Genomic DNA, 70,843 nt, shown 5'->3' on the forward strand with positions numbered 1-70,843 from the left:
GTGGAGCCATAACAGGGAGGAGGGAGGGAAAGAAAAAAATAATCAATTACAGACTCGGGTGGAGACATTTGATGGATACCCCAATGGCCTTGTGCACCATCTAACTAAAGCCTCAGTTTTCCCCACCTACTTAGTATCGAGCTTATACAATGGCAGGTATCAGGTATATTTTTAAATGCCCATTTAAATCAGCCCTTTTTCAAAGCAAAGGAGAAGCCGAGTCACAAGTATGTACTTCACCTCCCCAAAGCCCCAATGAACTTGTGCACTGTCTAATTAGAAACCTCACAATAAAATTTACAATTGTCTCTCAGTGTGAGTGCGTGGGGGGGGATATTGTTCTTCCACCTTTTCCGTGGATTTCAGAAGCAACAGAAGAAGGCAGATGAAAGGAACTTTTTAATTAATTTAGTTTTTGACTGTAACTCGTGGGAAAGCCTGGAGCTTCCCTTCCCCATGCATATCTGAAAACTTACTTTCCCAAAGAAAAACCTAACATTCTTCAGGCTGCAACCCTATACACACTTACCCGAGAGTGGATCCTGTTTACTATAGCAGGGCTTACTCCCGGCCTTGCTGGGAGGGCGGGGTAAAAATCTAGTAAATAAATAAATAAAATGTGTGTACGGTTGTACGATCGATGGTAAATGAAAGGCACTTCTAAACAGGGGTCATTTCGTAGAAAAAGAGGTGCAGAAGCTCATTAGCATCACTCATTAGCATAACTTATTTGCATATGCCACACCCCCTGACATCACCGGAAGTGTGTCAGAAGGCAACACCCACCGCTCAGGCTACACTGGACTGTTTTGGATTCCTAGCTATTGGGGGGGGGACATGCAGATCTGTCCTTGCAGAGGAGGGAGAGCTTGTACCTGAATAAACCTTGGTCTTAAAGGTACCACTGGACTGTTTTTGACCAGGGGGCCGGGAGGGGGCTCTGCAACTTACCTGGCTGCTTCTTGCTCTGACTGAGGGCTGCTGGGAGCAGGGGGTGGGGCTTGTTGCATGTGTCTGCCCCCTGAGCTCTTCACTACTGGAGCTTCGCTCCTGTGTGCTCCTGCAGGAAATGACACCTGCTTCTAAACAATATTACCCCCTGAAAGCAAAGGTGCTGTTGCTCCCAACTTCTTTGCTTCTGGAACGAGCAGCCAAACCTTAATCGAGTTTGGGCTGCTTCTAAGTAGTTCATTGCCCAATGGTGAGGGCATGTCTTTAACTTCTGCATGTGACCGAAGGCCACCTTGCTCTGTCATACTTTCGGTGGCGGCGGGGGAAAAAATGCCACCAAGTTGCCACTTGCACCTGGCTGGATGACCAGCTCCTCCACTTGCACCTGGCTGGATGACCTTGGGCAAGCCGTAGTTCTGATAAGAGCTGTCCTTGAAAAAGAGCAGTTTCTGTCAAGAGCTCTCTCAGCCCCACCTGCCTCACAGGGTGTCTGTTGTGGGGAGGGGAAGGGAAAGGAGTTTGTAAGCCGCTCTGAGGCACCTTTGGGTAGTGAAGGGTGGGGTATAAGTCCAGTCTCCTCCTCCTCCTCCTCCTCCTTTTTGTCGTCTTCTTCCTCCATTCTATTAAGAGCAGTGGGAGAACCGGGTTTGATTCCCCACTCCTCCTCCACGTGTAGCCAGCTGGGTGACCTTGGCCAAGCCATAGTTCTGTCAGAGGTGTTCTTGAAAAAGAGCCGTTTCTGTCAGAGCTCTCTCAGCCCCACCTGCCTCCCAGGGGAGGGGAAGGGAAAGGAGGAGGGGAAGGGAAAGGAGTTTGTAAACCGCTCTGAGACTACTTTGGGTAGTGAAGGGCGGGGTATACATCCAATCTCTTCTCTTCTTCAAGAGCGTTTTCTGTCAGAGCTCTCTCAGCCCCACCCTCCTCACAGGGTATCTGTTGTGGGGAGGGGAAGGGAAAGGAGATTGTAAGCAGCTCTGAGACTCCTTTGGGTACTGAAGGGCGGGTTATAAATCCAATCTCTTCTTCTTCTTTTACCTCACAGGGTGTCTGTTGTGGGGAGGGGAAGGGAAAGGAGTTTGTAAGCCTCTCTGAGACACCTTTGGGTAGCGAAGGGTGGGGTATAAATCCAATCTCTTCTCTTCTTCTTCTCATTTGTTATGAGGGCCGGATCTGACATAAATGTCTCTTTCTCGGGCCGGGCCGGGTGTGCCATAAAACGTCATGCCAGGTACCGGAGATAGAAACGGTATAGAGGACAGCAGCTGGTAAGCTCCGAATTGGTGCGTCCTCACTGCAAGACCCCCCCCCTGGGGTGGGAGGGGGGTGCAGAGGAAAACCCACAGAGGCAGACCGGAGAGGCAGCAGTGCTGTGCTGGGCTGGTGCTTCCATGAGGCTGGGCTGCTGCAGACGAGGTTGCTCTGCTGTGCTGAAACCATCATGGAGTGGCTCTTCCCACTCCTCCTCCCCAGCTCCCTTCCTTGCATTTTTTAATTATTTAATTATTTTGATTTATAGCCCGCGTGCCCTGCAAGCTGGCTCAGGGCGGCTCACAAATAGGGCACATGCCAGTACATTTTTGTTGTTCAGTCGCACAGTCGAGTCCGACTCTTCGCGACCCCATGGACCAGATCACGCCAGGCCTTCCGGTCTCCCGCCGTCCTCTGAAGTTTGCTCAATTTCATGTCCGTTGCATCGATGACACTGTCTAACCATCTCATCCTTTGCCGTTCTCGTCTTCTTTGACCTTCAATCTTTCCAATACATAAAACAGAATAAAAACAACATAAAACCAGTCATTTACAATATTACAAAGTGCTCTAGGTGTTGCAAATCAGTCTTCAATAAAAAAAAGATGGCGTCTTGAAGATGGAACTCCCAGTTCAGTGGTGTCAGCTGCGCGCAGCGCTGTCGTTCACTCCTCACAGGGCCAGTTGGTAATGGTGGTAACGGTAATGGCAGCTCCTAGTCAAAAGCCTGGCGGAAGAGCTCCGTCTTGCAGGCCCTGTGGAACTGCGCAGGGTCCCACAGGGACTGGATCTCCTACGGGAGCTCATTCCACCTGGCAGGAGCCGCCACTGAAAATGCATCAGTTGCTCACGGGCAATGTTCCCTCTAAGGTGTGGAGTCTTGTGAGCAAAAATCCTACTTTGTGAGCTACTGGCATTAAAGTTGTGAGTGAGCGATTTGGCAACTGCATAAATCAGTTTGCTTTGGAGCTGTCCTTCCTGAGCTAAGACAAAAATTTGTGAGCTAGAGGCTAAAACACTGTGAGCTAGCTCACACTAACTCAGCTTAGAGGGAACACTGCTCACGGGCTGCATAAGAGCCCTGGATGGGCCAGATCTGGGCCCCGGTCCTTATGTTTGATACCCCTGTTTTACAAGGTAGGAAACGATTCCTTGAGCTAGGCTTCTGATGCATCCTGGATCAAATTAAGACCTACTTATGTTTATTAGCTTCTATGACCAAAGGTCTTAAGCTCAATTATAAAAGATGAATATACAACATTAGCCTCATAATACGAACTTTACAGTCGAAGTAATCAAATCTAAAAGATCTAAAATGTTTAAACAGAAGTCATTAATAAAACTGTAATTCATTTAGATATTCATTTAAATCATAATAACTGGGTGCATCCCAAATTCTGTTACAGTTAGAACATAAGAACGTAAGAGAAGCCAATGTTGGATCAGGCCAGAGGCCCATCCAATCCAACACTCTGTGTCACACAGTGGCCAAAACCCAGGAGACATCAGGAGGTCCACCAGCAGGGCCAGAACTCCAGAAACCCTCCCACTGTTGCCCCCCAAGAACCAAGAACAGTTGGGTCAAGCCAGATTTTTGTCTCTTTACAGCTAAAACTATTGTTAAAAAATTAGTAAGTGAATAAGTGGTTTCAGGATTAGTATCTGCCAACAGATAGGGGAACACCCAGAGTTCAGTTGTTAATCGGTGTTTGGTAAGACCTACTGTGCTCTTATTGTTTTTTGTCTCATGACTTGTGGGTTTTAGGTGGGGAACGGCAGCATGTGACAGCATTTCTGTCCTACATGGACTCTTCTTAATGTGTTTTTTTAAAACACAGTAGCAAAAGGAGCAAAAGGAGCCTGGCGGGAGATTGTCCATGGGGTCGCGAAGAGTCGGACTCGACTGTGCGACTGAACAACAACAAGCAAAAGGAGATGTTGTGGTAGGTTGGCACCTGTTTAGGGAGCAGTTAAGTGTTTAAGGGACTGTGTGACCGTGTTTGTTCATTTGTTTGTTTGCTTTTCGGTGACATTGCAAGAGAGGAGGATGTGGACAAAACTTGAATTAGCAAGGTTTGGCTCCACCTACTACTGACTGTCCTGCATTCCACTCTGCCAGATGGATACCATCTGATCCCATTTTTGTAATTTTGCATCATTTAATGTGTCATATGAAGAAGAAGAAGAAAGGGTTCTCATGCCCCACATTTCTCTACCTTTAGGAGTCTCAAAGCAGCTGACAACCACATCCCCTTCCTCTCTCCACAAGCGACACCTTGCTCGAGATGGGTGGGGCTGATAGAGTTCTGAGAGAGTTGTGACTGGCCCAAGGTCACCCAGCACTCTTTGTGTGGTGGACGAGTGGGGAATCAAATCCAGTTATCCAGATTAGAATCTGGCATTCTTAACCATTGCACCACAGCGGCTCATAGAATTGTGGAGTTAGAAGGGGCCATACAGGCCATCTAGTTTCAGGGACTTCTGAAAGCAGTGTGACATCACTTCCTGGTAAAGCCTGGAAGTGATGTCACAACACTGTTTATCCTTCCATTCTTCTGCCATTGCTCTATTGAGTGAGCAAGAGGAACACGGGAACACCAGTGGGAGAAGTCGGTACAACTTTATAAGCGGCAACCCTACATCCACATAGTGGCTTCGGGGAAAAAAAAATATCTCCCTTGTGATGATAACTATTAGGAGCTTGCATGGATAAGAAATGTTTATGCACCAAACGTTACACTGACCATCATGATCATAATTGTTGGAAACATGGCCAATGGCAACCAACTGGAATTTACTACTCTTCCCCAGTGATTTCAAATGTCGGCTTTACCTCCTCCAACATGGTGAATGCATAGTCAAAAATGTACAAATGGCCATCCTGAAGGGGGTATTAAACTCGTTCACAAGCTCGTTAATATGAAAGAGAGCATGAGGGAGTTGGCAGGTCTTGAGTGCAAAGTTGCCTTTGATAGAGTAATAACTCCAAACTTGAGAGGGAGAACAATTAAAGCAATTAAGACATTACCTCTGTGTGAGTGAGCATGGAATATTTGGGCTCATAATTAGGATTTGTGAGTGTCGCGCACCAGGGTGGCTCATAATCGGAAGACTGTCCCAGGGAGAGTATAAAAGGACAGCCCGTCTTCAGTTCCTTCAGCGACTTCACTTGAACTCCATTCTTCCCGTAAACCAAGTAAGTTCCATTTTAGTGCCTCTTGAAATGTCTCTTTGACAGTTCATTTTTTCATTCTTTGTGTGGTTGTGTTTTGCATGATAGTTTTGTGGATTCTGAGTGTTTCTTTCTGTTAAAAGCTTCCTGCTCTTAAAAAAAAATGATTTGACAATAGGCCTCAGTGTGTTGTGAGAGCCAGTTTGGTGTAGTGGACTCTAATCTGGGAGAACTGGGTTTGGTTCCCCACTCCTCCACTTACACCTGCTGGATGACCTTGGGCAAGCCATATTTCTGATAAGAGCTGTCCTTGAAAAAGAGCAGTTTCTGTCAGAGCTCTCTCAGCCCCACCTACCTCACAGGGTGTCTGTTGTGGGGAGGGGAAGGGAAAGGAGTTTTTAAGCTGCTCTGAGACTCCCTTGGGTAGTGAAGGGTGGGGTATAAATCCAACGAAGAAGAAGAAGAAGAAGAAGAAGAAGAAGAAGAAGAAGAAGAAGAAGAAGAAGAAGAAGAAGAAGAAGAAGAAGAAGAAGAAGAAGAAGAAGAAGAAGAAGATTAATTCATCTGGCCTGGGAACATGGTGGCTCTAGGTTAGGTTTCTTGGTGGTGGGTGGAAAGCGTTATCAAGTCACAACCAACTTATGACGACCTGACCTGTTATGGGTTTTTAAGTCAAGAGACATTTGGAGGTGATTCCCCATTGCCTGCCTCTACATAGCAAAGCTGGCCTTTCTAGGTGGTCTCCCATCCAAGGACTAACCAGGACCACCATGCTGTGCTTCCAAGATTTGATGAGATCTTGGACCAACTTCTTATTGATGTTTTAAACCTTCTCAATAGTCAAAAGTGTTAGACCCTTGAATGCTGAACTGAAAAGGTGCTGTGTTGATTTGAGATGTAAATCCAGAGAGGCTATTCTAAAGCTGCGATCACATGCACCTTTACGTGGGAGTAAAGTTAACTGAACTCAAGGGGATTATCTTCTGGGTAAATACGCACAGCGGAGAGCTTTAAGTCTTTAAGTGTAAGTGTGCCTATCATCCCATCTCGAGCAGCATTACACCCTTCTAAGTCTTTTGATGTCAACTGGCTTTGAAAGGCAGAACTCTAGATAGGATGACACTGTTAAATGGAAGTAAGTCATATTGCAGTCGGCAAAGTGTCCACCTCTAGAGGAGGAGCTGATGAAAGAGAAGGTGCTGCTCCTCAGAAACCCAGCTCAGGCCAAGCATGTGTACAAAAACATTTAACAATAGTAGGACTTAGATTTCATGTCGATGCAATATGATTCACAACTGTGTGTGTAATTTGGAGAGTAAATGAAGCTGAAGGTGCTGAACTTACATTTATTTATTTATTTATTTATTCAATTTTGACCCCGCCTTCCCCACGAGCAGGCTCAGGGCAGCTAACACAGTTGGTGCAAAAATACCAATAAAACCACATAAATTCATATTTTTTGTTGTTGTTCAGTCACACAGTCGAGTCCGACTCTTCGCGACCCCATGAACCTGATCCCGCCAGGCTTTCAGGTCTTCCACCATCCTCTGAAGTTTGCTCAACTTCATGTTCGTTGCATTATTAACTGAACTAAAGGGGATTAACTTCTGGGTAAATACGCACAGCGGAGAGCAGTGAATTCCATGTTTTAATCACTCTTTGGGTGAAGAAGTACTTCCTTTTATCTGTTCTAACCCGACCGCTCAGCAATTTCATTGAGTGCCCATGAGTTCTTGTCTTGTGAGAAAGGGAGAAAAATACCTTTCTCTACCTGCTCTATCCCATGCATAATCTTATAAACTTCAATCATGTCACCCCTCAGTCGTCGTTTCTCCGAGCTATAGAGCCCTAAGCACTTTAACCTTTCCTCATAGGGAAAGTGTTCATACCCTTTTAACATTTGAGTTGCCCTTTTCTGCACTTTTTCCAAAGCTATAATATCCTTTTTAAGGTGTGGTGACCAGAACTGCACACAGTATGCCAAATGAGGTCGCACCATTGATTTATATAGGGGCATTATGATATTTGCTGATCTGTTTTCAATACCCTTCCTAATAATCCCCAGTATAGCATTGGCCTTTTTTATTGCAGTCACACACTGTCTTGAGATTTTCAGTGAGTTATCTACTACAACTCCAAGATTTCTCTCTTGATCAGTTTCTGCCAGTTCAGACCCCATCAATGTGTATTTATATTTAGGATTTTTGTCTCCAATGTGCATCACCTTGCACTTGGCCACATTGAACCACATTTGCCATGTTGACACCCACTTGCCCATCCTTGACAGTTCCCTTTGGAGTGCCTCACAATCCTCACCGGTTTTCACCACCCTGAACAACTTCGTATCATCCACAAATTTAGCCACTTCACTGCTTACTCCCAACTCCAAATTATTAATGAACAAGTTAAAAAGCAGTGGACCAAGTACTGATCCCTGCGATACCCCACTGCTTACCACCCTCCACTGAGAAAATTGCCCATTTATACTCACTCTCTATTTTCTATTAATTAGCCAGTTTTTGATCCATAAAAGGACTTGTCCTTTTATCCCATGATTTTTGAGCTTACTTAGGAGCCTTTGATGAGGAATCCTCCTCTATCTTTTAATCTGGTGGGTGATAACAAACTCCCAGTGTTAAGTTTCCTTTTGGCTCCCCTATTTCAACCCGTAGAATTTCCAGAAGTGAATCCAATTCTCTTAGCCTCTCAATCTTTCTGGACATTATACCCTCTCTGACATACAGAGCCACCCCACCTCCAACACTTCCCCCCCATCCTTCCAATATAATATATAATCGGGAATCACTGTATCCCACTGGTTTTCCTCATCCCACCAAGTTTCTGAAATACCCATTCTGCACCAGTTGTAATTTCTGGGGCAGCCTCGAGGGTAAGCCTGCATAGAGCGAGTTGCAGTAATCAACTCTGGAAGTGACCATTGCATGGGCCACCGTTGCTAGGTCTTGAGGGGGGAAAGATAGGGATCGAGATGGGTAGCCATGATAATCTGTCTGTAACAGCAGAAAAGAGTAATAGTCCAGGAGCACCTTAAAGACCAACAAAAAATCTCTGGTAGGGTACGAGCTTCCGTGAGTCATTGCTGATTTTTTCAGATCACTGCTGTTCTTCAGGTCTGAAAAAGTGAGCAGTGACTCACGAAAGCTCATCCCCTACCAAAAATTTTGTTATTCTTTCAGTAGCTACAGGATTCTTACTCTTTTCTATTGCAAAAGGTTTTGGAAAGACTAGCAGAAGTCTAGGTTGTCCACATGTCCGAAGAAGAAGAAGAAGAAGAAGAGTTGGTTTTTATACCCCCCTTTCCTCTAAACTAAGGTGTCTCAAAGCTGCTTATAATCACCTTCCCTTCCTCTCTTCATAGAAGTCACCTCATGAGGTAGGAGGAGCTGAGAGACCTCTGAAAGAACTGTGATTGGCCCAAGTTCACTCAGCAGCAGGGGTCATTTCGTAGAAAAAGAGGTGCAGGAGCTCATTAGCATAACTCATAAGCATAACTTATTTGCATGTGCCACACCCCTGACATCACTGGAGGTGTGTCAGAAGGCAACACCCACCGCTCAGGCTCCACTAGACTGTTTTGGATTGCTAGCGGTTGGGGGGTGGGACATGCAGATCTCGCAGAGGAGGGAGAGCTTGTACCTGAATACAACTTGGTCTTAAAGATGCCACTGGACTCTTTTGGACCGGGGGGTGGGGTGGGGCCTCTGCAACTTACCTGGCTGCTTCTTGCTCTGACTGAGGGCTGCTGGGGGCAGGGGGTGGGGCTTGTGGCATGTGCCCACCCTCTGGGCTCTTTACTGCCGGAGCTCCGCTCATGTGCGCTCCTGCAGGAAATGACCCCTGCTCAGCAGGCTTCATGTGGAAGAGGGAGGAATCAAACTTGGCTCTCCAGATTAGAGTCCCTAGATAGTTTAAGCTTCTTCTTTTTTAAAAAAGAAGTATTGCACCCTCCAAGAGGTATCCCTTGTGTCCATTGTCTAAAGGTCCCAGTTGGGTCCTAGGAAGGAAAATGCTAGCAGATACAAACAAAATGCTGTTGAAATGTTCACTGGTGTCATTCCATCCCAACCACATCTGATGTTTCCTGATCAAAGGCACATGTCCAATCAAATTTATTCCATGTTGCATCATTTCAGATCCAGCACCTCAGAAAACATGAGCGACTACAAATACCAAAGCCAATGTGACCCATGCCGCCGCAAAAGCATCTCTTCTGGGAGCGGCTCTGGAGGCTACGGACAGAGCAAGGGTGCTAGTTCTGGGAGCGGCTCTGGAGGCTACGGACAGAGCAAGGGTGCTAGTTCTGGCAGTGGTTCTGGAGGCTACGGACAGCGCATGGGTGCTAGCTCTGGCAGTGGCTTTGGAGGCTACGGACGGTGCATTGGAGCTGGTTCTGGCAGTGGCTCTGGAGGCTATGGACGGTGCATTGGAGCTAGTTCTGGCAGCGGCTATGGAGGCTATGGACAGCGCATGGGTGGTAGTTCTGGCAGCGGCTCTGGAGGCTACGGACGGTGCATTGGAGCTAGTTCTGGCAGCGGCTATGGAGGCTACGGACAGCGCATGGGTGGTAGTTCTGGCAGCGGCTCTGGAGGCTATGGACAGCGCATGGGTGGTAGTTCTGGCAGCGGCTCTGGAGGCTACGGACGGTGCATTGGAGCTAGTTCTGGCAGCGGCTATGGAGGCTATGGACAGCGCATGGGTGGTAGTTCTGGCAGCGGCTCTGGAGGCTATGGACGGTGCATTGGAGCTAGTTCTGGCAGCGGCTATGGAGGCTATGGACAGCGCATTGGTGCTAGCTCTGCCAGCTGCTATGGAGGCTACGGGCAACGCATCAGATGTATCCCGTCGTATGGCCCTAGTTGTTACCCACCAATCTACTGGGGTGGTTATGGCCGTAGCTGCTACCCACCAATTTACTTAGGTGGCTATGGTAGTAGTGGCTCTCCGCAGACCTCCTATGGCGGCATGGGTGGTAGTCGCTCCTCACAGACCTCCTATGGTGGTTATGGCGGTCGCTGCCTCCCACAAACCTACTATGGTGGTTACGGGGATGGTCGTGGTTCCACCCAGATACAATATTATGGAGGCTGTGGTTATGGTGGCCTCTCTGGTCGTCGCTCTAGCTGCTACGGATTGGGGTATGGACTTAGGCATGGTAGCATCTGTTACAACCCTTGTGGTTACAGTTCTGGGGTCTGCTACCCCCTCTCTCGAAGGTACAGCTGTAGCAGCATCGATGGACCCTGGTAAGATCTGGAGGGGACTTCCAATGAAGACATAAAATGGCCACACAGACCAGCGAATCCATCGCTGAGCTTTCTGGGCACTGATGCCAGAGACTCTAAGTCCTACGCTTCCCATTGGGTGCTCAGCACTTGTCTCAGTCAGTCCCACGCCTGCCTTTCTCAGAGTGTGCTCTGCCTTTACTGAATGACTATTTCTCCAATGGACACTACCTGCATCTTCACGGAAGCCCAGTGCCATCTTAACCAGGCTCTCTTTTTTTAATGCTCTGCAGGACAACTGGGCAATGGAGATGCCCTCCGTTTTTCTGTCTGTACTGTAATGTTTGGATCGAAGCCTGCGGTGGTTCAGTGCAGCAATCCGCTTTCTGCTCTCAAATTAAAACGCTTGCTTTGCATCACGATGGCCTGTCTGGGTTTCTGTTGTTAGCCATGCACAATGCTCAGTTCTTGCTAAGTTAAAAGGGGGGGGGGAATGAAGGGAAAGTGTATTGCCTCTCTCTGTAGTGGTGTGTGATAAGAAGAGAAGCCAATGCTGGATCTGTCATACAGTGGCCAAAAATACCAGGTGCCATCAGGAGGTCCAGCAATGGGGCCAGGACACTAGAAGCCCTCCCACTGTTGTCCCCCGCCAACCGCCAAGAATACGGAGCATCACTTGCCCCAGTGCCCCAGCCACTGATGGACTTCTGCTCCATATGCTTATCTAATTCCCTCTTGAAGCCGTCCATGCTTGTAGCCACCACCACCTCCTTTGACAGTGACTTCCATGTGTTAATCACTCTCTGGGTGAAGAAGTCCTTCCTTTTATCTGTTATTTTATAATTAAGCGTGCAATCTATTAGGGGATCTTTGTTTGTCCTGCTACAGCTCTCCCTCCCACGATTCTATCTGGGAGAGATAAAGATTCACTGAAGACTTTTCACTAACAAAGCAGGGAATTTTATTAAGGATCATTCTGATGAGAGCTTGTCAGTTTGTCCAGACCTCAGTAAAATGCAGGCATCAAGAACAGATGCAAAGTTCTTCTTTCATAGGATAAAACAAAACAAAGAGGTCAGGGTCTGGTATTTCAAAAGGAGTTCAGCCATTCCATTCTCAAACATAATTTACTCTATCATTTGTTTAAGTTACATTCTACATGCCTAAGAGGATATAAGGAAAACATTTTTTTCACACTTTTCCTTTGAAAGATAAAGATGGCACAGACCCTTGATTGAGAACAGGAGGTCAAAGGACAGGTTTGACTTAGAGAATAGGATTTTGCTTAGAAAATAGATTTTGCTAAGAGAACAAATTACTTCAAGAACAGGACGTCAAAGGGCACGTTTTGGGTAAGGTTGAAAGGAAGTGCAGGGGCATCATAAAATATAGCAGCTCAACCTTAAGCTCACTGATGAAAATCATTGCAAGACTCTTAAATTGTTGCTTAACTCCTAATGGTGAAAAAATACTTTAATTTATAATATATATATAATTTATTATATATATATATTAAAAAAAAATACTTGGACACAATCCATATCCTCAGCTGGAAGAAAATGGAGAAAGTCAACAATGGGGTAACAATTGCTGTATCCGGAGACCTTTTTTTTATTTTTTAAAGATGTAGAATATTTTTGGTGGGGGATGATGAGCCCAAAGATTATTTTATTTTATTTTATTTATAGTCCACCTTTCTCATTTGGACTCAAGACAGATTACACAGAGTTAGTAAATGCAGTCGACAAGATGGGGCATCCAGTGAACAATGAAACAGGCCATGGGTTGTAGAATCAACTAGAAGTCTAAGAACAGAACTGAAGCACAGCGTAAGGGTTAGCATGACACATTAAATGTTCTGAAACCACACAATGGAAGCCAACCCAGAACAAAATACACATGGTCATACAGATCACAGTCCCTGATCATTTATCCAGGTAATTTTGTGGCTTTTGTACAGTGCTACTCTATTATCTGGAGCTGCGGTGGCTCAAATGGTTAAGACGCTGAACTGCAGGCTGTGGAAGGTCAGTAGTTCAGCAGTTCGAGACCCGGGTGCCGCAGGATGGAGTGAGCTCCCATCTCTAGCTCCAGCTCCTGCCAACCTAGCAGTTCGAAAGCAAGGAATTGCAAGTAGATAAATAGGGACCGCTTCGGTGGGAAGGTAACAGCGTTCCGTCACACCAGCCACATGACCACGGAAACGTCTTCGGACAGCGCTGGCTCTTCGGCTTTGAAACGGAGATGCGACTGGCTTTCGAGCAAGGGAACCTTTACCTTTTTTACTCTATTATCTACAAAGAATAGCCTTCTTGAAAAATTTAGTTTGCAGAAAGCCTGGAGAACAGGAACCTTCCTGACCTCTTCAGGCAGACAGTTGCTCAAGGTGGGGACCGCAGTGGAGAAGGACCACATATAAGCACCCAGCAGTTCAAAAGCCCGTTAAAGGGCGAGTAGATAAATGGGAACCTACCCTTAGTAGGGTAGGGGCACCCCCCTCGTCCGAGGAGTGTGGTGTGCGGCGGCGGCAGCAGCGAAGGAACAACAACAATGGCGGCGACGGCGGTGGTGATGGCGGATCCTGGCGGCAGAGACGAGGCGGCACGACGGAACATCGAGAGCCAGTGGAGCGATCCCTGGTGGCCTGCAGAAAACGGCCGGCGCGAGCAGTAGAAGGTGTGGATGACGTCATCTCCCGGCGCGGCGGAGCCTATCGGACGCAGCCAAGGCCGGGAGAGATGAACTCACACACCGAGACGGCTGCCTCGCTGGAGAAGAACTGCGCTGGAGAGAGGAGCGTCCTGCCGACCGAAGGAGCCAAGGAAGCCGAAGCCGGAGACCAGAAGGAAGAGCCGCCACCACCGGGGTGCTAGGTAGGCTGACCCAACCCCTGAGAATGTGCCCATAGTTAGGGATCCATAAAAGCGATTAGCACTACAAGTTGTAAACCGCCCAGAGACCCCCATTAGGGGGGTTAGGGTGGTATATAAATCGAAGGTTAAATAAATATAAGCAGTTGTTGGTTTTGCCCATTTGAAGAAGAAGAAGAGATTGGATTTACACCCCGCCCTTCACTACCTGAAGGAGTCTCAGAGCAGCTTACAGTCCCCTTTCCCTTCCCCTCCCCACAATAGGCACCCTGTGAGGTAGGTGGGGCTGAGAGAGCTCTGACAGAAACTGTCTTTGAGAGAACAGCTCTGGCAGAACTTGTGACTGACCCACGGTCACACCAGCAGCTGCCTGAGGATGAGTGGGGAATCAAACCCAGTTCTCCCAGATCAGAATGGAAGGGTGGTATTTGTGGATTCCCTGCATTGTACAGGGGGCTGGACTAGATGACCATGGATGTCCATTCCAACCCTAAGATTCTATGCTGGGGATATTTTCTGTAGGGTTTTAAAGGCAAGAGACAAATAAAGGTGGTTTCCCATTGCCTGCCTTCACACACCAATCCCGGAATTCCTTGGTTGTCTCCAAGTACCAACCGGTGTTGCCCTACAAGGCGCTTATAGCGCTCCTTTTGGACTTATGAACTCCACAATAACTGGACTGTGCGGTAAATGTGCAAAAGGGAATGGGTTGTGTGGTGACCCTAAGCTGATGCCAACTGCAGACAAATGCCCAGAATAGGAAAATCTTTTCCTGAGATGGTGTACTAATGGTTCCTGGGGTTACCTGCCATCTCTTAACCGCAGCGTAGCAGGAAGAGAACCAAGCTCCCTAACCAAGTGAAGCACAGTAAGACCAGTAACCATTTGCTGTTTAAATAGACACCATACCAGCCATGAGACCAGAGATCTTGATTGGAGACTCCATGAACTAGCATCTTCTCTGAGACGCAGTCACCTCCCCCCACTTTTGCCGAACACAGGCCCCGGTCACATGGGAGGTTTTGGGCCGAAAGAGGGACGGATTGGGGGTGCAGCAAATGGGCACGATCAAACCGCAACATCTGGGAAGTGGCACGCACCCGTCCCCGATCCGTCCCTACAGCCCAGTAATTCGGAGCAAAAAAGAAGCTAGTAAAGAGAAGGACTTACCTGAAATGCCGCAGCAAGCACGGCCGTGGGATCGCCTGCGTGTCCGTCGTCAGGAGCATTTGAGGCTCCTGGCCGAACTGCGCATGCGCACACATGCGCAGCCGGCTGCCTCGGTCTCCCATCAGTGGCTTCCTCCCCGGCATCTGATCGTGCCGGGGAGCAACTGTGCGGCGGCTCAGGGGATGTGTGTGATCCCACCGCCACATGTCTCTTTTGGTGCGGGGGTAAAAAGCCGCACTTTGGTCATGCTTTTTACCACCGTGTGGCAGGGACCACAGCATGACAAAGAATCCACAGCCATGAGAGGATTAGAGGGCTGACACGTACCAGCTAAACCCATTACCTGGAGCCATCAATGGACCATCGATGACAATGACTCTGGCCGGCTCAGCCATTGTTCTCAAAGGTGCCACTGTTAAGAGTAAATGGAATCCAATATTGCCCAACCATTAAGCACCCTTCCTCCTGAAACTGGTTTTTGATTAGGAAACTTCCTGGGACTGACCGAGGGGACGTTACAAGGAAAGTGCCAGCAAAGCCCACCCCCGTCCCAACAGTGTATAAAAGAACATGACCCACCATGCTCTCTCTCTCTCCTGTACCTCTAGACCCACCCTATCTCCATGACTCTTGGTTTTAGTACTGCCAGAGTCTGCCACGTGTTCTGCTGGCTCAGAATACAATCCCATTTTTCCCTTATAGACTCTCTTGTTTTTCTGTGGATCGCTTTATCTCGCCGAGGACAGGTACGTATCACCCCTCAACGATTCTCCAGCTGATGCAAATGTCACTATCCCTTTCTGTCTATATTTCCTAGGCCTGAATAACTGTGTGTGTGATTGTGAAGTTATTTGTATGCTTGAAGTATATTTCTCATTAAAGAAACCATTTACTTGAGACTTGGTGTCTTTTATTTCTGGGTTACTGGAAAAAGCGGGACTTCTGTATACATAGGCTTTGCTCCCTTAGATGCTGTCATGACTCCTAGTGGGCTGCCACCTTCCTCTGACACCACTCTGGACTTAGGGTCCCTTGGGAAGGCCCAGAGTACCCTCTCAAGCCCAACCAAAATGTTCCTTTTAAGCCAAGAAATATAGGCATGATGACCAGGCAGAGAACATTAAACCAATGGTTTATTAATACAGTAACGGGGCAAGGAAAACAAGACAAAGTGCTTAAAATATATAACAGTGTCTAAAGGCAAAAAAAGGTCTTCCAGCTGAGCTATTCAAAGTCTTAAAAGATGATGCTGTTAAAGTGCTGCACTCAATTTGCCAGCAAATTTGGAAAACGCAACAGTGGCCACAGGATTGGAAAAGGTCAGTATACATTCCAATCCCAAAGAAGGGCAATGCAAAGGAATGTTCAAACTATCGCACAATTGCACTCATATCACACGCTAGCAAGGTCATGCTCAAGATCCCGCAAGCTAGGCTTCAACAGTACGTGGATAGAGAACTGCCAGAAGTACAAGCTGGGTTTCGAAGAGGTAGAGGAACTAGAGATCAAATTGTCAACATTCGCTGGATTATGGAGAAAGCAAGAGAGTACCAGAAAAAGATCTACTTCTGCTTCATTGACTATGTTAAAGCCTTTGACTGTGTGGATCACAACAAACTATGGCAGGTCCTTAAAGAGATGGGAGTACCAGACCACCTCACATGTCTCTTGAGAAACCTGTATAAGGGTCAAGAAGCGACAGTTAGAACCGGATATGGAACAACTTATTGGTTTAGCATAGGAAAAGTAGTACGACAAGGATGTATATTGTCACCTTGCTTATTTAATATATATGCAGAGTACATCATGCGAAATGCTGGCCTGGATGAATCACAAGCGGGAATCAAGATTGCTGGGGAAAAGATCAACAACCTCAGATATGCAGACGATACCACTCTAATGGCAGAAAGTGAAGAGGACCTAAAGAGCCTCTTGCTCAGTGTAAAAGTGGAGAGAGAGGAAAGCGATGGCGAACCTCAACAGCATGATAAAAAGTAGAGACATCACCCTGCCAACAAAAATACGCATGGTCCAAGCAATGGTATTCCCAGTAGTCATGTATGGCTGTGAGAGTTGGACTATAAGGAAGGCCGAGCGCCGAAGAATAGATTCTTTTGAACTATGGTGCTGGAGAAGACTCTTGAGAGTCCCTTGGACTGCAAGAAGATCAAATCAGTCAATCCTAAAAGAAATCAACCCTGACTGTTCCCTGGAAGGCCAGATAATGAAAATTAAGCTCAAATACTTTGGCCACCAAATGAGAAGGGAGCACTCCCTGGAGAAGACCCTGATGCTGGGAAAGATTGAAGGTCAAAGAAGACGGGGACGGCAAAGGATGAGATGGTTGGACAGTGTCATAGATGCAACGAACATGAAGTTGAGCAAGCTTCAGAGGACAGCGGAGGACAGGAGGGCCTGGCGGGATCTTGTTCATGGGGTCGCGAAGAGTCAGACTCGACTGTGCGACTGAACAACAAAAAGGCAAAATAAACCAAACCTAATGTGATTACCTATTTCTCTTAACTAGTTACTATTCAAGGCCCACAACCTTTTATACCAGGCCTGTGCCTGTACTCACTCTGTCCCAAGTGTGGGATCTTTCTTTCAGACAAGACTGTCCCTTCCCAGTTTAAGCTCTGTGAGTGGGAAGAACACAGAAGAGAAAAGAACACAGTTCCACAGCCCACAAAGCTTAAGTCACAATGTCCTCACACAATCCCTGGACACCGATTGGTTACAACCATCGCTAAGCATTGTGGGGATTGTAGGCTATCTGCTTTCCACTCCCACACAGGTCTCTCCTGGGCCTAGGCCTCACTAGGCCTGGTTCTCCCAGTCCTGCACAGATCATGACAGATGCCAATTGCACATTAATAACCATAATTTGCCATCTTTATTAATTATCAAAAGCAATTTGGCTAACACCAGGGCAACCCTGCTTAACTTCCAGGATCTGATGAGACTGGGCTAGATGGTCATAGGCATGTTATTATCCAAAGAACAAACTGAATACAAGCTCCAATCAGCATAGCTGTGATCCACTCTCAGAAAACATCTGCTGGTGACAACAAAAGGTGCAAGATACAATAGTAGTTTTTGAAGTCTCCAGGGCATAGGATAGAGAAGGTAGAGAATGAAGTATTTTTCTCCCATTCTAACAATACAAAAACTCATGGGCACTCAATGAAATTAATGAGCAGTAGGTTTAGAACAGATACAAGGAAGTACTTCTTCACCCAAAGAGTAATTAACATGTGGAATTCACTGCCAGAAGAAGTGGTGGTGGCTACAAGCATAAGCAGTTTGAAGAGGAGATTGGATACACACATGGAGCAGATGTCCCTCAGTGGTTAATCCACAAGGCATAGATGGAACTGTATTTGGGAGCCAGTTTGGTGTGGTGGTTAAGTGTGCGGACTCTAATCTGGGAGAAGCAGGTTTGATTCCCCACTCCTCCACTTGCACCTGCTGGATGACCTTGGACAAGCCATAGTTTTGACAAGAGCTGTCCTTCAAAGGACAGTTCTTGAACGAGCTCTCTCAGCCCCACCTACTTCACAGGGTGTCTGTTGTGGGGAGGGGAAGGGAAAGGAGTTTGTAAGCTGCTCTGAGACTCAGAGTGAAGGGTGGGGTATAAATCCAATCTCCTCCTCCTCCTCCTCCTCCCCCTCCCCCTCCTCCTCTTCTTCTCCTCCTCCTCCTCCTCCTTGCCTAGGGAGCAGCAGTGGGAGGTCTTCTGAAGTTTTGACCTCACTGGCAGCTCCTGGGTTTTGGTCACTGTGTGACACAGAGCGTTGGACTCAATGGGCCATTGGCATGATCCAACATGGCTTCTCTTATGTTCTTACAGTCTGAAATTTGCTTACCAGTTCCCATGAGGTAGCTCCATGTCGGATTCTCCCTTTGGAACACATTGCTAATGTTGTTGGATCAGGTGACCTTAAGGTCTTTGGAGATGGCAACATTTCTCTGCTGCTTTCTGAATGTTACTTCTTTAACTTTTGACTTGCATCCAGATCATTCCTTTGGAGGAAGGAACCTTATATTTTGCACCAGTGGAAACGTTCCTGCACCCAAGGAAAGCTCTGGTATTGGTGGATTGGAAACATACGATACAGCCCATGGTGCTCAAAAAAGGATGTAGCAGTACCGGAGTAGTCATGGGCATTTTATAAATCAATGTGGCTAGAGCTGATTGCCTTTTGTGGCCTCTTCCAGGAAATAACTGAACACATAGATGCTTTCGAAACTCTTGAGAGCCAGTTAGGTGTAGTGGTTAAGAGTGGCGGAGTCTAATCTGGAAGAAGCAGGTTCGATCCCCCAGTGCGCCACATGCAGCTGCTGGTGTGACCTTGGGTCAGTTACAAGGTCCACATGCAGCTACTGGAGTGACCTTGAGTCAGTTACAAGTTCTGGAAAGAGCAGTTCTCAGAAGTGTTGCCCTGCGAGAGCCTTGCACAGTGTTTATAAGGCTACGAACTATATAATAAATATGCCAGAAACTGAACTGTGCAGTAGCCCAATGATGGTGCCAAGCCTCCCGGACAGTGGCCATGGGTCCAGCTAAGGGAAGCCTCACCCTGAAACAGTATGCCAGCCAGATGTAGGACCCATGGTGCTTCTCACCCCTACATCCATACAGGAGGCAAACCAACCTCCCTGATGCCAGAAATATGCAGCGCCCAGCAACCAGAAGCCATGCTTTCCACCAGAAGCCTGAGTGTTCCTGCAAAGGACTCCATTGAAGGACTTCTTCTCCAGCACGCAGGCAGCATTCCTCATAAGAACATAAGAGACACCAATGTTGGATCAGGCCAAAGGCCCATCTAGTCCAACACTCTGTCACACAGTGGCCAAAAACACCAGGTGCCATCAGGAGGTCCAGTAGTGGGGCCAGGACATTAGAAGCCCTCCCACTGTTGCCCCCCCCCAAGCACCAAGAAGACAGAGCATCATTTGCCCCAGAGCCCCTATCTATACCTTGTGGCTAATAGCCACTGATGGACCTCTGCTCCATATACCTATCTAATTCCCTCCACACATCTTCTCCTAGCATCACTGCACATACTCATCCTCAAGTTAAACAATAGAACTTGGCTGTGATGAGATCACCTGAGCAGCCAAACACACACCCCGCCCGTCGAGAGAATGATGATGTAGGTCACCGGATCGCTGACTAGCCAGAAACCTGGAATTGCTACCTTTTCTTTTTCTTTGTCTTAAGCTGCCCAGTCTAAGAGGTGTCATTGTTAGCAAACGTTGAATCAATTGCCCAACACTTAATTCCATTCTTCTGACCTCGTTAAGGAACTGGCAGCTTCTAGCATCTTCCTGGGGACTACGTGTCTTGGTGGCCCTCTTCTCCTGCCTCTCCTAACCCTACCCTATTTAGCTGCCTTCATTTGTAGCGCTGTCTGAAGTCCACCACGTGTGCTGCTGATCATCGCATGATCCCTACCCTAGTATTTTCCCCATTTTTTGCTGCAGAATCACCTCGTTGCATCAGACAGGTAGGGTATCACCCCACCAGTGATACGTCCTGCTCATGCAACTGTTGCTGTACCATTCTATCTAATTTCCTAGTTCTATATTGCTTGAGTGTGTGATTGTTTTATTTTTATTGTATGTGTGTGTGAATCGTCTAGTAAAAGAAATTGTATTTAAGATCTAATTAAAGGTTAAAGCCAGGGGTCATTTCATAGAAAAAGAGCTAGGGGGACTCATTAGCATAACTCATTAGCATATGCCACACCCCCTGACATCACTGGAAGTGTGTCCTCCCCACAGCCGGCGGCGACCTCCAGCGAGCACCAGCAGGGAGCTCCAGGCCCCGCCCTCCCGCACCTCACCCGGGGGGATGGCGTCCCCCCGCGTCCCCCCCAAATGACCCCTGGTTAAAGCACTTAGGGCTCTTTAGCTTGGAGAAAAGACGACTGAGGGGTGACATGATTGAGGTTTATAAGATTATGCATGGGACTCCTGGTCTATTTCTGGGAATCTGTGTAAATTGGACTCTGGTATATGAGAGCCCCGGTCACATGGCAAAGTTGCCACAGGAGAGGCACGGGAGTCCCACGGATTTTCTGGGTGCGATCTCACCCCAACATCTGGGAAGCACAGTGCTCCTGTGGCGAACCCGTAGCTCCCCGCTGAAGGTGCGGAGTTAAAAACTAGTACCTACGAGGCACTAGTTTCCTGAAACCGCTGGCCAAGGGCAGGCATCTGATCACTTTACTGGTGGACTTACGTGGCATCCAGCGCCCACCGCTGTTCGTCTCCGCAGGTTGCACAACAGCACCCAACAGCGCATGCACACGAGGAGCGATTGCTAGTGTGATCACGTGGCGCGGCTTCTGTGCTGCGCTGCAGGATACCCGTCTGATTGGCATTTTCCTCGAACCATGGGACCTCGACCGGGACATGTGCTCGGGCAGTCACGCATTAGCTTCCTCCAGGGCAATTAGTCACGCCTCCCCCCTCGATATCTGGCCCGTGTGACCGGGGCCAAAGGTCATTGCTCCCTTAAAGCCTATTTCCACAATATTCATAATTCCCCATCTTTATTACAGTCAGGTTAGAACAGATAAAAGGAAGTACTTCTTCCCCCAAAGAGTGATTAACACATGGAATTCACTGCCACAGGAGATGGAATTAGATAAACATATGGAGCAGAGGTCCATCAGTAGCTATTAACCACAAGGTATAGATAGGGACTCCAGAGCAAGTGATGCTCTGTATTTTTGGTGCTTGGGTGGGTCAATAGTGTGAGGGCTCCTAGTGTCCTGGCCCCACTGCTGGACCTCCTGATACCACCTGGTATTTTTGGCCACTGTGTGACAGAGTGTTGGACTGGATGGGCCATCAGCCTGATCCAACATTGGCTTCTCTTATGTTCTTATGTTCTTAAAGTGAAAATGGCATGCAGTGTAGAGGGAGATTAATGGTTGGTTCCAAATCTAGGCTGGCTTGGAATTAGTCCACTTGTGCTGCTGGTCAGCTCACAGTCCCTTTCCCCCTATTGAGTTATTTTTCACTGCTTGATCCAAGTGTCTTGCCAGACAGAAAAAGTTATCACCCCACCAATAATTATCCTGCTCATGCAAATGTCTCTATCCTTTCAACTCCATAATTCTGTATTGTGTGTGAGAGTGCTTGAATCTATGTGTGTATGTGTGATAATCCTTTAGTAAACAGAATCACTGCTTTTTAAGATCTAGTCTCAGTGTCTATTTCTGGGAGTTGGATAAGTGGGACTCCGGTATACACAGGTCTGATCCTATAATGCCTATTGCCATTTAATATGCATATTCCTCACACTTATAAATCAAGGCAATTCGGCTAACAGAAGAGCTCTCTCAGCCCCACCTACCCCACAGGGTGTCCTTTGTGGGGAGAGGAAGGGAAAGGAGATTGTAAGACACTCAGAGACTACTTTAGGTAGTGAAGGGAGGGGTATAAATCCAATATTTTCTCCTCCTCCTCCTCATTCAATTTTTACAGCTTTGAATTGGCCATTCTTGTTTTTGATGCTGAACTGATGCTATTGACTAGCCTAGGTTTCAAGCTTGCAGTATCTTAGCTCGTGAGGTCCAATGAAGAGCTATGTAAAGCCTTCCTTTGGGCAGAAATCCTTCCTGCCCTACCCCCCCCCCCTCACAAAAAGTGCAAGGTTAACTCATCACTTCAAGGCAGGTAATTTTGGGGACCAGCAAGGCTTCCAAAAGAAAGTTAATATGGATTTCAAAATGCAATCTGCAAACATTTCAGTGACAAAGATAGAAGACACATCAAGAGACTTCAGGAGGGGCCTTGGGAGGAGGCAAGAAATGATTTGAATTAGCTAATCAAAATTAGTCACATCTCTAATGTCGAAATACAAAATCACAAGAAGAACAACAACAGCACTTGCTGGATCAGACTAGTGAACAATCCAGTATGCTGTTTCACAGAGTTGTCAATGAGGGGTGACTAAAAGTGGGCAACCCCCTGCCTACCATGAGAGAATGGCAAATCTAGGTGATGGTACCCGGGGCTCTTTTTGTAGCAGGAACTCCTTTGCAATACACCCCTATGTAGCCAATCCTCCAAAAGCTTTCAGTAGCTACATTAGGGGTGTGTTGCCTAATATGCAGAGGACTTCCTGCTGCAAAAAGAACCCTCTATGTGATCATAAAATAAGTAGAGATATATACAGGTCAAAAGGTAGGAAACCCCCAGTGACACACCGCTAATGGGGCCAGTCCTCCAAGAGCTTACAGTAGCCCCTGTAAAAAGAGGTCTGTAAGCTCTTGGATTGGCTACATTAGGGGTGAGTCGCTTAATATGCAAAGGAGTTCCAGCTACAACAAGATCCCTGCAGTAGCCCCTGTAGAAGAGTTCTATAAGCTCTGGGAGGATTGGCTACATTAGGGGTGTGTCGCCTAATAGGCAAAGGAGCTCCTGCTACAAAAAGAGCCCTGCCTGAGTAGCCCCTGTAAGAAGAGCTCTGTAAGCTCTGGGAGGATTGGCTACATTAGGGGTGTGTTGCCTAATAGGCAAAGGAGTTCCTGCTACAAAAAGAGCCCTCTAGGTGATCATAAAATAGGTACAGAGATATACAGGTAGGACACCATTGGTTCCATGTTATTACAGAAAAGAGCTGTGAATCAGTGGTAAATAGGGTTGCCAAGTGACTTACATCGTGTGGCGGGGGAGTCCTAGTCCCCTGGTCTGATCCAGCAGGGTTCTTCTTATGTTCTTCTCAGGGGTAGACCTCAACCTTTATGCCCTGTTGTTGGCCCTCCAGAGGAACCAGTTGGCCATTTTACAAGATAGGAGGCTGGACGAGATGGCCCACGGGTCTGATCCAGCAGGGCTCTTCTTATGTTCTTCTCCGGGGTAGACCTCGGCCTGTATGCCCTGTTGTTGGCCTTACAGAGGAACTGGTTGGCCACTGTGCGAGCCTGGATGGACCACTGTTCTGATCCAGCAGGGCTCTTCTTATGTTCCTCTCAGTGGTAGACCTCAACCTGTATGCCCTGTTGTTGGCCCTCCAGAGGAACTGGTTGGCCATTGTACAAGACAGGAGACTGGACTAGATGGCCCACTGGTCTGATCCAGCAGGACTCTTCTTATGTTCTTCTCAGGGGTAGACCTCAGCCTCTATGCCCTGTTGTTGGCCCTCCAGAGGAACTGGTTGGCCATTGTACAAGACAGGAGACTGGACTAGATGGCCCACTGGTCTGATCCAGCAGGACTCTTCTTATGTTCTTCTCAGGGGTAGACCTCAGCCTCTATGCCCTGTTGTTGGCCTTACAGAGGAACTGGTTGGCCACTGTGCGAGCCAGGATGGACCACTGGTCTGACCTAGCAAGGTTCTTCTTCTGTTCTTATAGTCAGAATTGTGGGGGGACATGGCCAGTTGAAGGCCAGAGGTAACCAACAGGGAATTTTCAAATCTTCCCAAGTGATTTGCTGATTCCAATTCAAAAATGTATGAGTGCCCATCCTGAAGCAAGTAGTAAACTCACGCCCAAGTCTGTCAATGTGAAAGAGAACAGGAAGGTGTTGGCGGGTCTTGGTTGCCAAGTTGTTTTCGATAGGCTACTAACCGCAGAGGAGGGAGGAAGGCCAATTAATGCAATTAAGACGTTGCATCTGTGTGAGTGAGCCTGGCATGCATGGGTAGATAATTAGGATTTTAAGATGTTGCACAAGGAAATGGGTCATGACCAAACTACTGGGAGAGTATAAAAGGACGGTCCAACTTCAGTCCATCATCCAACAGCCTCACTTTTGCCTCTTTCTTCAGGAAACCGGTAAGTTCATTTTTGATCCCGTTGCATTAGCGCATCTTGGAATACTTCTGTGACAATGCAGTTTTTAGTATGTGGTTGGGTCTCTCAAGACAGGTTTCAGTGGTCTTCATTTCTTCCTTTCCTTAAAATGCTTCCTGCTCTCCCTCTATCTTTCTGTGTCTCTGTCTCTCTCTCATTTCATGAGAGAGATGGGTCACAAGCCTTACAATAAATACCTGAATTCTTCCTGCTTGGGAACTTTGTGGCCTTGGGTCACTGAGTTACAGTTCCTAAAATACACATTCACTTCCTTCTCATAACTTTAAACTTTGAGATAATCGAGATCCTGCACTGAGCAAGGGATTGGACTAGATGGCCTGTATGGCCCCTCCCAACTCTGTGATTCCATGATTCTACTAGCTTTCTGAAAACGATCCAAAAACAGAATTATCCAAGAGGTCTTTTGCAGAGGTACATAGGACGGTATGGTAACAGAACGGTCAGGAAGGGTCGTTGGTCAAGGGACCATGGCTTTCACTACTGTATCGCTGCCTGTCACAATAAGGATGCTCCAGACTACATGGTTTCTACAAAACTTTGAGATGTTTGAGATTTCTGTCCGTCTTTAGATTGCTGTAGTCCAGACCCTATTGTACGTTTTACTGTAATGTTCAATTTCTCACTATACAAGTACTTGTGGGTATTCAATGAAATTAATGAGCAATAGGTTTAGAAGGAGGAGTTGCGGGGGCTCAAGTGGTTAAGATGCTGAACTGCAGGCTGTGGAAGGTCAGTAGTTAAGCAGTTCGAGACCCGGGTGCTGCTTGATGGAGTGAGCTCTCGTCTCTAGTTCCAGCTCCTGCCAACCTAGCAGTTCAAAAGCAAGAAATTGCAAGTAGATAAATAGGTACCACTCCAGTGGGAAGGTAACAGCATTCCATGTGCCTTGGTGTTCAGTCATGCCAGCCACATGACCATGGAAATGTCTTCGGACAGTGCTGGCTCTTTGGCTTTGAAATGGAGATGAGCACCGCAACCCTAGAGTCGGATTCGACTGGATTTCGAGCAAGGGAACATTTACCTTTACTTAGGTTTAGAAGAGATAATAGGAAGTACCTCTTCACCCAAAGAAGCGGTGGCAGCTACAATCCTAGGCAGTTTCAAAAGGAGATTACAAAAGGATATGGAGCAGAGGTCCTTCAGTGGCTGTTAGCCACAAAGTATAGATGGAACACTGTTTCTGGGGCATTGATGCTCTGTATTCATAGTGCTTAGGGAGCAGCAGTGGGAGGGCTTCTGGAGTTCTGGCCCCACTGGTGGACCTCCTGATGGCACCATGTGTTTTTGGCCATTGTGAGTTGGACTGTCCATTGAGTGTTGGACTGGATGGGCCATTGGCCTAATCCAACATGACTTCTCTTACATTCTTACGGATGTCTCATTCTGTTGATCATACTTGACTCATGCTACATAAACCACCTTGAGTCTTACCAAGAAAGGCAAACTACAAATAACCAAATAATAATAGTAATAATATTAGAGCTACCCATCTTAAGGACCACCAAAAGCGAGTACACTGTGTCCCTTCCTTCATTCCCATAGATCCAGATATTATCCAGATATTACACACTGCCGAAGGTGCTGAAAGTTCAGCCAGTTGATAATAACAGGATTAACTATGAGACATGCTACTAAGCATTATTAAGCTATTTTATAGCTCTAAGTTAACACAGCCATTTTAACATAAACCAGGCTGAGCAGGGCCTTCAGCAATGTGTAAGAATGGCCCCTTTGGCTGTTGTCCATTCAGGAAGAATAAGGTGTCAGAGCCACTGGAGCAATCAGTTCCCAACAGCAGTCATTCAGAAGAATTAACGTTTATTGAGACATTAATGGGTTCCAGACTCTTAATGATTCCTTGTTAGAACTGAGGCCAAGCATGTGAAACAAGTAACTCTACCTAAATCAAACAGGGTATCAATGGCCCTGGGCCAATCGTACCTAAGCTCAAAGCCCGCCTGAATAACAGCACATAATTTTCAGGGGAAAGAGGATACCAGGGATAGTTAGGTCTCAAGGGTACATGGCAGAGTCAAGACAGATAACAGCATAGTGAGTAGAAATGAAAGTAAACATTCTTGTTCACTCCCCTCCTCCCCAGTCTCCATGACAAACAAGCCCAAGAAGGGGCCAGGATGACATACGGTTAATTTTGGTTGAAGGGCTGAAGAGTGATTTCAATCTGTCAAATGTTGGTGAATCTACTAGCAGGGCCTTGATGTGTCTGCAGAGATAAAACAAAACAACTAAATTCCTCAATGGTGTAACTTTGTTAGATGTGTGTGAAGCTTCCCCTTCAGAGGCCAAAGTCTCCTTACATTTCTTCCATGTTGTTTCATTTCAGATCCAACTCCATCTTAATCAAAATGAGCCTCTACAGACACCAAAGCTACTGGAACCCATGCCGTCGCGGAAGTTTCTCTTCTGGCAGCTGCTACGGAGGTTCCGGCCAACGCATCTCCTATTACCCGTCTTATGGCCGTAGCTGCTACCCACAGAGCTGTTACGGAGGTTCCGGCCAACGCATCTCCTATTACCCGTCTTATGGCCGTAGTTGCTACCCACAGAGCTGTTATGGAGGTTCCAGCCAGCGCATCTGCTATTACCCACAGACCTCTTATGGAGGTTATGGCCGTAGCTACTACCCACAGTCCTCCTGGGGTGGTTATGGCTACGGCTATGACCGGGGTTGTTACCCACAACAATATTACGGGGGCTACGGTTATGGCCGTCGGTATGGATCAGGGTACGGATCCAGGCGTGGCAGCATGTGTTGGGGGTACGGATCCAGGCGCGGCAGCATCTGTTACGAGCCCTGCTACCCTATCAAACGAAGGTACAGCTGCAGCAGCATTGACGGACCCTGCTAAACACCCGAGTGGACTTCTGATGAGATGTTAAACGGCAGACCCAATGACTCTCCAGCTGAACTTTTTCTCCCCCCCCCCGAAATGCTGAACACTAAGGAATTCCCATGGTTATTATCGTGCATTCAGCAGTTGTCTAAATGACTCCTATGCCCGCCTCTGCGCACACCATGCTGCCTTTAATGACTGTTTCTCTAATGGACAGTCCGTGCATGTCCATTAAAGCCCAGTGGGTCCCCCCCACCCCAATTCTGCAGGACACCTTGACAATGGATTCATCCTTCAATATTTCCATGCTGTTCTTTGGTTTGAATCCTGCAGTTGCTCGTTTTTGCAACCCGCTCTCTGTTCTCAAATTAAAAGCTTGCTTTGCATTATGATTGCTTTTCTGGATGTCTCTTGTGTATCTTCTCTCTTTCTCTCTCTCTCTAGAAGGTCAATCAATATCCTCCGTGGAGGAAAACAGAAGGTGAAGGTTGTGTTTGCAGTCCAGTGGGAGGAAATACTGTGTGAATGGCAGGTGATATTAGGAGGAGGATGGGTTGAAGTTAGGGAATGATGCTCCAATAAAGAAAACTGTGGTTCCTAGTCGACGGGATCAGTCATTCTGAAGCAGTTCCCTTGAAAGAAAGTTTGCCATAACTCTTGGCCTTCGCCTGCAATTGATAGCTTGAGGAAAGCTCTGCATACATTTCAAATCATGATTTGCTGGGCTGCAATCACGTTTGTTACCCAAGGAGACCCATGCCACAGTATGTATGTTTAAGTATCCCCACAGGTGCAAGTCTTTCACCCTGGTTGCAGGCAGTGTTCCCCCTAAGTTGAGTAAGTGTGAGCTAGCTCACAGTTTTCTAGCCTCCGGCTCACACCTTTTTTTTTTTGGTTCATAGTTCAGGGAATTGATGCTGTAGCCAAGTCGCTCACCCGCAACTTTAATGCCTGTAGTTCACAAAGTAGAATTTTTGCTCACAAGACTCCATAGCTTGGAGGGAGCATTGGTTGCAAGCCGGTGTTTCAGCCTGTGTATTCTTAGGTATGGAAAAGAGAAGAAGACAGGGGAGGAGTCTAATGCTTCACCAGGCAGTCCTTTCAATGTCTTTACCAAGAATTCAAGGAAGAAAAGAAGAGAAAGAAGGTGACTTTAAAGTCAAACCTAAATTGTAAAACATGAGTGGTAGTTAAGAATATAAGAAGATCCCTCCTGGATCAGACCAGTTTGGTGTAGTGGTTACGTGCACGGACTCTAATATGGGAGAACCAGGTTTGATTCCCCACTCCTCCACCTGCAGCTGCTGGATGACCTTGGGCAAGCCATAGTTCTATCAGAACTGTCCATGAAAGAGCAATTTCTGTCAGAGCTCTCTCAGACCCACCTACCTCACAGGCTGTTTGTTGTGGGGAGAGGAAGGGAAAGGGATTGTAAGCCACTCTGAGACTCCTCTGGGTAGTGAAGGGCGGGGTATAAATCCAAAGTCCTCCTCCTCCTCACTCAATTTTTACAGCTTTCAATTACCTGTTCTTGTTTTTGATTTTGAACTGATCCTATTGACTAGCCTAGGTTTCAAGCTCGTAGTATCTTAGCTCATGATAGGCTTACCAAGTGGCGGCGGGGGATCCGCATGTCTTCACAGGATCCCTGCCACGGGGACGGCGATACGTGTTGCACCGCCGTCGCCAGGATGTGGCGCAACACGTCGCTCTGGCAACGGGGCTGTTTGGAGTCCCATTGCCAGAGCGACGCGTAGCGTCACATCCTGGCGACGGCGGGTGCACCACGTATCGCCGTCCCCGTGGCAGGGATCCTGTGAAGACATGCGGATCCCCCGCCACCACTTGGTAAGCCTAGCTCATGAGGTCCAATGAAGAGCGATGTAAAGCCTTGCTTTGGGCAGAAATCCTTCCTGCCCTAATCCCCTCTTCACAAAAAGTACAAGCTTAACTCATCGCTTCAGGGCAGGTAATTTTGGGGACCGGCAAAGCTCCCAAAGAAAGTTAATACGGGTTTTAAAAAGCAATCTGCAAACATTTCCGCGACAAAGATAGAAGACAAGAGAAAGTGTTCGGGTTTCCAGCCTCCAACCGGGGCCTGGACATCTCCCATATAACAAAAGACCTCCAGACTACAGAGACCAGGTCCCCTGGAGAAAATGGCTGCTTCGGAGGGTGGCATTGTACCCCAGTGAATTCCCTCTTGGGTTTAGACCCTGCCTCTCCCAGGCTTCCTCACTAGGTCCCCAAGGATTCCCCAACCCAGAGTTGACAACTCTAAGGTTTCCACTGCACTGACTCTAGCAGATCATTACAGTGGAATGGACATGCCACACAGAAACCCACCAACTTTGCCAGAGGAACCATCGTAGGGGATGGTAGGGTTGTCTGGTCTCACTTGGCTGCCGGTGGGGGGATCCATCTTCTTGTGCTGGAGTTCTTTGGCATTGTCACAAAGTGTGCATGCCGCGATGATGTCACCCAGAAGTGATGTCATTGCACAGGGCAAGATGTGGGTTTTTCCTCAATGATAGAGTTCCCCCTCAAATGATAGAGCATCCTACCACAACGTGCCCTGCACAATAATGTCACCTCCAGTCCAGATGAAATAATCGCACTGGGCACGTTGGCCGGAAGTCAGCACTTTGGGAGCGGGGTCTCCCCTGCCTGCCGGATCTGGGCCAGTGGATCAGGGGCCCTGAAAATGGTCAAACCCCCACCCCCTGTAGAGGAATGGCAAGCTTAGGTGATGGTACCATTAGAAGAATGCCACTCGTACATGGGAGTGTAGCAGGAGGTGTGCTTCGACAGGAAAGAGAGCTGCAGGCCATGAAAGGCTGGCTTTTGAGGTAGTAGCCCATACTTTGAATTGGCCCTGAAAGACTCTGGATCTGAATCCTGAATAATCCAGAACATCCATACAGATAGCCTTCTCAGAAACTGGGAAATTCCAAGCTCCTTTTCAAGTGCACGTTCCTACATCAGATTTCCCTTATCTTTTTTTTGTGTAATTTTTTAAATTGAAATTTCAAACAACACAACCATACAACTAAAACTATAACTTTCTAATAACAATCAAGGTTACATTACACTATAATAACAATTATAAATTCAATAACTATCATTTTATTAATAAGGCATTATTTCCACGTATTTGTGTGGAAGTATACATTTTAAGTTTTGATTCGTAGTAACATATTCAGAAAAAAATATAAACCATTTGTCTATAAAATTGTTAGTTTTTAACATTCCTTGAGCCACTCTTAGTTGAGTCGAAATCTTATCTGCTATGATAACATCCCATAATTTAGAATACCACTGAGATACACTTGGAACTCCTCTTGCATTCCACCTTTGGGCCAGAATAGATTTAGCTGAGTACAACATCAAAACCATTACTTCTGTTTGCTGTCACTGTATCTCTCTCTTGACAAGTACACACCTGATTCAACAACAGCAGCTACTGCAATGATTTGAAATGGCCCAGCTGAAACTAAGGCCTAATTGTGATCCAGCGGCATCTGGGCCATACCAGTTCAGACAGGGTCCACATGGCGGGGGGGGGGGAACACTTCCTACACATAGAAAACTAGCTTTTCAAGGGAAGCAAAGATAAAAACTTGCATAAGTATATAAGAGCCATTCCATGTAGTCCAACATATTTCACACAGTAGCCAACAAGCTGCCCTAAAGGACCAAACACTGAGGGCATCCCAAAGAGGCTGATTTGCTCTGCTGTGGCTGCCTTCCAGCAGTGGTATTTAGAATGGAGGCATCTTCCTGTATATGGAGCCTCCTTTCGGTTACTATGGACACCATTGGTTCCAGCCTATGCGGCTCCAGATGGCTTTGCGGGATCCAAAGCCCCCTGGCAGCTCATTGGATGAGCTAGTGGAGGACTGGCATGACTGGCTCTCCACGGCCATCGATGAGATTGCTCCCAGGCGTCCTCTCCGAACCCGTGTTAGGCGGGTGCCCTGGTATACTGAGGAGTTGCACCGGCTGAAACGAGAACTGAGACGACTAGAGAGACAGTGGTGTCGCGCTCGCGACGAGGCTTCAAGAACATCCTATAGGACGTTTATGAGATCCTATGAGATGGCAGTCAAGGCCGCAAAGAGGGAGTTCTATGCGACCATGATTGCATTTGCTAGCTCACGCCCAGCACAATTATTTAGTACGATTCGGTCGTTGACAGCTCTGTCACAGGGCAGGCAAAACGTGAGGGAATTGGATATCGGCTGTGAGGCATTTGCAAGCTATTTTGCAGAGAAAGTCTTGATGCTCCGCCGTGACCTCCCCGCCCCAATTGATACAGTGAGCGAACTTGAGGCCCCTTGTATGTCTTTGGTGCCGGGTTTAGTGAGTTTTAGCTCACTCAGCCTGGAGGAAGTTGACAGATTGGTCGTATCTGTGCGCCTAACCATATGAGACCTTGACCCGTGCCCCTTTTGGCTCATTAAAATGGATTGTGAGGGGTTTTGAGGTTCCCTGAGGGAGATTGTAAACAAGTCTCTCTTGGAGGGACGGTTCCCCAGGGCACTCAAGGAAGCGATGGTCCACCCTCTCTTGAAAAAAACATCTTTGGACCCGGCCAAATTGGCCAACTATCAGCCGGTGTCCAATTTGCCCTATTTGGGCAAACGTATTGAGAGAGCGGTGGTGATACAGATGCAGGGGTTTCTGGATGATGCTTCTGTCCTCGATCCCTTCCAGTCCGGCTTTCGCCCTGGTCATGGAACGGAGACTGTACTGGTCACTCTGACTGACAATCTCCGTAGGCATCTGGATCGAGGCGGTGTGGCGGCACTGTTGTTGTTGGATCTGTCGGCCATCAGTTGCTGACCCACCACCATGCCGACGTGGGGATTCAGGTGTTAGCCGAATTGCTCCAAAAAGGAAACAATTGGTACAGTTTTTAACTTCGGGAACAACCGTCTTTGTTTACGGAGGATGGCACTGATTCTGAGGTCCCCAATAAGAGACTGAGGCAGACTTCTTAATAATAATAATTGTTTACTAGCACACTTCACACAGTAAGCACACAACAACCACAACACACAAGAACTAGGAAATACAGAGAGAATAATTAAGCACAGTTGCAGTTTGCAGGTAACGTTGGTTGATGCTTTGGGGTATAATTACCTGGCTGCTTCTGCGTGGCTCCAAACTTCAAGCGAAGGGGTAAGGATGGGGAGAAAATGGAAAAGAATAGCGAATGGACTCAGACCAGCTAAGACCACGTGCTAAGAAGTTCTAGCTGTGCACTGCTAGAACAAAGAGAGGGATGGGAAGGATTTGGGATAGAAAGCTGGATTGAAGGGTAAAGCAGGTTAAATAGAGGACGTAGTTTGAGAGCGCTGGGGGGTTTCAGGTAGAATGCTCAAGAGAGCGAACTGGAGGTGCATTCCTGATTATATCAAACAGGGTCAGGGGAGGAGCTGGGGCCAGGAGACCTCACCTGTGGTGAGGCGTCTGTCATAGCCAAGAGGTCTGGGATTGGCTATTGTAATTCTCTGGGAGGGCTTGGAAACTGGAGGGCAATTTGAGATCTAGTGACTAACTCAATCAAGACACCTGGGCTAGGGGTATTCGCATGTAGATGTATGACTCATCGCCATGAGGCCAGGTTGAATAGAGAGTCTTTGTGAGGACGTGCTGTCCGTTGGTGCGAGGGGGAGGGGGGTTTCAGGTATGTGACCAGGTGGCTGGTTTGAAATGGAGTCTGCTGCTTTTGTGTGACCATGTGCTTGGAACAAAATGGAGTCTGCTGCTTGCTGTGGCCCTGTGCTTAGAACAAAATGGCGTTTGCTGGACATGGGAACACCTCAGGAATAGCAACCATAAGAGGAAACAGTGTCTCTGGTATGTATCCTATTGGGAGCTCACAGCATGTCAGTTTCTGGCACAGTCTGTCATTGGCACACTTCATCAGGTACAGCGATGGCACACTTCATCAGGTACAGTAACTCAGTTCATAAAAACACCATGGCAGGCGTGCAGGCTTACAATTCCCCCCCTTGTGACCCTGAAGACGTCAGGCAAATGGGTCACACATACACACTCGCACAGAGTCCACTGGAACACTCATCTCTCCTCTGGAACAGGCGTAGTCATCTGGAGCAGGCGGCATCTGGAACAGAGGTCTCTGGAACCGGTGCCCTGTCCCAGGTGTCCTAATCTACACTAGCGGGAAAAGGAAGCTTGCCTACAAGAATGCCAATTATGCCAGAAGTGGCCTGTGCATGTGAGTAGGTACTGTATATCCCATAGCATCAAGCATAGAAATAACTTATCATTGTGTTACTTAAAAAAAAATTATTAAAACCAACTATTTCTAAGATAATTATAAGAGAGAACGGTCTAAGTTCTGCTCACTTAGCACACTAAACATCCAATACATCACTAATAAGATAAATACGGTAGCTAAGCCACCTAAGACATATGTTTTAAGATTCATGTAAAAAGGTTTAAAAGTTACACGCATTGCTTCGTCTTCCCTCCTGCGGCTTGGTCTCTGCTGGTTGACTGCTTTCGGGGTTGCACGGGAGCAGGAGGGAGGCACGCTATACATTGAGTCTACACGGGGAGGCTTGGGGCTGTTGAGGCTTCGCGGTGTCCTCGGGAATCTCCGGATGTTTCCGGGCTAAGGCGAAAGCATATGTTTGAGTAACAGCAACTCTTTGGTCTCTTGGTAACAGGCACTGAATAGCCTGCCCCAAGAGGGAGGAGGGAATTAGCATAAGGCTCCCCCCCTTGCTCTCACGTGTATAAGAGTCAAGGTGGAGATACCCATGCTAGTCCGAGGGAGGGACACAATATGCATATTCATTGCCGCCGCGACCATTATTCCATCAACACCTTTCCATCACCGCACTCTACCACCGCGGGTGCGGATATCATCGGGGGTGCGGGTTGTCCCTAGTGGATGACAGGGTTGTGGGGATGTATATCACTGTTGTGGTTCAGTTATAACATCTTGAGAACACCACCTTGGTTGTATGATTCAGAGTGAGTATTGGAGCACCGATTTTATTTTTATCAATTTTAATTAACTGTAGTACTCTGTATTATTGTATTTTATATTGTTTTATTGTTATAATCTGGCATTTTATGCCCTTGTTAGCCGCCCTGAGCCTTCAAGGAGGGCGGGATATAAATCCAAAGAATAAATAAATAAGAAAATGTTATTACAGAAAAGAGCTGTGAATCAGTGGTAGATAGGGTTGCCAAGTCACTTATATTGTGCGGCGGGGGAGTCCTTGTCCCCTGGTCTGATCCAGCAGGGCTCTTCTTATGTTCTTCTCAGGGGTAGACCTCAACCTGTATGCCCTGTTGTTGGCCCTCCAGAGGAACTGATTGCCCATTGTACAAGACAGGAGGCTGGACTAGATGGCCCACTGGTCTGATCCAGCAGGGCTCTTCTTATGTTCTTCTCAGGGGTAGACCTCAGCCTCTATGCCCTGTTGTTGGCCTTACAGAGGAACTGGTTGGCCACTGTGCGAGCCAGGATGGACCACTGGTCTGACCTAGCAAGGTTCTTCTTCTGTTCTTATAGTCAGAATTGTGGGGGGACATGGCCAGTTGAAGGCCAGAGGTAACCAACTGGGAATTTTCAAATCTTCCCAAGTGATTTGCCGATTCCAGTTCAAAAATTTATGAGTGCCCATCCTGAAGCAAGTAGTAAACTCACGCCCAAGTCTGCTAATGTGAAAGAGAACAGGAAGGTGTTGGCGGGTCTCGGTTGCCAAGTTGTTTTCGATAGGCTACTAACCGCAGAGGAGGGAGGAAGACCAATTAATGCAATTAAGATGTTGCATCTGTGTGAGTGAGCCTGGCATGCATGGGTAGATAATTAGGATTTTAAGATGTTGCACAAGGAAATGGGTCATAACAAAACTACTGGGAGCATATAAAAGGACGGTCCAACTTCAGTCCATCATCCAACAACCTCACTTGTGCCTCTTTCTTCAGGAACCCGGTAAGTTCCCTTTTGATCCAGTTGCATTAGCACATCTTGAAATACTTCTGTGACGATGACGTTTTTAGTATGTGGTTGCGTCTTGCAAGACAGGCTTCGGTGGTCTTCATTTCTTTCTTTCCTTAAAACACTTCCTGCTCTCCCCCTGTCTTTCTGTGTCTGTCTCTGCCACTCTCTTTCTCTCTCTGTCTGTCTCTCATTTCATGAGAATACTGGCCGCAAGCCTTAAAATAAATACCTGAATTCTTCCTGCTTTGGAACTTTGTGGCCTTGGGTCACAGAGCTATGGCCCCTAAAGTCCACATCCGCTTCCTTCTCCTAACTTTAACCTTTGAAATAATCATGGCAATTAGAATCTTGAATGTTGAACTCCAAACGGGCAATGTGGATTTGAGAAGTAAATTGAAAGGGGTTATTAATAGCATCTGTGTACATATCTTCTGGGTTAGGCGTTAAGACTCTAAGCCTCAACACTCTCTACAGGAAATATGTCCTCTTGAACTCTGCCAGGTGTCTTTGTCTAACATAGGAGCTCATGGGAGGGCAAAAAAACACAGCTTCTCAGAACTGTAGTTAGGCTCAAGAATTGGTACAAATCTGATCAGCGTGGCATAAGAAGTGAGTCCATCAACTTAGGATAAAGACTGATGTGAAGTTCAGGGGGCGCTCAGAACACCTGGATGATAAACTAGTAGACTCCAGGTTAAATAGAGGCTATATTTTGTATGTTGGGGAACGTTGGCCATTTTCCTTTGTGGCCCTCACCCCATGGAATGGCCTCCCTGATGAGGTTAGGAAAGGTCCTACTCTACTGTGCTCTTTTGAAGTATTGGAAGGGCTGTCACTGAGAGGAGGGCAGGGAGCTGTCCCTGTTGGCAGCAGAGGAGAGGACACGCAATAATGGGTCTAAATTAAAGGTGAGAAGGTACCTGGCTGGATGGTAGGAAATGCTTTTTGACAGTCAGAGTCTTGCAATGGTGGAATCAGCTACCAAAGGAAGTAGTGAGCTCCCCTTCACTGGCTGTCTTGAAGCAGCAGCTGGACAAACCCTTGTCAGGGATGCTCTGGGCTGATCCTGCGCTGAGCAGGGGATTGGACTAGATGGCCTGTGTGGCCCCTCCCAACTCTGCGATTCCATGATTATACTGGCTTTCTGCAAACTATGCAAAAGCAGAATAATCCAAGAGGTCTTTTGCAGAGGTACGTAGGACGGTATGGTAACAGAACAGTCAGTTAGTGTCATCGGTCAAGGGACCGTGGCTTTCGCTACTATATTGCTGCCTATCACAGTAAGGATGTTCCAGACTAGGTGGTTTCTACAAAACGTTCAGATGTTTGAGATTTCTGTTTTGTCTTCAGATTTCTGTAGTCAAGACCCTATTGTACTGTTCACTGCAATGTTCATTTCTCACTATACAAGCACTCGTGGGAATTCAATAAAATTAATGAGCATTAGGTTTAGAACAGAAAATAGAAAGTACCTCTTCACCCAAAGAGGAATTAATGTGGAATTCACTGCCACAGGAAGTGGTGGCAGCTACAAGCCTAGGCAGCTTCAAGAGAGGATTAGATAAAGATATGGAGCAGAGGTCCATCAGTGGCTGCTAGCCACAAGGTATAGGTGGAACACTATGTCTGGGGAAGTGATGCCCTGTATTCTTGGTGCCTGAGGAGCAACAGTGGGAGGGCTACTGGAGTTCTAGACCCACTGGTGGACCTCCTGATAACACCTGGGTTTTGGCCACTGTGTGACACAGAGTGTTGGTCTGGATGGGCCACTGGCCTGATCCAACATGGCTTCTTTTACATTCATACAGATGTCCCATCCCATTGATCATACTTGACTCATACTACATAAACCACCTTGAGTCTTACCAAGAAAGGCAAACTACAAATAACCAAATAATAATAGTAATAATATTAGAGCTACCCATCTTAAGGACCACCAAAAGCGAGTACACTGTGTCCCTTCCTTCATTCCCATAGATCCAGATATTATCCAGATATTACACACTGCCGAAGGTGCTGAAAGTTCAGCCAGTTGATAATAACAGGATTAACTATGAGACATGCTACTAAGCATTATTAAGCTATTTTATAGCTCTAAGTTAACACAGCCATTTTAACATAAACCAGGCTGAGCAGGGCCTTCAGCAATGTGTAAGAATGGCCCCTTTGGCTGTTGTCCATTCAGGAAGAATAAGGTGTCAGAGCCACTGGAGCAATCAGTTCCCAACAGCAGTCATTCAGAAAAAGTTTATTGAGACATTAATGGGTCCCAGACTCTTAACGATTCCTTGTTAGAACTGAGGCCAAGCGTGTGAAACACGTAACTATACCTAAATCAAACAGGGTATCAATGGCCCTGGGCCAATCGTACCTAAGCTCAAAGCCCGCCTGAATAACAGCACATAATTTTCAGGGGAAAGAGGATACCAGGGATAGTTAGGTCTCAAGGGTACATGGCCGAGTCAAGACAGATAACAGCATAGAGAGTAGAAACGAAAGTAAACATTCTTGTTCACTCCCCTCCTCCCCAGTCTCCATGACAAACAAGCCCAAGAAGGGGCCAGGATGACATACGGTTAATTTTGGTTGAAGGGCTGAAGAGTGATTTCAATCTGTCAAATGTTGGTGAATCTACTAGCAGGGCCTTGATGAAGGGAAGGGTCTGCAGATATGAAACAAAACAACTAGATTCTTCGATGGTGTAACTTGGTTAGATGTGTGTGAAGCTTCCCCTTCAGAGGCCAAAATCTCCTTACATTTCTTCCATGTTGTTTCATTTCAGATCCAACTCCATCTTAATCAAAATGAGCCTCTACAGACACCAAAGCTACTGGAACCCATGCCGTCGTGGAAGTTTCTCTTCTGGCAGCTGCTATGGAGGTTCCGGCCAACGCATCTCTTATTACCCATCTTATGGCCGTAGCTGCTACCCACAGAGCTGTTATGGAGGTTCCAGCCAACGCATCTCCTATTACCCGTCTTATGGCCGTAGTTGCTACCCACAGAGCTGTTATGGAGGTTCCAGCCAGCGCATCTGCTATTACCCACAGACCTCTTATGGCGGTTATGGCCGTAGCTACTACCCACAGTCCTCCTGGGGTGGTTATGGCTACGGCTATGGCCGGGGTTGTTACCCACAACAATATTACGGGGGCTACGGTTACGGCCGTCGGTATGGATCAGGGTACGGATCCAGGCGTGGCAGCATGTGTTGGGGGTACGGATCCAGGCGCGGCAGCATCTGTTACGAGCCCTGCTACCCTATCAAACGAAGGTACAGCTGCAGCAGCATTGACGGACCCTGCTAAACACCCGAGTGGACTTCTGATGAGATGTTAAACGACAGACCCAATGACTCTCCAGCTGAACTTTTTCTCCCCCCCCCCGAAATGCTGAACACAAAGGAATTCCCATGGTTATTATCGTGCATTCAGCAGTTGTCTAAATGACTCCTATGCCCGCCTCTGCGCACACCATGCTGCCTTTAATGACTGTTTCTCTAATGGACAGTCCGTGCATGTCCATGAAAGCCCAGTGGGTCCCCCCCACCCCAATTCTGCAGGACACCTTGACAATGGATTCACCCTTCAATATTTCCATGCTGTTCTTTGGTTTGAATCCTGCAGTTGCTCATTTTTTGTAATCCAATCTCTGTTCTCAAATTAAAAGCTTGCTTTGCATTAAGATTGCTTTTCTGGATGTCTCTGGTGTATCTTCTCTCTCTCTAGAAGGGCAATGAATGTCTTCCATGGAGGAAAACAGAAGGAGAAGGCAACTGGTTGTGTTTGCAGTCCAGTGAGAGGAAATACTGTGTGAATGGCAGGTGATATTAGGAGGAGGATGGGTTGAAGTTAGGGAATGATGCTCCAATAAAGAAAACTGTGGTTCCTAGTCGACGGGATCAGTCATTCTGAAGCAGTTCCCTTGAAAGAAAGTTTGCCATGACTCTTAGCCTTTTCCTGCAATTGATAGCTTGAGGAAAGTTTTCCATACATTTCAAATCATGATTTGCTGGGCTGCAATCACATCTGTTACCCAAAAGAGACCCATGCCACAGTATGTATATTTAAGCATCCCCACAGGTGCACGTCTTCAACCCTGATTGCAGGCGGTGTTCCCTCTAAGCTGAGTAAGTGCGAGCCAGCTCACAGTTTTTAGCCTCCTGCTCACACATTTTTGCCTTAGCTCAGAAAGGATGGCTCCAGAGCAAACTAATTTATGCAGCAGCCAAGTCGCTCAATAACAACTTTAATGCCAGTAGCTCACAAAGCAGAATTTTTGCTCACAAGACTCCACATCTTGGAGGGAGCATTGGATGCAAGCTGGTGTTTTAGCCTGTGTATTCATAGATGTGAAAAAGCTTCATAGACATGAAAAAGAGAAGAAGACAGGGAAGGAGTCTAATGCTTCACCAGGCAGTCCTTTCAATGTCTTTACCAAGAATTCTAGGAAGAAAAGAAGAGAAAGAAGGTGACTGTTAAGCCAAATCTAAACTGTAAAACACGAGTGGTAGTTGAGAACATAAGAGAAGCCCTGCTGGGTCAGACCAGTGAGGGTCCATCCAGTCCATCATCCCGTCTCACACAGTGGCCTCAACCAGTTCCTCTGGAGGGCCAAGAACAGGGCAGAGAGGCCAAGGCCTTCCCCTGAGGAGAACCTCAGAAGAGCCCTGCTGGGTCAGAGCAGTGAGGGTCCCTCTAGTCCATCATCCCGTCTCACACAGTGGCCTCAACCAGTTCCTCTGGAGGGCCAGCAACAGGGCAGAGGGGCCGAGGCCTTCCCCTCATAAGAACATCAGAAGAGCCCTGCTGGATCAGAACAGTGAGGGTCCATCTAGTCCAGCATCCTGTCTCACACAGGGGCCTCAACCAGTTCCTCTGGAGGGCCAGCAACAGGGCAGAGAGGCCGAGGCCTTCCCCTCATAAGAACATCAGAAGAGCACAAAGGGTCGAGCACTCCGGGAAGCCACTAGCAAGGGAGGGGGGAAAGGGAAATATGGGTATTGGATAAGTGAAAGCCAATGTTAAATGTGATATTATATCCAAAAAATAAAAGTTTTGTACCAAAAAAAAAAAAAGAACATCAGAAGAGCCCTGCTGGATCAGAACAGTGAGGGTCCATCTAGTCCAGCATCCCATCTCACACAGTGGTCAACCAGTTCCTCTGGAGGGCCAACAAACAGGGCAGAGAGGCTGAGGTCTTCCCCTGATGTTGCGTCCTTTCTCTGATATTCAGAGGTTTAATGCCTGTTAATGTGGAGGTCCCCCTCCATCACCATGGCTAGTAGCCATCAATAGACCTATTATCCATTAATCTATCTATCCCCCTTTTAAAGCTCATTATTCCAGTGGCCATCACTACACCCTCTGGCAACAAATCCCACATTTTGACCACTCTCTGTGTAAAGTACTATTTCCTTTTCTCCATCCTGGTCCTACTGCCCATCAGCTTCACTGGATGCCCTCGAGTTCTAGTATTTGGGGAGAGGGAGATTCCCCCCCCCCTTTTGTCCACTCTCTCCACCCCATGCATGATTTTTGCAAACCTCTATCATGCCCCTGTGTGTTGTCTCTTTTTCTAAACTGAAAAGTCCCAGACTCTTCAGTCTTTCCTCAGAGGAAAGATGCTCCAACCCCCTCATCATCTTGGTTGCCCTGCGCTGTAGAATGATAGCAATTCATTCATGTTTAGTGTAGTGGTTGAATGCGAGAACTCTAATCTGGGAGAACCGGGTTTGATTCCTCAACTCCTCCGCTTGCAGCTGCTGGATGACCTTGGGCAAGCCATAGTTCTGACAAGAGCTGTACTTGAAAGGGCAGTTCTTGAAAGAGCTCTCTCAGCCCCACCTACCTCACAGGGTGTCTGTTGTGGGGAGGGGAAGGGAAAGGAAAGGAGTTCGTAAGCCACTCTGAGACTCCGAGTGAATGGCAGGGTATAAATCCAATCTCCTCCTCCCCCTCCTCCTCCTCTTCTTCTTCTGGTTTTCAGAATGATTCTGGCCAGGCCTGATTCAGATACAGGTGTGGATTTTTTTAAAATAGCATTTTATTGAGTTTTATATATCTTTACATCCTGTATTACTTGTTAGTGGTATACAGTATCTTTCAACAGCAGGTGTGGATTTAAGAGCTCCTGGGTGTCTAGATAGCTTTCCTAGATGAGATTATTTAATTCCTGGAAAGAGGTAGGGCTCAAGAATATTTTTGTTTCATTATGAGTACTATGCAATTAGAGGATCCTTGATTCCATTTTAACCGTTTATTGCAACATAGCTGTTTGCCTCTGTAACACGGACTACTCAAAAGAAAATGATGCCATCTATTATTGCCCCATAGTTAATTAAAGGGGAGCCATCATACGAGCCCATAAAATATCTTACCAAAGATAAGCCTGGCATAGACAAGGAACTTCTCGTCTCACACAAGTTCTGAATCAGTTCAGCTTCCCATGTTTATACAATTTTAAAACCATCTCCTAAAATAGCAAGCTGTCCCGCTTGGTGAAGTTATCAGTGTTCGGATGTCTTCTCAGATTACATTAAAACGGTTAGTTCATTCTTGCAGCTTTTTCAACGCAACAGAGGCCAAGTTCAGATGGGCAGTTTGCCCCGATATAGGTGCATGTGAGGAATGTTTCACAAGTGGATTAAATGGGGCGTTCACACAGGAACATCTATCCAGCATTCCCCACCGATACTCAACCTATCTTGGTGAAAGTGGTAGAAAACCCTGGAAAGCGCAATCATCCCGTGTCCGTCCTGCACCAACAAAGTGTCAACGCCAAAACCACATTTTTCTTGTGCGGTTATGTGCATAAACTCATATCTCCAGATTATCCATAAAGAAAGTCGTGCCTTACAGCCGTGCCTCCGGGCCAACAGTGTGAACGCTCCCTTGGGCCTCCTCCCGGTATTCTCCAACATCAGTCGCTGCAGTGTGAACAGGAAAAGTCGGAACAGTGTGTTGTGTCATCTGCAAATTTAGCCACTTCACTGCTTACTCTGAACTCCATATCATTAATAGACAAATTTAAAAGCATCAGGCCGAGTAGTGATCCCTGCGGTACCCCACTGCTTAGCACCCTCCACTGAGAAAATTTCCCATTTATACTCAATCTCTGTTTCCTATTAATTAGCCAGTTTTTTATCCACAAAAGGACTTGTCCTTTTATCCCGTGACTATTGAGCTTACTTAGGAGCCTTTGATGAGGAACTTTTTCAAAAGCTTTCTGGAAGTCAAGGTAAACAACATCTATTGGGTCCCCCTTGTCCACGAGTTTGTTCAGTCCCTCAAAGAACACTAACAGGTTAGTGAGACAAGATCTTCCCTGACAGAACCCACACACAAAACAAAGGTTTTGTTCATCAGTGTGCCTACAATTTTTTCCCTAATAACAGTTTCCACCAACTTACCCGGTATCTACGTCAGACTGACTGGCCTGTAATTTCCCTGATCTCCTCTGGAACCCTTTTTAAAGATGTGAGTGATATTAGTTGAGTGAATGGCTGTAATTACTGCCTGTAATTTTCTGGATCTCCTCTGGAACCCTTTTTTTAAAGATGGGAGTGACTGGCTGAGGGGATTAGAGCTCCTGGCAGACCTTGAGTGCAGGGTTTTTATTCCAGTCCAACCCTCTCCTATTTGAGAGCCAGTTCGGTGTAGTGGTTAAGAGTGCAGACTCTAATCTGGGAGAGAAGGGTTTGATTCCCCACATGCAGCTGCTGGCATGACTTTGGGTCAGTCACAAGTTCTCTCAGAGCTGTTCTCTCAAGAGCAGTTCTCTCAAGAGCTCTCTCAGCCCCACCTACCTCACAGGGTGTCTGTTGTGGGGAGGGGAAGGGAAAGGAGATTATAAACTGCTCTGAGACTCTGAGTGAAGGGTGGGTATAACTCTCTCTCTCTCTCCTTCTATTAGGCCAACTCTACTGCTTTGGCAGCCTCACATTTGGTTCTAGCTTACCCTCCCACCATTCCTTGGCTCTCTGCTTGGTGCATTGTAAGTTTTTGGATCTCCTTAGGTAAAGGTAAAGGCTTCCCTTGCTCAAAAGCCAGTCAAAATGCAACTCAAGGGATGCGGTGCTCATCTCCGTTTCCAAACCGAAGAGCCAGCGCTGTCCAGAGACATTTCCGTGGTCATGTGACTGGCATGACTAGATGCCAAGGCACACGGAATGCTGTTACCTTCCCACCAAAGCGGTAACTATTTACTCACTTGCAATTTCTTGCTTTTGAACTGCTAGGTTGGCAGGAGCTGGGACCAGAGACAGGAGCTCACTCCGTCACGTGGTACTCGGGTCTCGAACTGCTGAACTACCAACCTTCCAGTCTGCAGTTCAGCATCTTAACTCCTGCTGGCACCTGGTATTTTTGGCCACTATGTGACAGAGTGTTGGACTGGATGGGCCTTTGGCCTGATCCAACATTGGCTTCTCTGATGTTCTTAGATGGTCTGATCCAACAGGGAGCTATTGAGTCATATTTCTCTCCCATCTTCCCATGAGCCTCCCATGATATCTTTTAAAGCTGACATACCATTTCATGTTCTCTTGCTCCACAGACTATCCATCCACTCATTACAATTTCTTCAAGAGGAGGATATGGACGGCAGTCTTCATTAACACACACGACTACATAGAGAGAAGCTGTGATTTCCAGTTTGGTGCAGTGGTTAAGTGAGCGGACTCTAATCTGGGAGAAGCGGGTTTGATTCCCCACTCCTCCACTTGCACCTGGCTGGATGACCTTGGGCAAGCCATAGTTCTGATAAGAGCTGTTCTTGAAGAAGAGCAGTTTCTGTCAAGAGCTCTCTCAGCCCCACCTACCTCACAGGGTGTCTGTTGTGGGGAGGGGAAGGGAAAGGAGTCTGTAAGCCGCTCTGAAACTCCTTTGGGTAGTGAAGAGTGGTGTATAAATCCAATCTCTTCTTCTCTTCTTCTTTTCCCTCTCAGCCCCCCCCCGCCCCCCAATATCTCCCTAACAAGAATTGGGCATCAGGAATGGATAACCAGAGAAACCAGAAAGACATTTGTGATGCAAAGCAAGTTTTTAATCTGAGAGCAGAAAGTGGATTGCGGCACAGAGGGACAGCAGGCTTCAGTCAGAATGACAAAACCCAGATGGAACGTGGAAAGATGTTTCAATTGTCCAGGTGTCCCGCAGGAGATTAAAAGGATATAACAGGAACCGGTGGGCTTTCGTAGACACTCAGGTAGTGTCCATTAGAAAGTTATTCATCAGAGGCAGAGTGCAAGGTGAGCAAAGGCAGGCCTAGGGGTGATTTATAGAAGTGCTGAACACACGATGATAACCATTGGACTTCTTCGGGGGGGGGGGGAGTTCATCCGGAGAGTCGTCGAGTCCATGTTTCCTTTTAGCATCTCACTGGAATGTCCCTCCAGATCTTAGCAGGGTCCGTCAATGCTGCTGCAGCTGTACCTTCGTTTGAGAGGGTAGCAGCCGCCAGAACTGTAGCCATAGGGCTCGTAACAGATGCTGCCACGCCTGGATCCATACCCCCAAGACATGCTGCCACGCCTGGATCCGTACCCCCATCCATACCTACGACCGTAGAGGCCACCGTAACCGTAACCTCCATAATTTTGTTGTGGGTAATAACCTCGGCCATACCCATAACCACCACAGTAGAGGGGTGGCATGTAGCTACGGCCATAACCACCCCAGTAGGTCTGCGGGTAGTAGCTACGGCCATAACCGCTGTAAGAGGTCTGCGGGTAGTAGCAGATGCGTTGGCCGGAACCTCCATAGTAGCTGCCAGAAGAGAAGCTTCCACGACGGCATGGGTCCCAGTAGCTTTGGTGTCTGTAGAGGCTCATTTTGATTAAGATGGAGTCGGATCTGAAATGAAACAACATGGAAGAAATGGTGAAGTGCCTTTGGGCACTGAGCTGGAAACTTTGCACACCTCTAATGACGTTGCCCCATGGAACAATTCACGGTTACTCTGCTCATCTCCACTGGCATTTCCCTTCACCTGCTAGGAGATCCTCCATCATTCCATCGATTGAAATAACTCCTCAGCCCTTCAGCCTAAATGAACCTTGTTTCCATTGCACACGCAACAGCCGGAGGGGCCACTCTTACACGTCGCTGACGGCCCTGCTCTGCCTGCTTTGCTTCAAATTAGTTGAGCTAATTTATTTATTTATTTTATAAAACAGTTTAAGAATGTTTCATGACAAGTCCACGGTGGATCCTTTCGTTATAAAGTGGCTAGAAGTTCAACAGGATTGACAGTATTTGATCATCTGGACAAGCAGCCACAGGGAAAATGGAAAAGAAGCTGTGTGTAGCATGCCTATTTCCAGGGCTATTTTTGGGCAGGAACGCACAGGAATGGAGTTCCGGCTGGCTCTCGAGTTGGCCACGCCCAGCAAAAACTCATTAGCATAATAGGCCACACTCAACAGCAGGAACTCATTAGGATTGGCTACATTAGGGGTGTGTGGCCTAACATGCAAAGGAGTTCCTGCTACAAAAAAAAAAAAAAAAACCCTGGGTTTTGACAACAAACAAGGTAAACAGAATAAGAAGCAAAAGGTGGGTGTGGCTGGATGACCACACTTCTGGTAATGTGGGGGTGTGGCCTAATATGCTAATGAACTTATCTGTTAGGGTGTGGCCTAATATGCTAATGTGTTTCTGCTGTTGGGTGTGACCTATTATGCTAATAAGTTCCTGCTGGGCTTTTTCTACAAAAAAAGCCCTGCCTATTTCCAATACACCCCAACATTTATAATGTAGATTTTGTTTAACCAAGAATCTACTACATTATTGTCCAGTTGTTGTGAGTGACTCCAGAACTACACACAGTGACTCAGGAAACCTCATCCCCTGCCACATATTTTATTTTTTTATTTTTATTTTTATTTATTTTATTCGGCTTTTATCCCGCCCTCCCCTGCATAGCAGGCTCAGGGCGGGTTACATCAATTTTGATAAAATAAAGTCTATACATTCATACAATTAAAACACTAATAAAATACCACCATGGCCTTCATCCAGAGCCGTTGTCATGGACATCAAAACGTCACAGATGCCAACTCTAATATGCAGATCTGACCCGTTGAGTGGAGGCCCAGTAAAGAGAGAGGAACACCCCTCGCTCTAATTAAAAGCCTGGCGGAAGAGCTCCGTATTACAGGCCCTGCGGAACTGTAAAAGGTCCCGCAGGGCCCTGATTCTCATATGGGAGCTCATTCCACTCCAGGTGAGGTGGACGTCCCTGGGGCCAGGGACCATGAGAAGATGTTGATTGGCAGATCGTAAAGCCCTTCAGGTCTCGCAGATATGCTAGACTTTAAGGTGCTCCTGGACTCTTGCTCTTTTCTACTGCTACAAACAGACTAGCATGGCCATCTTGATCTACCTGAAGAAGAGAGCAGTGACTCACAAAAGCTCATCCCCCACAACAGATTTTTGTTAATCTTCAAGGTGCTCCTGGACTCTCGTTCTTTTATGCTGCTATAGACCGACTGACATGGCTACCCATCTTGATCTGTCTGAAGAAGTGAGCAGTAAATCCTGAAAGCTCATCCCCTGCCATAAATTTTGTTGGTCTTGAAGGTGCTCCTGGATTCTTGCTGTTTTCCACTGCTACAGACAGACTAACAAGACTCCCCATCTCGATCTACACATACTGCTGATCTTCATTATGCCAGCTTTCATCCTCTCAATTGTCACATAGGTCAGAAGATTAAAGTTAGGAAAGGATGGGACTGTTAACTTTGATACTGTAGCTTAACGGTAGAAGTTCGCCCAATTCCCAAGCAGGAAAAAAAATTCGGAACTTATTTTAAGGAGCTGCAGTGGCTCAAGTGGTTAAGATGCTGAACTGCAGGCTGTGGAAGGTCAGTAGTTCAGCAGTTCGAGACCCGAGTTACCGCATGACGGATTGAGCTACCGTCTCTGGCCCCAGCTCCTGCCAACCTAGCAGTTCGAAAGCAAGAAATTGCAGGTAGATAAATAGCTACCACTGCGGTGGTTAGGTAACAGCATTCCGTGTGCCTTGGTGTTTAGTCATGCCGGCCACATGACCACAGAAACGTCTTTGGACAGCGCTGGCTCTTTGGCTTTGAAACGGAGATGAGCACCGCAAGCCTAGAGTCGGATTCGACTGGCTTTCGAGCAAGGGAACCTTTACCTTTACCTTTAGCCAACTTCTCATGACATTAGAGAGAGAAAGAGAGAGAGAGAGAAAGAGAGAGAAGAAAACATTGAAAAGAAGGAATAAACCAAGGCCACAGGGACCTGTTTTGCAAGATCCAACACATTTTTTAAAAAAAAGTCAAAAAAGGCATTTGAAGATACACTAAGTCGGTCAAATTGGAACTTACTTGACTTTCTGAAGACTGAGCAGTTCAGGTGAAGCTGTTCGAGAGATGAAGATGGACTGTCCTTTTATACTGTCACCGGGAGACTCTTTTGCTTATGGCCCATCCTTCCATAAGCCATTTTTTAAAAATAATACTAATTAATTATCAACCCAGTTATGTCACACCATCAGTCACACAGATGCAATGTCTTAATCACCTTAATTGCCCTCCCTCCCTCCGTCAAGGTTATTATCCTATCAACGGAATCTTAGCATCTAAAACGGGTCAACACCTTCCTGTTCTCTTTCATACTAACAAGCTTTTGAATAAGTTGAACACCTACTTCAGAATGTGCAATTTTGGATACCCATTCAGCGTGTTGTTGCACAAGTTCAGGCTGACACGGGAAATAATTTAGGAGAGTTGTAAATGCCCACTGGTGACCTCTGGCTTCTTGTGGACCATGCTTTGAACAATGCAACCATAAGAACATAAGAGAAGCCAATGTTGGATCAAGCCAATGGCCCATCTAGTCCAACACTCTGTCACACAGCGGCCAAAAATACCAGGTGCCATCAGGAGGTCCAGCAGTGGGGCCAGGACACTAGAAGACTTCACACTGTTGCCCCCCCCCAAAGCACCAAGAATACAGAACATTCCTTGCCCCAGACCGAGAGTTCCTTAGAACATAAGGGAAGCCAATGTGGGATCAGGCCAATGGCCCATCCAGTCCAACACTCTGTCACACAGTGGCCAAAAATACCAGGTGCCATCTGGAGGTCCAGCAGTGGGGCCAGGACACTAGAAGCCCTCCCACTGTTGCCCCCCCCAAGCACCAAGAATACAGAGCATCACTTGCCCCAGACCGAGAGTTCCTATCTATACCTTGTGGCTAATAGCCACTGATGGACCTCTGCTCCAGATGATTATCTAATTCATAATTCCCAATGTTACATTTGGTGCATAGACATTTCTTATCCATTTTGATCATAATAGGTATTTCCATGTTGGAGAATGTAAATTTTGTTTGAGAGTAATTTTGTCCAAGGCTACTATGTAAGATGGGGGACAGAAAGTTTTGACTCAGGTTTTCATTTCCAAAACAGCAAACAATGACCTTTCACCAGTGGGACAGACAGCCAAATGTTGCTGGCCAAGGAGTGACATCTCCTTACAACCCATCTACACTGGTTCCCCATTTGATATTACAGTATTACGAAGTGAATTCCCTACCTTGTGCAGGGGGTTGGACTAGATGACCCTGGAGGTCCCTTCCAACTCCATGATTCTATGATGTCACCAGTGTTCCCTCTAAGCTGAGTTAGTGTGAGCTATCTCACAGTTTTTTTAGCCTCCAGCTCACAGATTTTTACCTTAGCTCAGGAAGGATGGCTCCAGAGCAAACTAATTTATGCAGCAGCCAAATTGCTTGCTCACAACTTTAATGCCAGTAGCTCACACAGTAGAATTTTTGCTCACAAGACTCCACAGCTTCGAGGGAGGATTGGTTGTCACATCCAGCTGTGTGGTCATAAGAGATGTCATGCATCAACACAACTCTGTAGCAATCCCCAGAATCTCTAAATCATAGAGATTTTGGGGATGGAGCAAGCATTGAAGGATGTGTAACATCAGTTCCAGTTACATAGGAGAGACTGTGTCTCAGTGGAAGAGCCACTCCTTGGCAGGGGTCATTTTGTAGAAAAAGAGGTGCAGGAGCTCATTAACACAACTCATTAGCATAACTTATTTGCATATGCCATACCCCTGACATCACTGGAAGTGTGTCTGAAGGCAACACCCACCGCTCCGGCTCCACTGGACTGTTTTGGATTGGTAGCTAGTGGGGGGGGGGATGTGCAGATCTGTCCTCACAGAGGAGGGAGAGCTTGTACCTGAATAAAACTTGGTCTTAAAGGTGCCACTGGATTGTTTTGGACTGGGGGGCCAGGGGGGGCTCTGCAACTTACCTGGCTGCTTCTTGCTCTGACTGAGGGCTGCTGGGAGCAGGGTGTGTGGCTTTTTGCATGTGCCCGCCCCCTGGCCTCTTTACTTCCAGAGCTCTGCTTCTGTGCACTCCTGCAGGAAATGACCCGTGCTCCTTGGGATCTGCAGTTGAAAGGACAAGAGGCCCCTCTGCTTGGCATGCGGAAGGTCCCAGGTTCAATCCCCAGCATCTCCAGTTAAAAGGACCAGGCAGGAGGTGATGGGAAAAATCTCTGCCTGAGACCGTGGAGAGCTGCTGGTAGTCTGAGAAGACAACACTGACTTTAGCTTCTAAGATCTAACGAAGTCAGGCTAGCCTAGGCCATCCAGAGTATCCTCTCGATTTGCAGATAGGTTTCCAATCTTTTCAGCCTGAATCCTTAACCCATACTAATCTGGAATTAGTTAGTGCCTAACTAATGCCCAATGGAGCAGATCTATTTCAGTTTCCTCCACCAGCATTATCCAGTCATGGAGATGACAGCTCCCTAATTGGAAATGTGGGTGGGAGAAAGATAAGTATTTTCATCTGAAAAGGCTTAAAAAAATATTTTTTTTGCCTCAGTTGCTTAGAAATGACATGCAATATAACATAAGTGATGTCTTAGAAGTGTGAAGTGACATTAATCAGCAACTAAGAAGAAGAAGAAGAAGACCCAGTTGAGCTCTGAGCAGGAGCAGGAGACAGAGCTGCTATAGGGGTGAGTGTTTTTTTACTTGCTTTCAGCTGAGGGGATTCAGCTGAGGATATTGTGCGGGAGGACTGTGTTTGGGAGTGTGTGAAAGTGATTAGAGTTGTTGCAGAATCCTGGCTGATTGAGAGAGGGAGAGGAAAGGGCATTGTTTGACTGGGATTGACTGTAGTTCAGTATTTAAGAAAGCACCTTGCCAGAGGCACGAGCCTCTGGCGGGGGGCCAAAAGGAAACTTAACACTGGGAGTTTGTTATCGCCCACCGGATCAAAAGATAGAGGAGGATTATAAAATGATGAATGAATTAAAGATAGCAGCTAGACAAAAACACTGTGTCGTAATAGGTGATTTTAACTACCCACACATTGATTGGGTCAATATGTGTTCTAGTCGAGAGAAAGAGATTGAGTTTCTAGACACTCTAAATGACTGTGCTATGGAGCAGATGGTCATGGAACCTACCAGGGGAGAGGCGATCCTTGATTTGGTCCTAAGTAACACTCAAGACCTGGTGAGAGATGTAAAAGTGATTGCACCGCTTGGGAACAGTGATCATAATGTTGTTGAGTTCAACATTTGTACAAATAGGGAATTGGCCAAAAAGACTCACACAACCACTTTTAACTTTAAAAGGGGTAATTTTTCTGATATGAGGGGACATGTGGGGAGGAAACTGAAGGGAAAAGTAGAAAGGGTCAAAACCATTGGGGAAGCTTGGAAACTGTTTAAAACTACAATTCTAGAAGCTCAAATAAAATATATTCCGCAGGTTAGGAAAGGCACAAACAGGTATAAGAAAAAGCCTACATGGTTAACAAACAAAGTAATGGAAGCTGTAAAAGGTAAAAAGGATTCCTTTAAGCGGTGGAAAGCTAGTCACAGTGAGGCTGATAAAACAGAACACAGGCTATGGCAAATAAAATGCAAGTCTGTGGTCAGGCATGCAAAAAGGGAATATGAGGAGCATATAGCAAAAAATGTAAAGACCAACAATAAAACTTTCTTCAAATACATTAGAAACAGGAAACCAGCCAGGGAGGCAGTGGGGCCCTTGGATGACCAAGGGGTAAAAGGAGTACTGAAGGATGATAGGGAAATGGCTGAGAAGCTAAATGCATTTTTTGCCTCCGTCTTCACTGTGGAAGATGAGAAGTGCTTGCCCACTCCAGAACCACTGATTTCAGGAGGGGTGTTGAAAGACCTGAGTCAGATTGAGGTGACGAGAGAGGAGGTCCTAAAACTGATAAACAACTTAAAAACTGATAAATCACCAGGCCCAGATGGCATACATCCAAGAGTTCTGAAAGAACTCAATTGTGAACTTGTGGATCTCCTGACAAAAATATGTAATCTCTCCTTAAAATCAGCCTCCATTCCTGAGGACTGGAAGGTAGCTAATGTCACTCCCATCTTTAAAAAGGGTTCCAGAGGAGATCCGGGAAATTACAGGCCTGTCAGTCTGACGTCGATACCGGGTAAATTGGTGGAAACCATTATTAAGGAAAGAATTAGTAGGCACATAGATGAACAAAACCTATTGAGGCAGACTCAACATGGGTTCTGTAAGGGAAGATCTTGTCTCACTAACCTGTTAGTGTTCTTTGAGGGGGTGAACAAACATGTGGACAAGGGGGATCCAATAGATATTGTTTACCTTGACTTCCAGAAAGCTTTTGATAAAGTTCCTCATCAAAGGCTCCTAAGCAAGCTCAAAAATCATGGGATAAAAGGACAAGTCCTTTTATGGATCAAAAACTGGCTAATTAATAGAAAACAGAGAGTGAGTATAAATGGGCAGTTCTCCCAGTGGAGGGGTGTAAGCAGTGGGGTACCACAGGGATCAGTACTTGGTCCACTGCTTTTTAACTTGTTCATTAATGATTTGGAGATGGGAGTAAGCAGTGAAGTGGCTAAATTTGCGGATGATACAAAGTTGTTCGGGGTGGTGAAAACCAGTGAGGATTGTGAGGCACTCCAAAGGGATCTGTCAAAGTTGGGCGAGTGGGCGTCAACATGGCAAATGGGGTTCAATGTGGCCAAGTGCAAGGTGATGCACATTGGAGCCAAAAATCCTAAATATAAATACACGTTGATGGGGTCTGAACTGGCAGAGACTGATCAAGAGAGAGATCTTGGAGTTGTAGTAGATAACTCACTGAAAATGTCGAGACAGTGTGTGACTGCAATAAAGAAGGCCAATGCTATGCTGGGGATTATTAGGAAGGGTATTGTAAACAGATCAGCCAATATCATAATGCCGCTATATAAATCAATGGTGCGACCTCATTTGGAATACTGTGTGCAGTTCTGGTCACCACACCTTAAAAAGGATATTATAGCTTTGGAAAAAGTGCAGAAAAGGGCAACTCGAATGATAAAAGGGTTGGAACACTTTCCCTATGAGGAAAGGTTAAGGCGCTTAGGGCTCTTTAGCTTGGAGAAACGACGACTGAGGGGTGACATGATTGAGGTTTATAAGATTATGCATGGGAAGGAGTAGGTTGAGAAAGAGGTACTTTTCTCCCTTTCTCACAATACAAGAACTGGTGGGCACGCCATGGAATTGCTGAGCAGTCGGGTTAGAACCAGTAAAAAGAAGTACTTCTTCACCCAAAGAGTGATTAAAACATGGAATTCACTTCCACAGCAAGTGGTGGCAGCCACAAGCTTGGACGGCTTCAAAAGGGAATTAGATAAGCATATGGAGCAGAGGTCCATCAGTGGCTATTAGCCACAAGGTATAGATAGGGGCTCTGGGGCAAGTGATGCTCTGTCATCTTGGTGCTTGGGGGGGTCAGCAGTGGGATGGCTTCTAATGTCCTGGCCCCACTGGTGGACCTCCTGATGGCACTGGTATTTCTGGCCACTGTGTAATACAGAGTGTTGGACTGGATGGGCCTTTGGCCTGATCCAACATTGGCGTCTCTTATGTTCTGAAGAAGAAGAAGAGATTCGATTTATACCCCACCCTTCACTACCCGAAGGAGTCTCAGAGAGGCTTACAAACTCCTTTCCCTTCCCCTCCCCACAACAGACACCCTGTGAGGTAGGTGGGGCTGAGAGAGCTCTTGACAGAAACTACTCTTTTTTCAAGAACTGCTCTGACAGGACTATGGCTTGCCCAAGGTCATCCAGCCAGGTGCAAGTGGAGGAGTGGGGAATCAAACCTGGTTCTCCCAGGTTAGAGTCCACACATGTAACCGCTACACCAAAGTGGCTCAGGAACACCAGTCATGAAAGTGATAAAATAGCAGAGAAGGATCCCAATCCGGGCCACATTATGACTTTTACCTTTGTGGGCCCCACCCCCTTCCTCCATTAAAAATATTTAAAATTCATTTCCCCCCAATTAGATTTATTTGGTCAATGACCAGCATAGATCGCAAAAGTACAATTTACAGACAAAAGTAGAAAACTCGAACAAAAAAGGACCATAATAACCAATATACAGATACAAAATCCAGTTACAAAATTTGCTAAAATCAAAACTCAGTACACAAGGCTTCTTGGAGAATTTTACAAGCCACCACAAAAAAATTTGCACAATGGACTGTAGTCTGAGGGTTGTCACCCATAAGGAACATCTTTCAAATATCATAGTTGGAATGGCCAGGAAACCTTCTAAGCAATGGGGAAAAAAATAACTTTAGGTAAATTTCCTGATAAAAACAGCAATCATGCACAATATTTGTTTGTTTGTTTGATTCTTTCCACCTCACCAACTGTGCTGGTATGAAGACAAATATAACCCAAGCTAGATTCTATTCATCTTTATACCAACACAGTTGAAGTATGTATTATGATTACCAGACCCCCCACCCACAGACCCTTGTGGGGGGCAGAGGTCCCCCCGCCGCCAGGCACTAAATCCCACTGCCCTGCCACCAATCATTTTTTTGGTTCCTAGGAACTAATTTATTTATATATCTATTTATTCAATTTTTATCCCCCCCCCCCCTTTTTTTTTTAAATTTTTTCCCCCCCCCCCCCCCGCTGAAGGCAGGCTCAGGCCGACTTACAACAAAAATTTAAAAATATATTAAAGCACACATGCTTTTACAATACAGCATCATAAATACAAAACATACCAATTCATCATACAAAAGAAAATAAAATGCGGTTGGCGATGGCGTCCCGGAGGCCATGATGGAATATGCCCGAAAATGGCCCCCATCAGCATCCGGCATAGCTGGCTATTGATGTCAGTATAAGGGCCTTAACAGTTCAATCAGCATTGTTGGTGTTGTTGATGTTATTAGTGGTGACTCCTAATTGAAGGCCTGGTGGAAGAGCTCCATTTTACAGGCCCTGCGGAACTGTACATGTCCCTCAGGGCCCTGATGTCTTCCAGAAGCTCATCCCACCAGTATGGAGCCACCACTTATGCCTTCATGGGCCCCTCCCACCATAATAATAGAAATATTAAAAATAGGGCTGCCAAGTGGGGGCGGGGGGCGGAGAATCCCTCGCTTTGGAGGCCCAATTTCTGCCGTGGCAGAATCGGGCCCCGGGGGGAACTCCGCCCCCCCCGAAGCTGCATCACCGGAGGTGACGCAGCCATGTCACTCACGTTGGGGGCGTGGCCCAGATCGTCAGGGGGAAAACCATATGGTTCCCTCCCCGATGATCTGGCCCACGCCTCCAATGTGAGCGATGTAGCACGTCACTTCCTGTGATGTGCTGGTGGCGTGCGCGCGCGCGAAGTCCTGGGAGAGCTCCCGAAGCTCGGCAAGTGTGACTACACTTGGCAATCCTGATTAAAAAAATATATTTTTGATATAACTTTAAATAGTTCGACTCCCCCCCCCCCCCCCCCGTTTTAGGCAAAATTTAATAAATTTTTGTGGGCCCTAAACATTTCCTTTTTTCTGATGCGAGAAAAAAATCATTAAAACATTTTCTTCTACCCTAAAAGTTCATTTCCTCCCCCTTCTGATTTTGAAAGAAATCAAAACACTTCCACGGGCCCCTAAAAGTACTGTGCCTACTGTGCCTAATGGATAAATTAGCCCTTATCCTAACAACAACAACAAAAAGGATTCAATGGTTTGTTTTTGATCTATTCTGATGACTTGTTGACTTGTCTGATTCAGAGGTTAGCAAATTTGGCATTGTGAAACCTGGATGTCAGCCAGCCCTTGGAAGTGCCAGATCACTACAGTAAATGATCTACTCGCTATCTGGGTGCTTATTTACTCTATCGATCTTGTTTCACCTGTTCAACATCGGCAACTGTGTTTCAAGTATGGGTCCCACCCAGCTGATGGGATCTTATATTTGGTTTTGTTTTGGAGTGTGGCAGCCTGTAGTTATCTTTTGCACTGCTCGACCTTTGGCCCTTCCTTCCTAAACACTTAAATGGTTTTCATCTCTCCTCGGCATTGCCACATGCCCCCCGCCCACACGGGGATTGGCGGCTTTTTTGTCCACACGTTATCTGCAGTTTCCGTCATCATCTGTTCCGAAGACTGTCTCCATTGAGGGGCAAAGTATTTTAATTCATAGGGTCAAAGCCCAAATGTAAAATGTTGATTTCCTGATGCATAATATCGGGGATTGGCAAAGGTCGGCTTGAAACTTAACATCAAAAAACCCAACAACCCTAAGTTCATGGCATCCAGCCCCATCGCTCCTTGGCAAAATAGAAGGAGAAGTCGTGGGAGCAGTGACAGATTTCATGTTCCTAGGGTCCAAGATCACTGCAGACAGTGACTGCAGCCATGAAATTAAAAGACACCTGCTCCTTGGGGAGGAAAGCGATGGCAAACCTAGACAGCATAATAAAAAGTAGAGACATCACCCTGCCAACAAATGTCCGTATGGTCAAAGCAATGGTATTCCCAGTAGTAATGTATGGCTGCGAGAGTTGGACTATAAGGAAGGCCGAGCACCGAAAAATAGATTCTTTTGAATTATGGAGCTGGAGAAGACTCTTGAGAGTCCCCTGGACTGCAAGGAGATCAAATCAGTCCATCCTAAAAGAAATCAACCCTGACTGTTCCCTGGAAGGCCAGATATTGAAGCTGAAGCTCAAAGACTTTGGGCACCCAATGAGAAGGGAGCACTCACTGGAGAAGACCGTGATGCTGGGAAAGATTGAAGGTCAAAGAAGACGGGGACGGCAAAGGATGAGGTGGTTAGACAGTGTCATCGAGGCAACGAACATGAAATTAAGCACACTTTGGAGGATGGCGGAAGACAGGAGGGCCTGGCGTGATGTTAGGGTTGCCAAGTATTACCTTGATCCAGAGCGGGGGACTGTCCCGTGTTGCTCCCAGAGCATGCGTGCCGCATCCACGTCACACGGAAGTGATGCAATCACGCAGGGCATGCTGGGGGTGGGGCCATGACAATCTGAGGGAAAGCCATATAGTTTTCCCTCAGTTGGTCATGGTCCCACCCCCAGTGTGCCCCGCATGATCACATCACTTCCTGGTGATGTGCACGTTGGGGTGGAGCTCCCCCCGGGGCCCAGTCCAGTGATGGCGGGGAACAGGACTCTGGGGCGGGGTTTTCCCCACCCCCAAGGGGGACTTGGCAAGGCTACATGATGTGGTCCATGGGGTCACAAAGAGTTGGACTCAACTGTGCAACTGAACAACAACAACAATATCGAGGGGGGGATATTGTGAGTAAGGAACAAATGGCACACAAAGTTTTCCTAGACTTGACTTGCCCTTGAGAGGAGCAAAATCAAAAAGGAAATATTTGAATCAAAGCAGCAGCAAATGTGTGAAATTGGATCACATGAATTTGATTAAAATTTGATGGCATGAGCAAACTGTTCTAGAGGAGGAAACAGAATACCACCTCCACCGATCATATACAAAATATTGTGCCAGAAGAAAAAATTCTTATTTTTATTTTTAATCTTCAACATACAAAAAAAAAAACCATAAAAGGGGGGAACTGAATTTCCAATTTTTCAATATCATATTGATGCCTGATTTATAATAAATGTATATAGTTCACCTTGTAACAATAACCATATCGCTTGTAAATATATCTTATTTATAGAATAAAGTTCCTTAACACAGTTTAAATTACTCTGTTGGTTACCTGGAATATCCTTCAAACCATTAGTAAAATCTTGACCGTGTATTCTCGAATACAGTCTCTGATTGTCCTTTCAAAGTCAGAGTTAGTTTGTCCATTTCTGCCGTTTCTAACATTTTGTTTAAAAGTTCTTGTCTCGATGGTGTCTCTGTTAATCTCCAATGTTTATCATACAATATTCTAGCAGTTGTGGTTAAATACAATATAAGATAAGAGTCATTTTTAATATAATTTTCAGGTAAAATATTCAACAGAAATATTTCTGGTACAAAAGGTACAGAAGATTTTAAAATGTTGAGCCACAAGAAGAAAATTGATCATCTCCCGGGGCAGTGAAATAGGATGATAGCTGCCTGAATAGCCCAGACAAGCTTGAGCATGCTGGAACTGATAAGCTAAGTAGTATCATCCATGCTCAATTCTTGGAGAGGAGACAACCAACAAAGACAACAAAGACAGTGGAAGGCAACGGCAAATCACCTCGGCTCTTGTCTTGTCTTGGAAACCCCATGAGGGGTCACCATAAGTCATTTGCCATGTAGTGGAAGGCAAAGGCAAACCACCTCTGCTCTTCTCTTGCCTTGAAAACCCCATGAGGGGTCACCATAAGTCATTTGCTACATAGTGGAAGGCAAAGGCAAACCATCTCTGCTCATCTCTTGCCTTGAAAACCCCATGAGAAGGGCACCATAAGTCATTTGCCATGTAGTGGAAGACAATGTCAAACCACCTCTGCTCATTTCTTGCCGTGAAGACCCCAATGAGGGGTCAACCATAAGTCATTTGCTATGTAGTGGAAAGCAATGGCAAACCACCTCTGCTCATCTCTTGCCTTGAAAACCCCATGAGAGAGTCACCATAAGTCATTTTCCATGTAGTGGAAAGCAATGCAAACCACCTCTGCTCTTCTCTTGCCTTGAAAACGCCATGAGAGAGTCACCATAAGTCATTTGCCATGTAGTGGAAAGCAATGGCAAACCACCTCTGCTCTTCTCTTGCCTTGAAAACCCACCCAGTGGTTCGAAAGCTTCGGCGAGTAGATAAAATGGGTACCACTCCTTAGAGAGGGTGGGCACACTAACCCCCCCTGGTGGGGGGAGGTGTTAGCCGGCGAAATTGAATGTCCAGCTCATAAGCTCAGAAGCCTGGAAAGATCTCTTCGGCATTAAGAAGCCTGCGATGGGCCAATCCGGCCAGGCGGTGGCAGTGTGGCGCTGAGACTCGAAGCAGTCCTAGGGAAAAAAAACCTGACGTCATCAAGCCAAGCCGAGTCAATGCCGTCTGGAACATATCTGAGGCTACAGCTGAACAAAAATCCCCATCGGCTGCAAACGTGTGCGACTTAAAAGATTTATATGTTGTCCTCCCTTACCCCCTATGAATCATTGTTAGTCCCGTGTGTATATGAGTAACTGTAAATCGCTCAGAGCCAGCAGCTCTGCAGGATTGAGCGATTAATAAATTGAAAGATTAAAAAAAAAATTAAAAACCCCCATGAAGGGTCACCATAAGTCATTTGCTATGTAGTGGAAGGCAAAGACAAACTACCTCTGCTCATCTCTTGCCTTCAAATCCCCATGAGGGGTCACCACAAGCCATTTACTATGTAGTGGAAGGCAATGGCGAACCACCTCTGCTCTTCTTTTGCCTTGAAAACCCCATGAAGGGTCACCGTATATCAGTTGCAACTGCCTTAGTAATTATTATTAGTGACGTAAGATGAGCTGGTGCTGGCTCTGTAGATCTCTTCCTGCAGAGAAGAGTCTATTAGTCTGCACATTTTTGTGTCTCCTCCCCTGCCCTGGTCCATTGTCCATCTACTTCCCTTAGCTTAGGTAAACCAGATCAAAGGGAAGAGCTCCTAAGTTAATTGTATTAATTGCATCAAATCAACGGGTGCATCAATAGCTATTAGCCAAAGTATATAATTAGAACCTAAGCATGTGGAGGCCTTCTGACTACCCGGTGTTGTTCTAGAGGGCATTTGGATGATCTTTGCCTTAAAGAGAATTCTGGACAGACTGGCAGTTCGAAGCGCAAGGGAGCAGTGGCAAAAAAAGACCCAGAACGACTTGTTCCGGGTATTCCTGGTCACACTGCACCACTTGATGTGGGAACATACCAGGGAGGAGGCGCAAGGGAGCATTCACACTGTTGGCCCACCCTGGCGAAGGTGCAGCTTTCTTTTTGGTAATCCGGCGATATGCACTCTCCAGGGTTTGCTACCACTTTCACCTGGTCTTTTTTAAACTCGGGAGGGAAGCGTCACAAGATGGGTTGAGTACGGCTGGGGAACGCCGGACAGCTGTGCCTGTGTGAACCAGCCCTATAATCCGTTTGTGAAATGTTTCTGGCATGTGCCTATATTGGGGCAAGCTGCCAGGACTAGAGGAACCTTCAGTCTAAAGCAGCAGGGCAGCATTTACAGCATTTGGAGGGCTGCTTAATAAGGAAGTCAAGATTTTTTGATTGGAAGATCAACTGATAGCCTGTTGACCCTGCGAAGTGAACAGAATCTCTGTGGGAGAAGGGACCACACCAAATGGTTTCCTACCTGTTGACCACCTCTACCTGTATATCTCAGTACTTCTGATCATCTATGGGGCTCTTTTTGTAGCAGGAACTCCTTTGTGTATAATCCTCCAAGAGCTTCCAGAGCTCTTCTTACAGGGGCTACTGTAAGCTCTTGGAGGATTGGCTACATTAGGGGTGTGTCGCCTAATATGCAAAGAAGTTCCTGCTACAAAAAGAGCCCTGCTTATGGGGATTTCCTACCTTTTGGACCACCTCTACCTGTATATCTCTGTATTTACTTTTTGATCATCTGCGGGCCTCTTTTTGTGGCAGGAACTCCTTTGCATATTAGGCAACACACCCCTAATGTAGCCAATCCTCCAAGAGCTTACAGAGCTTAAAAATGCACAGTCAGTAAAAATGATTTTTTTAAAAAATATATATAAACCAAATATCAATTTAAAAGTCAACAGGGGCACAGAAACGGCAATTTGGAATTAACTGAAAGAAAAAAAACTGAACCCCCAATAAATATATATCCAAGTAAGACACCTGAGCATTAAAAAGTCTTGATGATATTAACCTGGGACCTAAAAGAGACAACTATATGTGTCTGCAAGCAATGCTCCCTCTAATCTGTGGAGTCTCGTGAGCAAAAATCCTACTTTGTGAGCTACTGGAATTAAAGTTTGTGAGTGAGCGATTTGGCTACTGCATAGATTAGTTTGCTCTGGACATGTCCTTCCTGAGCTGAGACAAAAATGAGTGAACCAGAGGCTAAAAATCTGCGCACTAGCTCACACTAACTCAGCTTAGAGGGGACACCATCTGCAAGTTCTCTGGGAAGTGAATCTCACCCAAAAAATGATGCTACCACTGGAAATCCCCATCCTGGAGACATCGCTCTCGTAATTTGAAAATGGCACCATAAAAAAAAAATGAGTCCATTGTGGGGGGGGAAATCTCAAAGGGGGGGGGATCTGTTAAGTCACTCACTTAACAAAGCAGTCAGAGAGTGGTTCAGCAAGAACACAACTTTATTCTTCAACTCAAACACAACTCCAACACGGATCAACATCTGATAGCCAGAACAGCCTTTACATTGCGGCTGTCCTGCTTTTAAACATTCCCGGCTAATGTAGCCACACCCACTGTACAAATACCAACCAATAAGGTTGTTCACATAAGGACCAATCACGAATGTTCCCGCTCAGGGAGCTTGCTAGAAGGTGATTGGTTAGGTGCTTCCTGGGCTAGTAACACGATTGGATGGATTTGGATCCTAGCCCAGGATGAAGCTTCAGATAACACTTCAATTAGATGTTTCACAACATATCATGCATTCAAGGCAGCTTTGAATACACTACAGAATCCATGTGGGATGTCTTTGAAGTACCGGGTCCCAGACTATTTGGGATGTTATACACCTTGCATTGTGCCCAACAATATACTGATAATGCAGCTTTAAAAAAAATGTTAATGAGTTGAACCCCTGTGCTAAGAGGCACCTGTGGCTATTAGCCACAAGGTATAGAGCAGGGGTGGCCAAACTGTGGCTCGGGAGCCACATGTGGCTCTTTCACACATCTTGTGTGGCTCCCGGGAGGCTCCCATCTATGTGCTCTCTCTCTTTCTTTCTGTCTCTCTTCCTAATCTTAGGATGCATTGTGTCCAGATCACGGGAGGTGGTAGTTCCGCTCTATTCTGCTTTGGTCAGGCCTCCCCTGGAGTCCTGTGTCCAGTTTTGGGCACCACATTTTAGGAAGGATGTTGACAAGCTTGAGTGTGTCCAGAAGAGGGCAGACAGGATGGCGAGAGGGTTGGAATCCAAGTCTTAGGAGGAACGGCTGAAAGAGTTGGGTCTGTTTAGCCTGGGAAAGAGAAGGCTTAGAGGGGACAGGATTGCAGTCTTCAAATATTGGAAGGGCTGTCATGGAGAAGATGGAGCGGATCTATTCTCTCTTGCTCCGGATTGCAAGACTAGATCTAATGGGTGGAAATGACAAGAGAGTCATTACCGGCTAAATATCAGGAGAAACTTCCTAACTGTAAGAGAGGTTGAGCAGTGGAACAGTCTGCCTCGGGAGGTGGTGGATGCTCCGCTGGATATTTTCAAGCAGAGGCTGGACGACCATCTTTTGGGTATGTTGTAGGTATGTAGGGCTATCTTTCGGCTGTGCGCCTGCAGAGAACAGGGGGTTGGACTAGATGACCTGCAAGGTCCCTTCCAACTCTAACATTCTATGATTCTATGATTCCTTCATCCTTTCCCCTCCATTCCCCATCTATTTGCTTTGTTTGTATCTCTCTCTCTCTCTCTCTTTTTCTTGCTCTCTCTCCTTCCGTCCTTCCTTCCTGCCTTCCGTCCTTCCTTCCTTTCCTTCCTTCCTTCCTTCCTTCCTTCCTTCCTTCTTTCTCTTTCATTCTTTCTTTCCACATCTCTCTCTCTCAGACACATAAAAATCATTAGCAAACAAATAAATATAATTTGACAAATAAATATCATTATCTATATCTGTTTTTACTCCTTTTGTTTTTATTTTTGGCAGTCTCATTTAATGGTTTTTTTTAAAAAAAAATCTTTTCCAATTAAAAATGTAATATTTGTTCATGTCTTGTGGTTCTCAAATATCTGACGTTTATTCTGTGTGTCTCTTACGTTAAGCAAGTTTGGCCACACCTGGTATTGAGGGAACACTATGTCTGGAGCAGTGATGCTCTGTCTTCTCAGTGCTTCAGGGGGCAACCGTGGGAGGGCGTCTGGAGTTCTGGCCCTGCTGGTGGACCTCCTAATGGCCCCCTGGGTTTTGGCCACTGTGTGACACAGAGTGTTGGACTGGATGGGCCATTGGTCTGACCCAACATGGCTTCTGTTATGTTCTTATGTCTGGGGCAAGGGATGCTCTGTCTTCTTGGTGCTTGGGGGGCAAGAGTGGGAGGGCTTCTGGAGTTCTGGCCCTGCTGGTGGACCTCCTGATGGCCCCTGGGTTTTGGCCACTGTGTGACACAGAGTGTTGGATGGGATGGGCCATTAGCCTGATCCAACATGGCTTCTCTTATGTTATGTTCTTATTATATCTGAGTACCTGATGCTAAAGATGAATAATAGAGGATCAGAGTGTGCCGCATGCCTTATCTATGGGCTTGCCAAAGGCATCTTTCCGGCTATTGTTCCAAACAGGATGTCATTTTGATCCGGCAAGACAGCACTTAAGGTTCACACCCCCGCAGAACTAATGCCTGTACAAGAGAGCTTTCCCCATCAGTCAGTCCTGCAACAGAGCTGCATGAAACAGCATTTCCAGTCGTTTGTCATCAGATTGCAACTCCGAGTGACCTGTATGCAAAACACCCCAGATGGGCCAGGCTTCTTGACACTCTAGACAGCTCAGCATAATGATTACTCCTGTGCTGCTCTTGTGGAGATAAAAATCACCCGATGACAGGGTAATGAGGGCTGCAATGAGAGGCCAGGTGAGGACAGGTGATAAAGAATGGGATGTAGGATGGAAGCCAAGCGGAAGATTGCTGACAAGGTGGAACTAGAGTGGGGATGAGCAGGGGGTGTGGTCCTGCTAGCTGATTGATGGAGGGACCAGAGTCATAAACAAGGGCTAGGAACTGTCAAGGTGGGGCAGAGCTAGAGAATGTGGGAAGGAAAGTCCTCAGGAATTGAGGGAAGAGAGGTTGTTAACCTATTTTGTTTCTTTTCGTACTTTTTTTTAATTCACTGGCTCCCGAGTCTTTGTTTTTCTTTCCTTTTAAAAGGCGCCCTCCTTCAGATCAGGCCTGTAGCACGAAAGCAAGTGTCTTCCAGAGGTGAAGAAGCAGAAGCAGAAGAAGAGGTAGAAGAAGACGATTAAGTGAAAGAAGCAGAAGCAGCAGCAGAAGCAGCAGGGGCAGAGGAAGATGAAGCAGAAGAAGCAGAAGAAGCAGAAGAAGGAGAAGCAGCAACAGAAGCAGTAGAAGCAGAAGATGAAGCAGAAGCAGCAGAAGATGAAGCAGAAGAAGCAGAAGATGAAGTAGAAGCAGCAGAAGATGAAGCAGAAGCAGCAGAAGATGAAGCAAAAGAGGCAGAAGATGAAGCAGAAGAAGCAGAAGATGAAGCAAAAGAGGCAGAAGATGAAGCAAAAGAGGCAGAAGATGAAGCAAAAGAGGCAGAAGATGAAGCAGAAGAAGCAGAAGATGAAGCAGAAGCAGCAGAAGATGAAGCAGAAGAAGCAGAAGATGAAGCAAAAGAGGCAGAAGATGAAGCAGAAGAAGCAGAAGCAGAAGATGAAGATGAAGCAGAAGAAGCAGAAGATGAAGCAAAAGAGGCAGAAGATGAAGCAGAAGAAGCAGAAGCAGAAGATGAAGATGAAGCAGAAGAAGCAGAAGATGAAGCAAAAAAAGCAGAAGATGAAGCAGAAGCAGAAGCAGCAGCAGCAGAAGAAGTTTTTATACCCAGCTTTTCTCAACTTTAAGGAATCTCAAAGCAACTTACAATCACATTCACTTCCACTGACAATCACATTCACAACAGGCACCTTGTGAGTTGGGTGGGGCTGAGAGAGCTCTGAGAGAACTGCTCTTGAGAGAACAGCTCTGAGAGAGCTATGGCTGACCTGAGGTCACCCAGCTGACTGCATGTGGAGGAGGAGTGGGGAATCAAACCCAGTTCTCCCAGATTAGAGACTGCACCATGCTGGCTCTCAGGCTCAAATGCTTTGTGTCACTTTCCAGCCATGTCCAAAATTATTCAGATGGTGACTCCTCAGTAAAAAAGGATGCCAAGCTTCCTCAAAAGTTTTGTCCTTGGGCATTCATATTAAAAAAAATGGGGGAAAGAACTTTGTTCATGCTCAGATGTGCTATTCTAGATGTCAGAAGTATATGGGCACTGAAATTGGCCATCTTAGGCCCCGGTCACATGGCAAAGTTGCCGCAGGAGAGGCACAGAAGGTGGGCGGATTAACCGGGTGCGATCACACCCCAACATCTGGGAAGTGGAACGCACCCGTGGCTTACTGCCGACAATGTGCATTTAAAAACTAGTACCTCCAAGGTACTAGTAAACGTTTGCCACGGGCTGCCTTCAGACGCCCGTGGTGTGATCGCGCCGATGCACGGCATTCCCTTTCGGTCCCTCGTTTACCCGCTGGCGCCGAGGGAAGGACCCGTGCTGTGCGGCCGGAGCGTCTGATCGCGTAATCACAGGTCAAACGGCGCCAGGGCAATTAGCCACGCCTCCCCCCCCCCACGATATCCATCCTGTTTGCCCGGGGCCATAAACTCTTTATTGACAGTCATATTAATTTCAAACCTACTGTCTCCACTTCTGCTTTTGCCTCTAAGTCAGTATGTTTAGGCTCACAACCAGTTTCAGAGTGAGAGACACCAAAATCTATCATTTCTTTGAGGTGCATCGGCTATTTGTACTGGCTTCTGCTGGTGAGCGATTGATGGGAAAAGACCACATCCATGCACAGATAAATCTAGCATGTCAGTGAAAAACTAGGCCAGAATGTTCTCCATGATGTGATCTCTCTCTCTCTCTTTCTGTGCAGGAAAGAATATTCACATATGGGAATGCTAATATGTGATCCCACCTGAAAAGGTGTAATCCAGACACAGGTTTATAACCTCAATTGTTCTTTGGAAGAAGAAGAAGAAGAAGAAGAAGAAGAAGAAGAAGAAGAAGAAGAAGAAGAAGAAGAAGAAGAAGAAGAAGAAGAAGAAGAAGAAGAAGAAGAAGAAGAAGAAGAGGAGGAGGAGGAGATCAGTTGAAGCCTGTGGGAGGAGGAGGAGGAGGAGGAGGAGGAGGAGGAGATGATTAGATTTATGACCCACCCTTCACTATCCAAAGGAGTCTCAGAGCACCTTCCAATCCCTTTCCTTTCCCCTCCCTACAACAGACACCCTGTGAGGTAGGTGGGGCTGAGAGAGCTCTTTTGAGAACTCTGAGAGAATTATTTGTGAGAGAACAGCTCTGAGAGAACCATGACTGACCCAAGGTCACACCAGCAGCTGCATGTAGAGGAGTGGGGAATCAAACTCAGTTCTCCTGGATTAGAGTTCACCCCTCCTAACCACTACACCAAACTCACCACTAACTTGGGGGTTCCATATTCTTCTTGTGTGTGTTTTTTTTAGCTACAGATAATGAAAAAGCTAGCATTCCACACTCTTCAGACTAAGTAATGATTTTGTCACCACCACCCTTAAAGTAAAAAAATCATATTTGCAGGTGGTGGAGTTAAGAGGGTTTATTTGGCCTGGCCAGTTGGAAAGGATACATGGAAGGCTCTTCGTTGCAAGCCAATGTCTCAACATCATGGTTTTGTCACCATGCTAGGAAAAGCATGACTACATTAAGTGTTGCAGCTAAGCAGGGCATTTGGTGGTCTGTTACCCAAATCAGTCTTTGTGTCAGATCTGCCACTGGAAAAGTGTCCCCTGCACATGAAAAACCCAAAACAAGTCCAAGAGCAAACCACTGAAAAATGTTGTATGCACAGTTCCCAGTCTGGCACGATAAATACCCCAATGAGGGACAGAGGAGAGAAAGCACATACTTAGCCAGACAGAAACGTTATTCTCATTTTCTCTTATGTTCTTTAAAAGAAACCATGTTGAATCGGGCCAGTGGCCCATCCAGTCCGGACCTCTGTTTTACACAGTGGCCAAAACCCAGGGGCCATCAGGAGGTCCACCAGTGGGGCCAGAACTCCAGAAGCCTTCCCAGTGTTGCCCCCCCAAGTGCCAAGAAGACAGAGCATCACTGCCCCAAACATAAGAACATAAGAGAAGCCATGTTGGATCAGGCCAGTGGCCCATCCAGTCCAAACCTCTCTTTCACACAGTGGCCAAAACCCAGGGGCCATCAGGAGGTCCACCAGTGGGGCCAGAACCCCAGAAGCCTTCCCAGTGTTGCCCCCCAAGCACCAAGATACGAAGCATCACTGCCACAGACAGAGTGTTCCATCTAGACCTTGTGGCTAATAGTAACTGATGGACCTCTGCTCCATATGCTTATCTAATCCCCTCTTGCATCTGTCCATGTTTGTAGCTGCCACCGCCTCCTGTGGCAGTGAATACCATGTGTTAATGACTCTTTGGGTGAAGAAGTACTTCCTTTCGACTCTTCCGAGCCTACTGCTCCTTAATTTTATTGACCTGCAAGTGGGTTGCAAAGCCTGCTTGAATGCATTGTAGCCTCCTATTGGCTTGTGGTGGATGTTCCCTTCCCCACCTGAATCCATGAGGAATCTCTGAGGTGGAGGAAGTGGGACATAGCAAGCCAGCCAGCTACAGAATATGAAAAAGCTAGCACATAAAGCCTGTAGTGGAATCAGTCATGCAAGTTGAGTAGTGCCACAGTGGAATCAGCTCCCTAGGGGGGTGGTGAGCTCCCCCTCCCTGGCAGTCTTTAAGCAGCGACTGGCCAAACACCTTGTCAGGGATGCTCTAGGCTGATCCTGCATTGAGCAGGGGGTTGGGTTACATGACCTATAAGTCCAAGTCTGTGACTCTATAGTTTTAGCATCACATTGGCAGGCCTGGCCCCAATGAGTCTTCCCTCAAAAGCTAAAACAGGCCTGGAAAGAACTATCTATCTATCTATCTATCTATCTATCTATCTATCTATCTATCTATCTATCATCTATCATCTATCTATCTATCATCTATCATCTATCTATCATCTATCTATCTATCCATCCATCCATCCATCCATCCATCCATCCATCCATCCTACCTCTCTGTCTTGCTCCCTCTCCCCCATCCATCCATCCATCCATCCATCCATCCATCCATCCATATATGTCTGTCTGTCTGTCTCTCCATCCATCCATCCATCCATCCATCCATCCATCCATCCATCCATCCAACATCTCCATCCAACCATCATCTATCTATCTATCTATCTATCTATCTATCTATCTATCTATCTATCTATCATCTATCTATCATCTATCTATCTATCTATCTATCACCCAAGTTTACAGAAAAATCTGTTTTTGGTACGTATGGCCCTGATCAATGGATTTAGGTATCTGCAGGTGGGGGCCACACTTAAGAATTAGATAAATGGATGGATGGATGGATTATAGATAGAAATGAATATCTAATAATGACAAAGGATCCAAGCATCCATCCATCCTTCTGTCTGATTGTGACAAGCATCACTCATCAGCACATAGAGCCAGGAGTATCAAAACTGACCAGAAACTTCATAACGATCATGGGAGTTAAAAGTGTGGCAAACATGAAGGGAATCGAAGCATCCTGCCCCGGGCAACCTCCACCCCCCCCCCCACGCCTCCATGCTATTTGCTCTTAGTATTGAAAGGGATGCTTCTGACCTGGGTCTCATCACAGGTGTTGTGAACACACCTGCCTCATTTGCTTGTCCCCTGTGACCTTCTTGGCTGTGCAATTTCTCCTTGCAACACAATGGCCTGACACCAGGTGGAGCAACTTCCAGCTTTCTTTGAAGCTGTTATCTACAAAGCTACTGATGGAGAATTTCCCAGACTGCTGGACTTTAGAACATCCACAGGAGGTCAGCAAAGTGTAAGACATATGAGAGAACCTGTTACATAGCCAGGAGTTATGGCAATGAAGGGCTGGGGAAGAAGAAGAAGTAGAAGAGAAGAGATAGGATTTATACCCCACCCTTTACTACCCAAGGGAGTCTCACAGTGGCTTACAAACTCCTTTCCCTTCCCCTCCCCACAACAGACACCCTGTGAGGTAGGTGGGACTGAGAGAGCTCTGACAGAAACTGCTGTTTTTCAAGAACAGCTCTCATCAGAGCTACACCTTGCCCAGGGTCATCCAGCCAGGTGCAAGTGGAGGAGTGGGGAATCAAACCCGGTTCTCCCAGATTAGAGTCTGCACACTTAACCACTACACCAAACTGGCTGTGGGAGGGCTTCTAGTGTCTTGGCCTCACTGGTGGACCTCCTGATGGCACCTGGTATTTTTGGCCACTGTGTGACACAGAAGTGTTGGACTGGATGGGCCTTTGGCCTGACCCAACATTGGCTTCTCTTATGTTCTTATAGGAACTCTCAGTCTGGGGCAAGTGATGCTTTGTATTCTTGGTGTTTGGGGGGGAGGGTGACAGTGGGAGGGCTTCTAGTGTCTTGGCCTCACTGGTGGACCTCCTGATGGCACCTGGTATTTTTGGCCACTGTGTGACACAGAAGTGTTGGACTGGATGGGCCTTTGGCCTGACCCAACATTGGCTTCTCTTATCTTCTTATAGGAACTCTCGGTCTGGGGCAAGTGATGCTTTGTATTCTTGGTGCTTGGGGGGGGGTGACAGTGGGAGGGATTCTAGTGTCTTGGCCCCACTGCTGGACCTCCTGATGGTACCTGGTATTTTTGGGCACTGTGTGACAGAGTGCTGGGCTGGATGGGGCATTGGCCTGACCCAACATTGGCTTCTCTTACGTTCTTATGTTCTTAAACAGCAGAAGAATCCCTGAACACTAATCTTACATGATCTTTGGGGTTAGAGCAGGCCAATTCCCTCCTTCCTTAACATTATTTAAACTGCTCTCAGTATTCCAAGAGCAATATAACCCTAACCCATTAGTCCCCTGGGGAAGGAAAAGTTCCTGAAGTATAGAACTACCAGAAGGTTGCTCTATTCATGATTACCCAAAGCACAAGCAAAAGGGGAATCTTTAAGTCTGTTCCTTACATCAGTGTTTCCCAACCTGTGGGTTAAGAACATAAGAGAAACCATGTTGGATCAGGCCAATGGCCCGACCAGTCCAGCACGCTGTGTCCCACTATGTCCAAAACCCAGGTGCCATCAGAAGGTCCACCAGCAACGCCAAGACTCCATAAGCCCTCCCACTGTGGCCTCCCAAGCACCAAGAATACAGAGCATTCCTACCCCAGACAGAGTGTTCCACCTATACCTTGAGGCTAATAGCCACTGATGGACCTCTGCTCCATATCTTTATCCAATCCCCACTTGAAGCTGTCTATGCTTGTAGCTGCCACCACTTCCTGCAGCAGTGAATTCCACATGTTTTTGTGACTCTTTGGGTGAAGAAGTACTTCCTTTTGACTCTTCCAAGCCTACTGCTTCTTAATTTCATTGACCCACAAGTGGGTCGCAAGGCCTGCTTAAGTGCATTGTAGGCTCTTGCTGTCTTGTTCTTTCTGTGTTAATATCCTAGAGGAAAGATTAATGACTAAGTTTTCCTCCTGCCTCTGCGGGATGGACAGGAAGAAGAAGAAGAAGAAGAAGAAGAAGAAGAAGAAGAAGAAGAAGAAGAAGAAGAAGAAGAAGAAGAAGAAGAAGAAGAAGAAGAAGAAGAAGAAATTGGATTTATACCCCGCCCTTCACTTGGAGTCTCAGAGCGGCTTACAAACTCCTTTCCCTTCCCCTCCCCACAACAGACACCCTGTGAGGTGGGTGGGGCTGAGAGAGCTCTGACACAAACTGCTCTTTCAGGAACAGCTGTGCCAGAGCTTGTGAATGACCCAAGGTCACATCAGCAGGTGCAAGTGGTAGAGTGGGGAATCAAACCCGGTTCTCCCAGATTAGAGTCCGCACACTTAATCACGACACCAAACTGGCTCTCAGGAGTGAAAAAAGAAAATTCTCCTTAACCTGTCTTTTAGTCTCTCTTACTAAAATGTAGTCATTAGTCAATCTCTCTCCTGGAGAGATTTCAAGACATAAAAGCTGCATGAGAAAGATTAAATTCAGTTTGACTAAGCCAGAATGTGAGGTGTTGTCAGATGTGGCTAATGATGAAGATATCATCATAAAAGGAGCTGATAAGGGTGGGGCGGTACTCCCAGTATATTTTGAGGCAACTACACGATTGGACATAGAAGAAGAAGAAGAAGAAGAAGAAGAAGAAGAAGAAGAAGAAGAAGAAGAAGAAGAAGAAGAAGAAGAAGAAGAAGAAGAAGAAGAAG

The 70,843-nt window shown here is 46.6% G+C and overlaps 4 protein-coding genes across 5 annotated transcripts; 3 read left to right on the plus strand and 1 right to left on the minus strand.

Moving 5' to 3' along the window:
• Window positions 1-5,364: 5,364 nt before the first annotated feature.
• Window positions 5,365-11,036, plus strand: LOC107121855 (glycine-rich cell wall structural protein 1.0-like). 2 transcript variants are annotated; one of them, XM_015424867.1, is made up of 3 exons: window positions 5,365-5,395; window positions 9,526-9,845; window positions 9,981-11,036. In XM_015424867.1, exons 2-3 carry the CDS (start codon window positions 9,545-9,547, stop codon window positions 10,637-10,639), a joined length of 960 nt encoding a protein of 319 aa, XP_015280353.1. In that variant the 5' UTR covers window positions 5,365-5,395; window positions 9,526-9,544; the 3' UTR covers window positions 10,640-11,036. The 2 variants fall into 2 exon arrangements, with proteins under 2 accessions (XP_015280353.1, XP_015280352.1); XM_015424866.1 differs by having other exon boundaries at window positions 9,526-11,036.
• A 13,353-nt stretch (window positions 11,037-24,389) lies between these two features.
• LOC107121859 (probable peroxisomal membrane protein PEX13) lies at window positions 24,390-27,731 on the plus strand. Its single transcript, XM_015424868.1, has 2 exons — window positions 24,390-24,451; window positions 26,835-27,731. The coding sequence occupies exon 2, from the start codon at window positions 26,857-26,859 to the stop codon at window positions 27,358-27,360; it is 504 nt and encodes a 167-aa protein (XP_015280354.1). The 5' UTR covers window positions 24,390-24,451; window positions 26,835-26,856; the 3' UTR covers window positions 27,361-27,731.
• A 7,532-nt stretch (window positions 27,732-35,263) lies between these two features.
• LOC107121862 (probable peroxisomal membrane protein PEX13) lies at window positions 35,264-39,021 on the plus strand. The gene is made up of 2 exons (XM_015424871.1): window positions 35,264-35,326; window positions 38,118-39,021. The coding sequence occupies exon 2, from the start codon at window positions 38,140-38,142 to the stop codon at window positions 38,641-38,643; it is 504 nt and encodes a 167-aa protein (XP_015280357.1). The 5' UTR covers window positions 35,264-35,326; window positions 38,118-38,139; the 3' UTR covers window positions 38,644-39,021.
• Window positions 39,022-44,655: 5,634 nt separating this feature from the next.
• Window positions 44,656-47,759, minus strand: LOC107121861 (keratin-associated protein 19-2-like). Its single transcript, XM_015424870.1, has 2 exons — window positions 47,688-47,759; window positions 44,656-45,189 (listed from the first exon to the last, which is right to left on the minus strand). The coding sequence occupies exon 2, from the start codon at window positions 45,165-45,167 to the stop codon at window positions 44,736-44,738; it is 432 nt and encodes a 143-aa protein (XP_015280356.1). The 5' UTR covers window positions 45,168-45,189; window positions 47,688-47,759; the 3' UTR covers window positions 44,656-44,735.
• Between the last annotated feature and the right edge of the window lie 23,084 nt (window positions 47,760-70,843).

This window comes from Gekko japonicus, unplaced genomic scaffold (genome assembly GCF_001447785.1).
Source record: "Gekko japonicus isolate JY-2015 unplaced genomic scaffold, Gekko_japonicus_V1.1 scaffold1203, whole genome shotgun sequence".
Taxonomy (NCBI): Eukaryota; Metazoa; Chordata; class Lepidosauria; order Squamata; family Gekkonidae; genus Gekko; species Gekko japonicus.

What these genes read in the sequence shown, in the direction of transcription:
- LOC107121855 (XM_015424866.1), top strand. Translation starts at nt 9,545, where the DNA reads ATGAGCGACTACAAATACCAAAGCCAATGTGACCCATGCCGCCGCAAA.
- LOC107121859 (XM_015424868.1), top strand. Translation starts at nt 26,857, where the DNA reads ATGAGCCTCTACAGACACCAAAGCTACTGGAACCCATGCCGTCGCGGA.
- LOC107121862 (XM_015424871.1), top strand. Translation starts at nt 38,140, where the DNA reads ATGAGCCTCTACAGACACCAAAGCTACTGGAACCCATGCCGTCGTGGA.
- LOC107121861 (XM_015424870.1), bottom strand. Translation starts at nt 45,167, where the DNA reads ATGAGCCTCTACAGACACCAAAGCTACTGGGACCCATGCCGTCGTGGA.